General features: G+C 51.3%; 2 protein-coding genes across 2 annotated transcripts; one reads left to right on the top strand and one right to left on the bottom strand.

Moving 5' to 3' along the window:
* Positions 1 to 24,141: 24,141 nt before the first annotated feature.
* Positions 24,142 to 45,627, bottom strand: LOC142360035 (phosphorylated adapter RNA export protein-like). Its single transcript, XM_075412332.1, is given in 4 exon segments — positions 24,142 to 24,541; positions 24,543 to 24,681; positions 24,684 to 24,777; positions 45,580 to 45,627. Coding segments are annotated over 4 exon segments (681 nt in total).
* Positions 45,628 to 55,234: 9,607 nt separating this feature from the next.
* LOC142360041 (protein maelstrom homolog) lies at positions 55,235 to 69,450 on the top strand. The gene is made up of 12 exons (XM_075412339.1): positions 55,235 to 55,366; positions 56,823 to 56,909; positions 59,074 to 59,176; positions 61,160 to 61,315; positions 61,845 to 61,886; positions 62,757 to 62,884; positions 63,734 to 63,788; positions 65,550 to 65,691; positions 66,924 to 66,986; positions 67,858 to 67,990; positions 68,254 to 68,332; positions 69,141 to 69,450. The coding sequence occupies exons 1-12, from the start codon at positions 55,235 to 55,237 to the stop codon at positions 69,254 to 69,256; spliced, it is 1,236 nt and encodes a 411-aa protein (XP_075268454.1). The 3' UTR covers positions 69,257 to 69,450.
* Positions 69,451 to 70,435: the final 985 nt, after the last annotated feature.

Below are 70,435 nucleotides of genomic sequence, written 5' to 3'. Positions count from 1 at the left end.
TGCTGCCTTTTAACACTACATTGGTGTTATGAGGTGTTATTCCCGGATTTTCGGTGACACCCTCATCATCTTCGTAACCCTTCACTGGACTCTCCAGTAGTTCCTCATCTTTCTTGAAGTGGGGAGCCCAGAGCTTGAACACAGCACTCAAGACGGGGCCTCCCCAGGGCAGAGCAGAGGAGGAGGATAATCTCCCTCAACCTCCTGGCCACACTTCTCTTGATGCACCCCAGGATCCCCTTGGCTTTCTTGGCAGCCAGGGCACGCTGCTGGCTCATGGTCAGCCTGTCGTCCACCAGGACACCCAGGTCCCTCTCCCAGAGCTGCTCTCCAGCACGGCCGCCCCAGCCTGTACTGGTGCCTGGGGTTGTTCCTCCCCAGGTGCAGGACCCTGCATTTGCCTTTGTTGAACCAGCAAGGGGGAAAGAAAAGAAATAATTAAAACAATCACCGAACCAGACACCAAGTGCAGGGAAACTTCATCTCTCCTTATTGCCCATTTCCCAGGCAAACCTCCAAACCCTGGGGCCAGCCAAGACAAAGGCGGCTTTGGGAAGCGGCATCTCCCCTCAGGCTCTGGCCACAAGCTCTCTGACCAAGGCAATGCCTTCTGCAGGAGCACTTGAGGAGCACTGCAGAGCTCTCCGGCCTCCACCCCTGCACAGCCAGGGCCAGCAGCCGTAAGAAATCGCAGGCAGACATCTTGCAAATGATCCCCGCGCTTTGGAGCTCCCACTGGTTTTTCCTCCTCGGTGCTAGGTGACACTGCTGACAGTTGTTTCTTCTCAAAGGCTGAAAGGAAAGAAGAATTTAGAAGGAGAAAAGGAATTCTAATCAAGGTGGGGCAATGTTTTCAGGGCTTTTTTGGATGCTGCAATGAAAACTGATGTGAAAAAAATTCATTACAAAAAAAGAAAAAACAGAGAGAAACCACAATCCTGAAAGTTTTCCTTTTCTTCTTCAGAGCACAGCCTTTGTGCATCAGTCATTCACCAGCTCTCCTCTTCCTGGCAAAGGTTCATATTTTCTCTAACCAGACGAGGTACGCGTCCGCCTCGCCACTCGACGCAGAGAGAAAAGGAATTGTTAAAGCAAGAAGACAGTCAAGTAACACTTGTACTTCCAAAAAAATCATCCATCTCCATTGGCTAAAAAGAAAGGAGATGGCCTAGTGGATGTCTACTACTGATCGCCCAGCTGCAATGGAAGCACCCACGAGTTCTTCCTTAGGCCACCAGGAGAAAGTTCCAGACCTCATCCTTACGGGAGATTTCAACCTCCCACACATCAGCTGGCAACATCCCACTGCTCTGACGCCACCAGCGCTGCTCCTCAGGGCTCAGCTCCAGGGCCAGCTCCGTCATGTTTCGTTACCAGCCATCTGGAAGCAGGGGTTCAACGCACCAGGAGCCACCTTGCTGATGGTACCAAACTGGGAGGTGCTGTTGACTCTCTGGGGGGACAAGAGGCCTTGCTGAGGGATCGAGACAGATGGCAGCGCTGGGCTAGGATTAATGGGATGGCGCTGAGCGACTCCAAATGCCGCATTCTGCGCCTCGGACGGAGCCCTGCCAGGCACAAGTCTGAACTGGGAGACGAGTGGCTGGAGAGCAGCCCTGCAGAAAGGCATCTGGGGCTGCTGCGCGACACCAGGCTCAGCGTCACTCAGCAGTGTGCCCCGGCCGCAGAGAGGGCAAACCGCACCCGGGCTGCATCCAGCACAGCATCACCAGCCGCTCAAAAGCGGTGAGCATCCCGCGGGATGCAGCACTCCTGCAGCCTCAGCAGGTCCAGTCAAGAAACAAACGACAACTGGCCTGAAGCAGCCATCGTCAGGGGTTTCTCTGCTTCCTACGTACCGGCTGACTTGTCACGGGAACCCTCTGCAGCGCGTCATCAAGTCCCACATGGCCTGAAATGGGCAGCAGAGCTCGGGGGTACTACTCACTCGATCGTGACCTTCATTCATCTGAAACAAATGACGAAAACTTCAGCAGTATTCCCAACAAAACTGCTTTTCTGGATACCTCTTTGCTACTGAGAAGAGGGGTGGCCTAAGGAGAAAGGGACAACAAACACAGCTCCCCATCATACGTACTTGCTCATGCTCTTGTCCATTCACGGCCAACACCGGGTTTCCTTGCGCCAGGCGTTTCTACACGCTCCTCAGGTTCTACACGACACCAGGGAATTCAGACCTGTCAGGGAAATTCCCTTCCCCAACTCTGCTCTCGGTCAGGCTGTACAGCAGGAAAGTCTCTTACCTTGGTGAACACCTCTCAGGTCCCATCACACCCTGCAAAGTAACGAGCTCGTGGAACTTCCCTGGCGACTCTGCTGTCGAGAGGCAGCGAGGTGGAAGCAGGCCGTCCTGAACACACCCGGGCAGGAGCAGGGCTGCTCTTCCCACCCAGTCCCTCTGCAGACAAGGGCAGCCCCACCTCAAAACTGCCCTTCTCCAGGCTTGGAGGAGAAAAAGGGGATCCATTTGCTCTCCCTCATCACGCAATGCGCATCACTCAGCACTGTATTCTTCCCACTGACTGCAGCCTTTGGTGCCTTTGCATTGACTGAAAAGGCCCTAAAAGCTGCTCTGACCAATTCCCCATCTCACCGGAGGTTCCGAGGGTGCCTCTGTATCACCCGCAAATTTGGCCTAACTCCTGCTCCCTTCGGACACGATCAGCAGCACCTGACACAACTTCCATCCCAGTCGGGCAGTCTGGAGCAGGTCTGCAGACACCCAGGGCCTGACTCCTTCCAGATGTGCCTTCAGCAAGCACTGCAATTCACAGCTGCAGTCTCCATCCAGCACAGCAGACTGGGGACATGTTCACAGGAGCCACTGGAGCACGTGACTCACCAGGGAGGAGCCTCCAGCTCTGGCCTCCAGCTCAGACAGCCACACCGCTGGGGCAATGCAGGGACTGCAGAAAGGCAGACCCCATGCACAAAGGGACGGTCCTGAGCACGAGCAGCTCTGTGGTTGGTGACATGGGCCTGAGAGACACAGCAAACACAAAGACACTGCAAACTGCCTGAAGGCTGCCTCACTTTCTGCTTCTTCTCAGTAACGTAAATGAGGGCTGTCAGAAAACCAGAACAGAGAGTTCTCACGTTAACATGGAAGTCGCGCGGCAGAATAAAATACAAGGGTACGGAATAACAACTGCTCCATCCAGCTAGGAACTGTCACCCCGACGCATCTCTTCACCATCACTGCACCATCAGCTGGCCACCTCTGACACTCGGCGCTCAGCCTGCCTCCAAAACCTGCTTGCTGGTTTGTGTCTCACTGCTCACACACCTCTCCCTTCTCAGAAATATGCCAGGTTCCTGCTGCCTATTTTCCACCTTTCCTACAGCACAGTTTGGCAGGGAAGATGGCTTTTTCTTTAGCGTACAGCTTAACAACAACAAAAATCCATTGCTCTGCAAAGACAGAGAGATGCCACCTGTCCTCGTTTAACCCATCGGCCAGCAACCAAGCACCAGGCAGCCGCTCGCTCACCCCTCTCCTTCCCTCACAGGGCGATGGGCAGGAGAAACGGACACCAGGGAAAGCTCCCGGGTTGAGACAAAGACACGTTAATACGACAACACTGGAAACACTCGTACCAATACTACTGCTGCTAACAACCAACACGCCAAACAAACGCTACACAAGACCGTTTTCTCACTGCCCGATGACTGATTCGCAGCCAGTTCCTGAGCAGCGACAGCGGAACCCGCGGGCTTCCCCGAGCTCACGAATTTCACCCATTTCCCCAAACTCACAAAATCCATAGAGTTTGCCAAACTCTGGGAAAAAGACCAACCTCTCGGAAAAGTTCGAACCCCCACAAGAGAGAGACAAGAGAATTTGAAAAATAAAGGGTTCCTGACCCCCACAAAACCTGCCTTTACCACCCGAGCATGACATCCATGGTACAGACTCTTTCCATGGGCCACCTTGGCCTCGCTGCCTGGCTCTGCTCCCTCCCAGCTCCAGCACACCCGCTCAGCAGCCAGCACGGGAGGCTGCAGAAAGCCCTGCATTTCTCAGCAACAAATACAACCACCACTCTGATCAACACTCTTCTCATACGCAACCCAAAACACAGCAGCTGCGGGGAGGAAAACTAGCTCTAGCCCAGCCGAAACCAGGACACCATCTTTGGGGTCCTGGCCACACGGCGCAGACGCATTTCCCACGCTCTTTGGTAGCAGAAACACGAGGAAGCACTTCTTTACTTTGAGGGTGGCACAGCACCCCAACAGCCTGCCCGGACGCGTTGTGGAGTCTCCTTCTCCGGAGATCTTCACAACCCGCCTGGACGCCGTCCTCTGCAGCCTGCTCTGGGGGAACCTGCTTTGCCAGGGGGGTTGGAGCAGATGATCCCCAGGGGCCCTTCCAACCCCTGCCACTCGCTCATTCTGAAAACAGAAACCTCTGCTCTTTGGCAGTAAAGGACCAAGTCGTTTCTCCAGTGCCCTGGGCTCACTGTTGTTGGCCACATTGGTGTGGAGAATGCCTGCGTGTTTGCTCAACAAACTTGTGGTCCTAAAGCCGGAACACGCGTTGGGGAGGGGGAACTGGTGAAATACACTGATACAGAAATGCAAAGCACAAGAGCAGCTCCACCGCTGCTCACAGCGTGGAACTGGTATCCCCCAGCACAGCTGACCTGGACCAGCTACTGCAGGCTGTTCCTCCAGCCAGGCCTTGCTCTTGCCCAAAGCAGGCAGGTGCCCAGCACAGCACATCAGGAGCGAAGCTCAAATCCCTGCTGCTAGAGCAAGAAGCGCAGGCTTTCTTCCCCACGGGCCAGAGCCCTGACAGCAGGGGAACTCCCAGGCCACTCCAAATGGCACAGTGCCCATGCTCAGCTCCCACTGGCACTTGCTGGCATCCTTCCTCTTCCTCCTCGGAAGGAAAGGACAATTCCCAGCAGCACTGCTGAGAAGCAAAGGTGCCAGGTACTGCGTGACACCACCACGGCCACGGGCAGGCATTTCAACTGCTTTGTTCTGGACACCAGAAAACTCAAGTTTACTCGCACTGCCTGGGCTGAACCGTGCTCCTGCTCCAGGGAGAGACAGTCTGCCTGCGAGGCTTTTCCTGCAGACGGCAGAGGCAGAAAACAACGTGAACCAGAAGCCGTCGGTGACCGCACGACGTCCATACTCATCCCTCGGCAATGAGGTCGGTTCGGAAGCCAGTTGTCCTCGGAAGGGTTTCTCGCAATGCATTTTCCTGAACACACGATCACCTCTACTCCCAGCCCCTTGTACCAAGCTTCTGCAGACCTCCACAATGTTCTAACTCTCGGCCATGACCCCAGCCCTCGCAGACCACACTTACTGGCCCCCCGGCTTCCCTTCCAGAAAGGTCTCCCGGGAGGCTCCGCTGCTCCTCACACAGCTTCAGCCACAGCCCAGCACTCGGTGGCCACAGCTGCCCCAGCCGCCCTCCCTGCCTGGACACCGGCTGCAGCACGCTCGGGGCACGGGGCAGAGCCCAGCTCTGCACCTCCAGCGCTGTGCCGGGACGCGGCCGAGCACACACAGCCCCAGCACCTCCTCAGCCGACGCTGCGCACAACCCACTCCGGTGCTGGGAGCACGCAGCGGCGGGTGCCGTCTCCTCCCGGCTGCCATGCACACGGGGAAAGCGCGGCCCCTCCAAGGGCGACCCGAAGCTGTGTGCCCACCAGGAGACCAAAAGACCTGGCAGCAGCACTCGACCGAGCGCTGGGGAAGAGCAGGCCACTGATAGAGGGGATTGTAAGAAATGTGAAACTATAACAAAAAGCCTTAATATTTTCTACTTTTTAGTAGTCTTTAGTACTGTAACTTGTATTCCTGCATGCACAGTGATCTAACGATGTAACTGTTACACTAATCCCTGCTTTCTCATTAAGGAATGTAGTGGAAGGACATGGGCACAAGCTATCACTTAGGCGTTAGACAAAATAATTAAGTGAAACAAAAGTGGTCTTTGTTCTCAGCAAATAATTGGGATAATTGTGGGATAAAAGAGACTCCTAAATAACTCTACTCCAGACAGCTCGGCCTTGGGAGGGCAAATGCGCCAAGCTACAGAGATCAGGAGGCACCAAGAGGGCAACAAGACCGGAGCCAAACCACCTGCAGGACACGATATACGTGATCCTGGAACGGAGTTTGCGCAGAGACAAATGTCAATCAGTGAACAGCGTGATGAAGAGGATGGGCCTTCATCTTGGGACCCCCAAAGACCACCCAAAGATGCTAACAGACATGCGTGAAAGATATTTACATATGCTAATTAGTTCCTAGAAATATAATGAGTATTTACATGTGTGATTGTATTTAACCTGAAGCAACAGGGTGTCTGGTGTGCACGTTTGGAGGAGAAATCCCCGGTGTGCCCGGCGCCGCAATAAAGAATCCCTGCTGAGCAGTGTACATTGTGCTGTGAGGTTTTCCTACCGGATCTTCGAATCAGTTTGGCACCCCAGATGGGACCCATTCTGTTCGGCTGCGGGACCCGGTAAGAAGAGGACCCCCTTGGGCCCTCGGGAGCCTTTTCCCAAAGGGGCTCCTCGCCTTATCTGGATCACCGCGGGAACAGACAAGGACCATCTGTGAGTAAAGGTATTCTTTTACTACTCTTTACTACCGACGGGGTTCGAGTCCACTGAGTCGTAATTTAATTACACAGGGAGAGTATACCGGGCTGCCAGCGCCTTAGAGGTATACGGGGGTTCAAGTCCCCACTGTAGGGGTTCAAGTCCCCACTGTAGGGGTTTGAGTCCCCACTGGATGCGGTCTTGACTGATACATGGATCATTATTCTGGAAATTGCCTACGATTCTGGCAATCGGTTCGGATTGCAGTAACTCCGGATTAAAATTGTGTGACTGTGTGTGAGGCCTCTGTGTGAATGAGACATAGAAACAAGGGTGAGTGTGGAGTTTTGACCTGCGGTTCTGTTCTCCCACGAGGGAAGCAGCCAGTGAAAAACAAAGCGTAAGAAAACAGTGAATGTTTATTTTAAAGTAATTATCCTATGTTGTTATTATACTACTAGTGATAATCATAATAGTATGTTGTATTTGTTATAAGTGTCATACAACATTCCGGTGTAAAATTGCGGTTCAGTAACTATTTCTCGTAGCTTAAAGTATAGAATTTTGGTTAAGTAATTAGAGCTATCGGCGTCAGAAGGGTTGGTTTAGGCTTGTTTGTTAGGGTTTGCTGTACATTGATTGGGGAACAGAGGTGGACGTGCTGCATAATGGGAACTTCACAGAGCAAAGAGATCCTGAAGAAGAGCCCCTTGGGCTGTATTTTGCATCATTGGAAGGAGATAGGGGGACCCCCGGGAGGTAGTGTGAATAAAAGGACGTTAGTTAAGTATTGTAATCAATGGTGGCCGTTGTACAAGTTAGATGATGAGGCAAAGTGGCCTGAGAATGGCACCCTGGATTATAATACTTTGCTACAGCTCATGTTGTTCTTGAGAAGAGAAGGAAAATGGGATGAGGTCTCCTATGCCAAAATGTTTTTCACTTTGTGAAATCACCCCGAGTGGCAAAAAGAAAGTGGTATAAATCTAGCCCCGCAGACTGGCATTAGAAAGGGATAGAAAGAACGAGCTGGGAAAACTTAAGCGGTGTTGTTCTGCATGCAGCATAGGGCAAAGGTGTCTGAAAACAAAAGGGAATCAGAAGAAAGTGGAGGAGCGCAGGGAGGATTTTGTGTCACCCCCCCCCTCCCCGATGCTGGGTCGGCTGCGGGAACCCCCGCCCGCGCAGACGGGGACGAGGCCTCTGATGAGGGCGGAGCGCCACCTAGCGGTCAAGTCCCATCACTGCTCGGACTCGCAGTGAGGTGGGACCCATCATCCAAGCCCCTTTAAGAAGGGCGATGGGGCCGGGGGGGCCAACCCTGATAAGAACACCCTTCCAAATGGAAGATACAGACAAATGGAGAGAAACTGTAAGGGAATCCAGGGAAGATCCTAGCGGGGTAGCCAAGAAATTTGAACGGATAGTTAAGAATTTGGATCCGGATTGGAAAGATGTGGATTTGATGTTCGAGGCAATGACAGAGACTGAGAAAGGAATTGTGTTAAAAACAGCAGGGGATCATGTGAGGGCACAAATTACTGCAGGTACTTTACAAGGGACCGAGGAGCAACATGTTCCACTCAGAGACCTGGGGTGGGGCCCTAATGATCACACCCAGTATCGACTGTTACAGCAATACCGTATTTGGGTTCAGTGTGGGCTGGAACACGGGATCCCGAAAGCAGTAAACTGGTCAGCCTTGTATGAAGTAAAACAAGGTCCGACAGAGACCCCGAGAGAATTCCTGGATAGATTACGAACAGCAGTGCGGAAACACACAACCATAGATCCGACATCAGATGCAGCTAGACAGCAGCTGGTATCTCTGTTTATAGGACAGGCTGCTAATGATATTAGAAAGAAGCTGCAGAAGCTTAAAGAACCAGATGTAAGGAATTTAGAGACACTAGTGGAAGAGGCGTGGCGAGTGTATCGTAACAGGGATGAGAACAGTAAGAGGAATTACAATAAAAGGAGACTAAAAAGCAATGAGTGCGTTCATTGTAAGGGATTCGGACATTGGCAGAGGGAATGTCCACAGCAGAGAAAGGCACCCTGCCCCACAATAGCTGCTGACCTACAGGACACTGAATGACGGGGACCTGGGGAATCCACCCTAGCGGATCCACTGGTTAATATCAAGCTAGGGAAACGCAGTGTGGAATTTTTGGTAGACACTGGTGCGTCGTTTTCTGTTTTAAATCAACAACTGATGCCTTTGGGTAAGGATTTTATAACCGTTGTGGGCGCTACAGGCCAATCGGAAAAGGCATATTTTCTAAAACCATTAAAGTACAAATTAGGTAAGCAAATTGGAATACACAGATTTTTGTACCTGCCTGGGGCCCCTAAGTCCCTTCTAGGATGAGACATGTTGGAACAACTGAATGCCACAATCATTTTCAGAAAGGCACAAATAGAATTTAAAATTGAGGATACTAAATTAACCAAAATTCTGAGCCTGGCATTGATTCAAATTTTAGAAAAAGGAGAAATACCTCAGGATATACTGGACCAAGCGTATCCAGGGGTATGGGCTTCGGGAACCCCAGGCAGAGCCAAAAATGCAGACCCAATAGAGATAAAATTGAAGCCTGGAGCTCGACCAGTTAAGATCAAACAATACCCCCTTAAGCTAGAGGACCAAAGAGGAATTAAGAAAATAATTGATAGTTTTATAAATTTTGGATTGTTAGTGTAATGTGAATCTGAATACAACACCCCCATTTTGCCAGTGAAGAAGTCGGATGGGAAAAGTTACAGGTTAGTACAAGATTTGAGGGCAATTAATAAAATCGTGGAAGATCTCTACCCAGTAGTAGCTAATCCCTATACCTTGTTGAATAAACTGGAAGATAGCCAGGGATGGTTTACCGTACTGGATTTAAAAGATGCCTTTTTCTCTTTACCTCTGGCCTCAAACAGTCAGAACCTATTCGCTTCTGAATGGGAAAATCCAGATTCTGGACGAAAAACCCAGTTAACCTGGACAGTGTTACCCCAAGGTTTCAAAAATAGCCCTACCATCTTTGGAAATCAGCTAGCTCGGGATCTCGAAAAGTGGAATCCTCTGACACAAAAGGGGACTTGGTTACAATCTGTCGATGATCTCCTCATCGCTGCAGAAACAGAGCGGGATTGCAAAAAATGGACAGTGAGTCTTCTTAATTTCCTGGGACTGAATGGTTATCGAGTTTCTCAACAGAAAGCTCAGATGATTCAACAACAAGTGACTCACCTCGGACTCAAAATCTCAAGAGGACAACGAGAACTGGGAAGAGAGAGGAAAGAAGCAATCTGCCGGACTCCAGAACCACAAACGGTAAAAGAATTAAGAGCCTTTTTAGGAATGACAGGATGGTGTAGACTATGGATATATAATTATGGGCTAATGGTAAAACCCTTGTATGAACTGTTGAAAAATAATGCCAGATACCTGATTTGGACCGGAGATGCAAAAAGGGCTTTTGAACAATTAAAAAGGGAACTTATGAGAGCCCCGGCTCTTGGACTTCCAAATGTTCTAAAACCCTTTTGGCTACTTTCTCACGAGAGACAAGGCGTTGCCCTGGGAGTGCTCGCTCAACAGCTGGGGCCGCACACGGGAGCAGTGGCATATTTCTCCAAGCAATTGGATGGGGCAGGCAAAGGATGGCCTGGGTGTCTGCGAGCTGTTGCAGCAGTTGTCCTTAACATTCCAGAAGCTCCTAAGTTCACTATGGGCCAGAAAACGACAGTCGTAGTCTCACACACAGTTTCTGCAGTATTGGAACAAAAGGGGGGCCATTGGCTCTCACCATCCCGATTCCTGAAGGACCAGGCTGTTTTGGTGGAACAAGATGATGTTAATATTGTGACAGCTAACATCGTAAATCCAGCATCTTTTCTTAGTAAAGATTCCGCCACTATGGAACCTCTAACGCACGACTGCTTGGAGACTATTGAAACAGTCTGTTCCAGCAGACCTGATTTAAAGGAGGAACCGTTGGAAAGCGCAGAGGACTCCTGGTTCACCGATGGCAGCAGCTTCATAAAAGACGGAGCTCGTAAAGCAGGGTATGCAGTAACCACCGCACACAAGGTAATCGGGGCAGAACCTTTACCTGCAGCTACGTCTGCTCAAAAGGCAGAGATAATCGCTTTAACCAGAGCCTTAGAATTGGCGAAAGGAAAGAAAATAAATATTTGGACAGACTCCAAATACGCCTTCGGGGTCGTCCATGCTCATGGAGCATTGTGGAAAGAACGAGGACTGCTCACAGCTCAAGGTAAACAGATCAAGCATGCCAAAGAAATCTTGCAGCTTTTGGAAGCTATAAATCTACCAGAACAAGTGGCAATAATGCATTGCAGAGGGCATCAAAAAGGTAACACTGAACAGGAACTGGGAAATAAACTGCAGATCAAGAGGCTAAAAGGGCAGCAGACAGAAATTCTGTAAAAACCTTGGCACTGGTACCAGGCGGTAAGCTCGTAGATACAGAAATGGAATTTAAATATTCAAAAGAGGATATGAAATTAGTAAAAGATTTGGGAGCCAGTGAGCAAGGTAAGATGTATTTAACACCAGATAATCGTATAGTTATACCTTCAAACCTATTATGGGAAGTAGTCAGAACAGAACACAACAAAACTCACTGGGGAGCAGATGCATTGTATAAAGATTGAACAAGAGAACAGTAGGCAGAAACCTGTACACTACTGTAAAACAAGCAACCCAAATGTGTGAAATTTGTCTGAGAAATGATCCAAATACAACATGCAAAGTACACTTTGGGAAAACTGGAAAGGGGAACATAGCAGGACAACACTGGCAAATAGATTTTTCAGAACTTCCAAGAAAAGGGGGGTATCGATACTTGCTGGTTATAACAGACACGTTTGCCGGATGGCCTGAAGCGTTTCCCTGTAGAACAAATAAGGCTCGGGAAGTGGTACGAATTCTGTTAAATGAAATCATACCCCGGTTTGAGGTGCCAGCAATCATATCCTCGGATAGAGGGTCACATTTTTGCGCACTAGTAGTACAGCACATCAGTAAAATTCTGGGTATTGATTGGCAGCTACACACCCCCTACAGACCGCAGGCAAGTGGCCAAGTAGAAAAAATGAATCATTGGATCAAACAACTGGCAAAAATCGGTCAGGAGGCAAATTTGTCTTGGGACAAAGCTCTACCCTTAGCTTTACTGAGAATCAGAGTAAAACCCAGGAGCAAAGAGGGCATTAGTCCATTTGAAATTTTGTTTGGAAGGCCTTATCAATTGTCATATCAAGCGGGGGACATGGTGCAAATTGGGGAGGGGTACTTACAAGAGTATCTGTTAGCTTTGGGAAAGCAGATAAATAATGTTCAAAAATGAGAAGCACGGGGTAGGAGCCTAGACCAACCAATACACTTAATCAAACCTGGAGACTGGGTTTTTGTTAAGACTCTTTCAGGTGATCCCCTTGGAGAGAAGTGGAACGGACCTTATCAAGAGCTGCTAACCGCTTTTACTGCAATCAAAATCCGAGAACAACCAGCTCGGATTCATTATTCAAGGGTCAAGAAAGCCTCTGTTCCCTGGACTGTACAACAACAGTCGCATCTCAAGATAAAAATAACAAGACGACCACGATGGGTCTAACTCCGTGGGTAATGATGGTAGCCATGAGTCCAGCTATTTGATAAACTCACCTCATGGCTACCAAATTTATCCTGGTTAAAGAACCTGTTTCTCCTAGCTCTTGTGACAGGAGGTGTATGTGTTTTGGCCTGCATAATGATTCAATGCTGCAAGTGCTGTGATCGATTATGTTGGGAATGTAAGAATGGACTGATCTGATGATTACTAAGACTTTTTGATCTAAAAGAAACAAAAGTCTTAAAGAGAAGGGGGGAATGATAGAGGGGATTGTAAGAAATGTGAAACTATAACAAAAAGCCTTAATATTTTCTACTTTTTAGTAGTCTTTAGTACTGTAACTTGTATTCCTGCATGCACAGTGATCTAACGATGTAACTGTTACACTAATCCCTGCTTTCTCATTAAGGAATGTAGTGGAAGGACATGGGCACAAGCTATCACTTAGTCGTTAGACAAAATAATTAAGTGAAACAAAAGTGGTCTTGGTTCTCAGCAAACAATTGGGATAATTGTGGGATAAAAGAGACTCCTAAATAACTCTACTCCAGACAGCTCAGCCTTGGGAGGGCAAATGCGCCAAGCTACGGAGATCAGGAGGCACCAAGACGGCAACAAGACCGGAGCCAAACCACCTGAAGCACACGATATACGTGATCCTGGAACGGAGTTTGCGCAGAGACAAATGTCAATCAGTGAACAGCGTGATGAAGAGGATGGGCCTTCATCTTGGGACCCCCAAAGACCACCCAAAGATGCTAACAGACATGCGTGAAAGATATTTACATATGCTAATTAGTTCCTAGAAATATAATGAGTATTTACATGTGTGATTGTATTTAACCTGAAGCAACAGGGTGTCTGGTGCGCACGTTTGGAGGAGAAATCCCCGGTGTGCCCGGCGCCGCAATAAAGAATCCCTGCTGAGCAGTGTACGTTGTGCTGTGAGGTTTTCCTACCGGATCTTCGAATCACCACCTTCCCTCGCGCCCTCGAGGCCCTTGTTCCTGCCTCTGCCTCGCTCCACGCAGCGCAGCACGCAGCAGCACACGCAGCCGTCACAAATGCATCTGCCGGGTGGCACAAGGGGGCTGCGGATCCAGGTTGGGCCGCACGCGGCTCGGCTGAATCCACTTCTTCCCCCGCAAAAATCCTCTTTAAACACAACAGCACTTGCACCCACCGCCCCCGAGAGCCGCCGGGAGGGGCCAGGGACACCCCAGCCCCCTTCACCCTCTCCTCCCCACCACGCCCTGGGGAGCCTGCTGGGGTGGGACGGAACACGGGAGCCCCCACGTCCCTTCCTGGAGACGCCACAGAGTCCCCAGCACCCAACGGCCACCACAGAACATGGCGCGGCCACCGCTGTGGCTCCCACCCCGCGGCCCCCGCGCCCCGGACCCTGCACACTTTTCTGCTCCCCGAAACCTTCTGCCCCCCAGGCAGGCACCCACCCCGACCCCTGCAGCCCGCGGACGCTCTCGGGGACAAGAGCGGAGGTGACCGCCGGCCATCGCTCCCCTCTGTCCTGCAGCCTCAGCCAACCTCTGCCAACCGCCCGCGCAGCAGCAGCCCTTCCCCGCAGCCTGGGCACCCCCGCTCTGGGGGGCTCCCCCAGCACGGGGGGCACCCCCGGCCTCCCAGCCACCACCACCACCACCTACGGCAGCCCTGCCTGCTCTGCCACCCTGACACCTTCGCCAGCCCCACCAGCCCCAGACCCCGGGCACCCTCAGCACCCCCAGACCCCGGGCACTCCCACCACCCCACCACCCCCGTCCCCACCGCACTTTTCGCACGGGGCTGCAGCAAGACCGGCCGAGCGGCCCTGCCCTCGCCTGCCTGATGCGCGCCCAGGAAATCCCATTCCCAGACCATTCCCCAAGCACTTGGGGCCATCTCTCCCGGTTCACCTCCCAGCAGCGACTCTCCTCCCCGATTCCCAGCCCCGTCCCACCAGCACAGCAGCTCGTCCCACGGGGACCACCCTGCCCACCACCTCCCCATGCGCCTGGCGCAGAGCCGGGGGACGTCGGTGATGGGGGACGGCTCGGCGGGTGCCCCTCGAGGGTCCCCCCGGCCCACCGCCGCTCCCTCTCGCCGACCCAGGGCTGCAGATGGCTCCGTGCAGCTGCTGCTTCGACCCCCGCCTCTTCCACATCCTGTGGACCAGCTCCCACCTGCCTCCACCGGCCCACACTGCGCTGGACCCCAGCACCGTTCCTCTGCCGGCTGCTGCCCTGGGGGGCCCCGGGGTTCCTCCGTCCTGGGCAGCCCCTGGGACCCCTCAGGGCCGCCCACACCACCGGGCACCCGGCAGAAATCAGAGCGCAGTGGTGGCCCCAGCCCCCCTGCTGCAGCCAATGTCCGTCCCCGGTGACCAGGACATCGTGGGGCAGCCGGCACAGAACACCATTGCCGGCACGGCCACCACCGTGGGGGCACAGCCGGGCAGGGACATCCCCCCAGGCAGCGACGTCACCCCCAGCCCCTCTGCTTGACCCCCAAAGCCTTGGCGACCTGGCAGATGACGTGGAGGTGTCCGAGGAGGAACTTCTTCGAGAGGCCCTAAGGCTCTTCGGTTCCTCCTCGGACACCCTGGGGGTCAGCCAGGAGGGGCCCGGCAGCGTCCCCCTGCCTGGGGACCCTGCGAGCACCGGCAGGGAGGGGGGAGCGGTGGCCCCAGCACCACTGGAGAAGCCAGCGTCCATCCCTGGCTACCTGGACGTCGAGGGGCAACCGGCAGACACCTCCACTGCCGGCACAGCCACCCCCGCAGGGGCATCCCCGCGCAGCGACGTCCCCCCCAGCCCCTCTCCTGCGCCCCAGAACCAACACCTTGGGGACCCGGCTGACCACCTTGAGGTGTCCAAGGAGGAACTTCTTCAAGAGGCCCGAAGGCTCTTCCGTTCCTCCTCGGACTCCCTTGGGCTCAGCCGGGACGGTGCCAGCAGCGTCTCCGTGCCTGGGGACCCTGCGGGCACCGGCACAGCCATCCCCCCCGCGCCTTCCCCTCGCTGTCGCTGCCCCAGGACCTGCTCAGCCCCAACTCCAGCCCCCTCGGCTCTGGCAGGCAGCACGGGGGTCCCAGGGGGGGGATTAGACCCAGAGAAGGGAAGAGAGGGAGGGGGGAGGAGTGGGGGGGAAGCGGGGGAGGACGGGAGGTGTATTTTTGGGGGGGAGGGCGGTTAGAGAAGCTTTAGAGGGGGGTGTCTTTTGGGAGGGAGGGGGGTTAGAATAGCCCTATGGGGCCTTTTCCCTTGATTTCTCGTTTTTCCATTAAAAGTTGTTTCTCCACAACAGCTCCGTGATTGTGTGGGAGGGGGAGGGAGTGCAGGGGGCACCGGGAAACAGCACCCAGGAGGTGCAAAAGCCTCGCTGAGCCCCAGATCGCAGCCGCCGAGCCCCAAAGGGCAGCCGGCCGGCCCCAGGCCCCAGCACCCCCAGCGGGGCAGGCAGTGCCGGGGGGCACTCCCCTGTCCCCCTCCCCAGGGGAAGCAGCCCTGCGGCGGGGCAGCCAGCACGCACGCGTCCTCGCGGGACTCACCGACACGGCCCCACGCACCAAGCAGCACGCGGCCCTGGGACAAGGACAGACCCTGGGGGCCAGCACGGGGATGGACACACGACAACAAGGGCTCCAACACCTTCGTCTGCAGCACAACCAGTGTCCCCTCCGGCTGGGACCGGGCTCGCTGCAAAGCCCTGCAAAGTGATACCCGTAAATGTAAAATTTCCACTTCCCAGAGCGATTGGCATTAAACTAAACGAGATCCTTGCTGTTTTGAGAAGACAGGAAAGCTCTAAGACAGAGAGGCTCCTCAATAATTCTACCCCAGACAGCTCAGCCTTGGGAGGGCAGATGCACCAAGCTACAGAGAGAAAGAGGCACCAGGAGGGCAACAAGACCGGAGCAAAACAACCTGGAAGGACACGGGATACGTGATCTTAGAACGGAGTCTGCGCAGAAACAAAGGTCGGCCAGCGGACACTGTAACAGACTGGAAGATGATTCCTGTCAAGTGCACATATTGTGCACCTGTGGAAACCAGCATCCTGTGAAATAACAAAACCACCTAAGGCATGGAACAACAGACAGCACAGCTGTGGGGTTGAGACCGGGCTAACTATATCGCTTGTGCAAGGAAAAAACCAAGTGTGCATGCGCTTACAGGAAAAGGACATTTAGAGGACACCGAGGAAGAAGAGACTCTTCATCCCGAAGACCGCCAGAAGAACTATAAAGACCACCAACATCATGAAATGCATGCGTCAATAAACGATGCCACGTAAGCACAGAGAATCAAAAGAAGGAGGAGACTTCGACCATTACATCGAGAAGGAGGAGACCAAGAGCCCCACCTCAGGCTCAGCAAAGCCGTCTTTGATGCAGAGCCTGGGAAAACCAGAGCCAGTGGATGAACTCGGAGCTTTCACAGGCGGCCTCAGCATCAGTGCTGAGAGCAGTTTCCACACGCCAAGCACAGGCATGGAGAAACAGCTTGTCACAAGCAGCCAGTCCTCTCTGAGGTCTCCAGGCAGCTTGGCACCAGGGAGGGTTCTTTAAGCAAGCTCCTTGTCGGGGAGAGGGTCTAGGAGGAGGCTCTCCCACCATGGGCATTCTCAAGTCCAGCTCCTCAAGAACATGGCCTTGCTGCCCGCTCTCTTCCCCTACAGAGGCTGAACCAGCTGCCCAGTGGCTCGGGCCATCTCCGTTTCCAGCGGAGCCCAGCAGTCCGTAAGCATCCCAAGACAGCGCCTGTGTGGATCCTGCCCCTCTCGTACAGGCCCACGCTGGCCGGGCTGGTGTTTGAGGGCTCTGCACGGCACGCACACAGCGCCTACCAAAAAGCTCTGCTCAGCGCTACCAGATCATTTCTAGCTCAACTCAGCGGCACAAAGACAAACAGGGAGAGGCCACGGCCCCACGTGCAAAGGGAGCAGAACACACAGCAAGAGATGTCAGGGGCAACCCTGGAAGCAGCCACAGGCCGTCCACCACGACCCCCAGATCGGGGTCCCGCAGCTCAGCCCGCCACCCACACTGCTTCGAGAGCGCTGCGCCAGCGGCTCTTCCCATCTCCTGCCAGGGGAGAGAACAGGCACAGGCAGCAGAAATAACGGGGTCAAGAAAACTACAGATCACAGCCTTGCCTGCACCATCCTCACAGACACCTGGGGAGAGAAAGGGTCTCTTTTATCCCTACAAGAACATTGGTACAAAGACCAGAAGAGGCACCCCAGGGCACAGCCAGCGAGCCAGGGGCAGAGCAGAGGCACGGCAGGACAAAACGACGGTCACTCAGCTCCAGCGCAGGAGGCCGAAGTTCAGGTCCTGCCCAAGCCACAACAAAAGCTGTCATCGTTTTAGAATTGTGTATCGCGCACAAAACATTTCTGGCGGCTGTAACCCAGAGAACCTAAGAGCAAACTTGTGAAGGCACAACTGCAACTCACAATTTTAATGCTGTTAGGGCATCCAGAAAGCTCTGAACACCTTCAGAGCAGGAGAGCTCACACGCACAGCACAAACTGAAGCAAACATTCCTGCTGGCAGGCTGATGCGTCCCACCTTCCCAAGGCATCAGCTTTAGCAGCAAAGAAAGAAAGATCTCGCTAAAGGACTGTTATCTTCAAGTAAGAGAAATCTGCATAAATTGCAGCTACACAGGGTTTCTTTTCGATTTTTTCTTCCTTTCCTCACAGTAGAAAGATACCGTAGATGGGTGAAGTGCTGCATGGAAAGGGCCCCTGGAGGTGTCTGTGCCACCACCCTCTCCCAGCCACTAATGCCATCTGCCCCCCAGGGCACCTCCCAGGGCTGCACCACCCTCCTGGGGAACAAGTTCTCCCCAACACCCACCCAGAGCACAGCGAAGCTGCACATTCTGCCTTTTGCCCCATCTTCTCCACTGTCTGCCACAACTGAGAGGAATCCGGCTCCATTGTCCTCGCAATGGCCCTTTAAGCACCTGCAAACCACCATCAGATCACTCCTCAGGCTCCACGAGCCCGGCCACCCCAACCTCTTGCCTTTACTTGTCCACAATAACAGGCATTGATTGGAAACAAATTCAGGGTAACAGTGCCCACAAATTAACAACCGCCCTTGGATTTCTACTTGTTTAAGGTAAATGCAGGTTAAGGGCTTTTCTGAGAAAATGCAGAAAAAGCTTCAATCCGCTTGCTGTTCTAAAACAGACAACACACAGCTGAAATGACAAATGAACTACACATCTCTCTTCCCCTTTGCTACCTCCTTCTAACACGCAGACACTTTAGCATAGAGCGTACCTGTGAAGGAAGTATTCTGGCAATCGCCCCGCGACAGCCACGAGAAACTCCGAAACTGCAGCCAAGCTGCTCATTCGCAGCAGGTTTCTCCCCCTGCTTCTGGGAGGGTCTCCTAAGGAAGCCTGGCTTGCAGCCCGGCAGCCCTGAGGGCTCTTTCTCTCCAGTCCCACACACCTCTCTCCAGCTTCCACTCGACCCTCCTCAGGCACGGGCTCTCTCACCTGTTCCGTTTGCTGCCTTTTCGCTGCAGGATTTGTCTCTTCTGCCGATTTCCTCTTCAGAGGCAAGCGGTCTTCTGGAGAGACGCTGTCTTTCTTCCCCTCACACCCGTGAAGGTTTCTCCAGGTGGAGAGAACATCCAGCCAATACCTTGGCTCCTCAGTGACAAGGCTTTGAACCTCATGCAGCATTTTCCCTGGAAGAAAAAGCAGCTTCAGGTTCAGTAGTTCAGGCTCAGCATTTGGTTTTCCTGCAGACCGAGAACAGCTGTTAGCAGAGACCGTGTTCAGATTTCATTGCTGTGTGAGCCCAGGAACCGCAGCAGCAGCCATCACAGGCACAGCTGAGCTCTCAGCGCCCACCTACCCCCCAGCAGAGACCCAGCCCTCCCTCTGGTTACGAGCTCTGCGGAACCAAGAGTAAATCGTGCAGGGGTCGAACTCTGCACAAGAATTCAGCAGCCCTAGAAACCAGCCCAGCCCTGAGAGTCACTCCCAGGGACGGAGGACCAGCCTAACGCACCATCCTCCCCGAAAGCCCTTGGTCCAGGATGAGAGATGTGGGGCACTTTCCAGGGCTGAAACACAGACACGAACGGGAATCGCACTGATCCAGCCGGGGCCTCCCGCGCCCGCCCTGCCCGCAGCCCGGGGGGGCCGGGCCGCGCCTCCGCTCCCGGCCCCCGCCCGCGGCGCCGGCTCCGCAGCAGCGGAACAGCCGCTGCCCGCAGCCGGGTCTCCGCCGCTCCCCCGCCGCCCCGCGCTGGACAAGACCTTTCCCGGCCGCAGCCCGCCCCGCAGAGCCGCACACCCAGCCCCGCCGCCGAGGCGTTTCGGGCGGGCCCCTCCCGCAGCCCCGCAGCCCGCGGGGAGGGGGGCGGCGCGGCCCCGCGGCTCGGCCGAGCGGAGACGGCCCGGCCCTGGGGGGCCCTTCCCGCCCCGGCCCGGCCCGACCCGCGGGACCCCCGCAGGCGGCGGAACCGCCCGCGCCGCGCCCGCCCGGCTCCGGGGCGCCCGGCGAACGGGGCCGCGCTCCCCGCCGCTCCGCTCCGCACCGCACCGGGCCGGGCGGGCCCCGGCGCCCGCGGCCCCCGCGCCGGGAGAGGCTCCGGCCCCCCCCGCCGCCATCTCGGCCCCCCCGCCGGCACCGGGCCTTGACGGGCGGCAGCGGCCCCGGGGCGCGGAGGCGGTGTCCGCACCCAGGCGGCGGGGGAGGGCGATCCGCAGGCACCCCCACCCCCCCCCGGGAGCGGGTCAGCAGCCGCGGCCCGGGGGAAGCGCCGGGAGGGCGCGGGGGCCGTCAGCTGCCCCCCACGGGCGACCTTCTGCGGCCCCGCAGGCACCTGCGGGGGTTTGACCGGGGGCAGGCGGGGGCTGGAAACCCGACGGGACAGCCGCTGGGACAGAGAAGGGGGGGACGGGCCGGCGGGGCGAGCACCGGCACCGCCGGCAGCAGCAGCTGAGCCCCGCGAGCGGCAGCAGGAGCAGCCTCCTGTACGGGGGGGGGGGGAAGCCCCCATCCCTGGGGCCAAACCCCCTCCGGCTGCTGCGGCAGAGCGGCCGAGGAACAAACTCAGCTCCCTCGGCCAGCGGGGGAGATGGGGGGAGGCTGCGCGCTGGCTCGCTCCTCCTCTCCTGTCCTTAGTGCACAAATTTCACTGCCTTCCCGGCACCCAGCTCCGCCTGAACTTCACCAGAGCTCTGTCACAGCAATTCAATATCTCGTTTTTGAGGCGGGAGGTGGTAATTTTTTTGTGCTGGGTTTTTTTTGTTTTTGACAGCCTTTCCCCCCCCACCCCTTTTTTCCTCCTCTCTACTTCCAGTGACAGAACTTAACAGATGTAAATTCTGAACAAATGCCCGAAGGTAATTCTTAGTTTCCTCCCACTGTTTTTGTTGCTGAACTTTTGCACTGAGGCTCATTATTTAATAGCCACAAAACATACCGAGAAATTGAAAACCTAACCATTAAGTACAGGATTTTTACCATGATTTGTAACAGAAGTCAGTACTGAGCTTTGATCTACTGATAACACAAGCCAATGGTTCTCTAATCAAGCTAACAGATTCCCTTCTGAAAGTCACTCCTCAAATGCGACATCAGAAATGCTCCCTGGGCCCGCGGGCCTCTGACGGCACGCTGATTAACCCAGCAGGCTTGTCCGTGCTGCCAAACACCCACCGGACTCACGGCAGCACTGGGCCAGAGGCTTCACCTCCATCCGAACACCACAAGCTTTGAGTCAAGCTTCAGAACCCTCCACTCTTCAGTCTGCCAGCAAGAGACCCCGAGGGGGGGCAGAGTAACAGATACAGCGTTAGCACTGCGGAACAGACACCAATCTCAATACAAAAGTGCGGCAATTTCCAGGCACATTCACCTCATTGCTCACTCAAATCCCGCTGGAAGGTTACATTAGCATTTATTAAGCAAGTTCCATGGGGAGGGAAGGCCACGAGGCTCTGGGAGAACCCTGTACAATGTGAAAGCCGCGCAATCATACTACGTAAATATTCTACAAGTAAAAAGTCGGGGGCGAGGGGGTGTCCCCGCAAACCCACAATATCACATTTTTCTTACCACTATGAGCAGTCCACCATTTTCTTCCACTTCAGCTGTTTCCACAAGCAGTTCAATAGCTTTTCTCTTCCCAATTATTTTCACTACTCGGGCAATTAAATCTTTCTTTGGCTCACAAAGCCTGAGAGGAGGGGAAAAAAAAGATACACTTATTGTCAGCATAATTTCTTGAGTAAAACTGACCATGGAACTTCCATAATGAGTAGTTCATTCTGTGGGAGATAAAACTGTGCTAAAATGACAGAGTCCATACATTTAAATGTGTTTCAGTGGCTCCTTGAACCAGATTTCTTTTTCTAAAGCATGCATTTTAAAAATTTGTTTCCATTAAAATGCACTGAGTGATTATTATTTTCTATTGATGTGTGAAAGATTAAACCAAATGAGAAACTCTAAAGACCTGTATAAATCTCTGAATTGAACTATAAAAGTCTGCTGTGCATTTAGCAGTTGACAGTACAGCACCTTTTATAGTTAAATCTACACTTGCTGTTGTCTGTAGCTAGTTGTTGAAGTTCTCCTGTATCGTGTGCCATTCAGACAAACATACAGAATAAAAATTAAACCATTCTGTTGACTGATCTATGACAACCTACAAAATGCAAACAAGAACAAAACACTGCAATATGACCGAGTTAAATTGGGTTCTTTTGTTAGCAACAACGTCCTCGTACAAAAGTTCTCATCCTCAGTCTGCATGAAGGGAGAGGCTCTCACAGCATCAATTCACTGTGCCGAAGCACGTGCTCCCACTGGAAAACATCATCACCCCACACACCAACACCACCTGTCCAGAGCAAGAGTTCAGATGCTAAAGTCTCATGTTCTCAGTGGCAAAGCTCCTCACTAAGCACAGTCCCGAGCACGACAGCTCAGTGGTTTTACACTTCAGGGACCAACAGGCCACCACCACCTCCTAAGTTTCTTGAAGACTGCTGTCTGGCCTCCTTGCTTCCGATGACATTACCATGCTCTACAGCTGCATACATTACAGTGACTGCATAACAGAAGGGATCTGACCGCAGATGTGAACAACCAGCCTAGCTTCAACCGTATGATTGAAGTTACCTGAAATTAAATGTTAAAACTCACATTTTAGTGACAATTGTCCTCATCACAAAAGGATTACCCAACCCGCTCAACTTTACACTTTGTGTTTAGTCTCACCGAGTTCAATGAATGATCAGGCACCAGCAAGTAAATGCTTTCTTAAATATTTATAGGATTGAGTTCTAAATTATGAATTATTGGAAGAGATGGAAGCATTTCTCAAAGATGGAGAGAACTTTAAGATAACCAGGAGTCCTCAGAGAGCTGGTGAAATAGACCTTCTGTTAGTAGCAGCAGCAGCTTAAACAGTCAAATCCCCACCCCGCGCTCATTCTGGCCCTGCGCAACCCTCCCGTACGCTGCTTTAAACAAGCAGCTGTGCACTGCAACAGGAAAACAAGAGAAAGGGCAAAACATTGCAACAGACAGTCAGAAAACCCCTTGGATTTCAGTTCACTGTGTGGGCCACCACAACAAAAGGTCAGGAATCCAGGCACAGACGGTGCAGCACAGATCAAGCAACAGTGCCGTGATGCCTATAAACACAATCCTACTGATGCTATTCAGTGCCACTACTGCGATAAACAATCAGAAAAAAAGAGCCTTCTGCCCTATTTTGATGAAGCTCAATACAACAAAGAAGAGTTTATTACAAGAGACATACTCAAACTTTCCAAATCCATAAAGGAGAAGCTACCGAGAACTGATAACAGCATCAATAATTCAATAATGGTCTAATTGCTGTATTTCAGCATCTGGCAATACTATGTATCCCATGTAAGAAATCAACAATGATCAATAAACCCAGCTTTCATCTAAACATCAAACTTATGGTCAGTAAATCCTGTAACTGCTTTTCCCCTGTTTAACATCATTTTCTTCCCCTGAACCACCGAAAAAGGATTGTGTGGCTGTTTAAGTCAATCTAAGGAAGAACGACTGCAGTCAGGTGCCCTCTCTCACACCACCAGCGCTGCCAGTGCCAGCTCTAAGGAAACTGTACAGCAAATTGGGTAAGGGAACAAATCTCTCTCCAAACTAACTCCTTAAAAAAAGCAACAGGCTTTTGGACAGCTCAGTTTTCTGACTCAGCTCAGTGTACAACAATTCAATAGCAGGACTGTGAAAAAGAATTGGAGCGCGGCAAGCGCGCACACGGCTGGAGCTTGGTAACCCCAACAGCGGCTTCCATGACCTAGCACAGAACTGCAGCTCAGCTTCTCAACAGAGCAGAGGCAAGGCTGGATTTCAGTTCTGCTGTCTCATCCTGGTGCAGCCCTTCATTACTACAGCAGCAAAACATTTTGTTCAGACAAGCAGGTTCCACGTAAAGAACAGGGATTTCAGAAGCTGTGCTCTCCAAAACAGTACACAGGCCCAGTCACCTACAGTTCCAAAGGTTTATAACTTAGCCAGATTTTCATGGTGACCACTGCAGGTGTTCACTGGTGTCCAGCTCCAAACACACATCTTTACTCACGGGGTGTTTCCTAAAAATGTCACTACTACATCTGTATCGTGACAAACAATGTTTTTCCTTGCCACTGTTCTCAAATAACAAACTATCTGGTGGATCTTTAAAAAAAAAAGAAATTAGAACAGTACTATTGGATGCTTCTACAAGGTACCAGCCCTAATGCTGCATTTTAATCCCAGATTTTGGAAATACACACAAGGCACTCACACTTTTTGTAATCTGGTAAGACACCTTACATATTTAGCAGAAAGAAAGCTTTTTTCCCCCAAGAGGGGGAAAACTACTACTCCATCAGCAGTTTACCAGCACTTAAGGAAGTGAAGATATGGGGTTACTAAACTTACCGATAAGCCATCTGCCACTTTTTCCTCTGAATCTTCTTCTGTTGTGTCATACCTTCCTTTATATTTCATTTCTTGTCTTTCACCCAGTCTATCTTTCACAGGCCGCTCCCGTTTGAGAAAGCCTTGCCCATTTTCCTCTTCCACTGGCAATGTTGTCTTGTCATCGTGCATGTATTCATCCAGTTCTTTACCTAAAGTCTCCGCCTCCTTTTGCTGAGCTTCCTTCATCAGCTTTTTAGCCAAGAAATAACTGTAAGTCTCAGGCTGCCTGCTTCTGTCAATACTACCATCCATGCCTAGAATCCCAAGCTCAGTAGCCACTGCATCCCGATTCTGCTCCTGGAGCACCACACCCACCGAGAGCAGTTTGGTTTTGGTGGTTCTGGCCAAGCTGAAAAGGCTCAGATTTCGCAGGAGGAAAGCTGAAACATTTCTGCCGTTTTCCTTTCCACAAACAGCTGTCATCAGCAGATTCAGAAAAGCTTTCATCACTGAATCCACACTTCTGGTTGTCCGATGAGCAACACTCGGTGCACGCAATAAAATGCTGCTCTGGAATGGTCTGCCGGAATCATGGCCATCATGCGATTGCTGAAATGAAGAAGTAAATGTCCATTAATTTAATCACTCCCGTAAACTAAGAGAGCTATGAAGTGAAGCCAGAGATTTGATTAGCTAGTAAACTTAATTTGGACTCATGCGATGGTTTGGGCAGTCCTCCACGAGCATCTTTTGGACTGCAGTCGACAGCAGCACGCTGTGAAACTTGTGTGTTTTGAATGCTTGTACACCAAAGGCAGCACGGCTGCTACAGAAAACACACAGTGACACGAGTCACTAATCTACTGAACACACCCTTTGCTGAATGAAATTACAATTATTACCAGACCAGAAAAGCTATTAAAATTCCCAAATCAGACAAAGACACAACATGTACAGCAGTTCTAAGAAAGATTAAAAAAACAAAACACCACGGCCACTTACCAGGAGGTTTTTCTAACAGCACAGAAACTCATATTCTCTCCGGAGTCTAAAAGGGGTCAAGACTAGTGGCTTGCAACCACAGTAGCGTTCCCAGAGACTCAACCGAGAAGAAAAAATGATGAAAAACCACAAAAACCAAGCGCACAAAACTGGGATGCAGCTCAAACTTTGAAAAGCTAACGGTGTATTGGGATTCTGGTTCAATCCGGACAGCACATGAGCAGCTTTAAACCCAGAAGACATCACGGACTCACTACGGCTTCTCATTAATTAGGACAAAAACCCTAAAGGCTTCAACGTGCCTTACAAAAAAAAGTCCCACTGATATAAAAATATTCAAGAAATACTGTTTCCCGTGCACTGACAGATAAACTACAACACGAAAGCCAGACCTGCTCAGCTGTACATAACCTACAAAAGCACCACGGGGAACTGAACCCCGAATTCTTCCTCCCAATTGCTGGAAACTTCTGGCCGTGCTGTCTGTGCCGACCTGCGGGAAGCATTTTCTATACTCGCAATTCCAGCTTCTCCCCCACTAATCTGCTATCGTTACGTTACCTTATCCTCTGATCTTTAAAAATAAGATCTCTTCCTCCAGTTTCAGGTGAAATAAGAATCCTTTCTTCAACCGCACAGCTTTCACCGCCATTATGGCACCATTTCTTCTTCCTCCTATCAGCAAACAGAAAACAGAAATCTTCAACTCATTTTGCTGCATTACGGAGTACAAATTTTTAATTTAAAATGCATTCCGTAACGCTAAACACTAACAACTCCATGAATTTAAACAATCCCCCCACGCCTGCCGTCACTTATTTTGCCCTACACGCCCCAGGACCGCACCGCAGATCAATCACCATAACTCGAGAGCCCCGCCAACCCTCGCCCCTGCGGCGCCCACCCCGAACCATCTCAGTTCGAAACCTTTTCCCGCCCCCCCGCGCCGCAGACGCCCCGCGCCCCGCACGCCGGCGGGAACCGAACCCCCCGCGGCAGCGCGCGGGGCCGGAAGCCGCGGGGCAGCGCCCGTCGCCGCTCGCCGCCTTCCCGCGCTCCCGCAGCCGCCGGCCGCACCGGCGAGCGCTCCCCCCCCTCACCAAGCCCCGGGCCCGGCGGCAGCGAACGCCTCCCCCGCCCCGCCCCGCCCGCGGCCTCCCCAGGCGAACGGGCCCCGGAGGAACACGCCGGGCCCGGGGCACGGAGCCCCCGCCGGGGAAGGGCCCCCCGGCCCGGCCGCCCGGCCCTCGCCGGGACCCGCTCCCGCAGGCGCCGCGCACCGCCCCGGCTCGGCCGCCCTCGCTCCCCGCCGGGCCCTCCGGCCGCCAGCCGGGCCCTCTCGCCGCGCGGCTCCGGCCGGAGCCCGGGCCGCCCCTCCCTCACCCGCCGCGGGCCCCGGGGCAGCCGGCGCCGGGCAGCCGCGGGCCGAGGCGCAGCGCCCGCCGCCCGGTGCTATTCACGATGGCACCAGCGCTGCTCCCGCCCCCTCTTCCCGGTGCTGCGGTCTCCAGTGACCTGAACAACAGGCTTCAGCCTGCGGCCAGCCCTGCAGCGGTCAGGCAGCCGCGTTAGATGATGGTTTCAGCTTCCTTTCCAGCCGGAATTATTCGATTATATTCTATTTCGAACTTTTGTAAGGGGTTGCGGGAAGATCCTGGTGATTTCACTCTTAGCAATTTCTTGGACAGGGACAAGAGTCCTTAGACATCACACAATCATAGAACCTTTTGGGTTGGAAGGAGCCTTTAAAGCTCATCAAGTCCAAACTCCTGCAATGAGCGGGGACATCTTCAGCTGGAGAAGTTTGCTCAGAGCCCAGTCCAACCCAGCCTTAACGGGTCCATGTCCTTCTTGTGCTGGGGCTCCAGAGCTGGATGCAGGATTCCAGGTGAGGTCTCACCAGGGCAGAGTAGAGGGGCAGAATCCCCTCCCTCACCCTGCTGGCCACCCTTTTTTGATGCAGCCCAGGACACGGTTGGCCTTCTGGGCTGCCAGCGCACACTGCCAGATCACGTCCAGCTTTTCATCTATCAGGACCCCCAAGTCCTTCTCCACAGGGCTGCTCTCAATTCCTTCATCCCCCAGCCCGTGTTGATAGCGGGGACTTGCCCTGGCCCAGGTGCAGGACCTTGCAATTGGCCTTCTTGAACCTCATGAGGTTCACACAGGCCCACTTCTCCAGCTTGTCCAGGTCCCTCTGGACGGCATCCCGTCCTTGTGCCGTGTCAGCTGCACCACTCAGCTTGGTGCTGTCTGCAACCTTGCTCAGTGAGAACTCGGTCTCTCTAAGTCATTGATGAAAATATTAAACAGTGCCGGTCCCCGTGCAGACCCCTGAGGGACACCACTTGTCACCACTGTGCATTTGGACATCGAGCCATTGACCACCACCCTCTGGTTGCAACCTTCCAACCAACTCCTTATTTACCTGAACGGTCTACCCGTCAAATCCATACCTCCCCGATTTAGAGAGAAGGATGTTGTGGGGACCGTGTCGAAGGCTTTACAGAAACCCAGGTAGATGACATCCCCTTGTCCGCTGATGCAGTCGCTCCACCATAGAAAGACCAACCACTAGGTTGGTGAGGCAGGACTTGCCCTTGGTGAAGCCATGCTGGCTGTCTCAAATCACCTCCCTGACCCCACCTGCCTTAGCATAGCTGCTAGGAGGATCTGTTCCATGATCTTCCCAGGCACAGAGGCGAGGCCAACAGGTCAGTAGTTCCCAGGGTCCTCCTTTCTACCCTTTTCAAAAAAGGGCACCATGTTTCCCATCCTCCAGTCACCAGGGACTTCATGTGATGACAAGAAATGAAATATAAAGGAAGGTATGACACAACAGAAGAAGATTCAGAGGAAAAAGTGGCAGATGGCTTATCGGTAAGTTTAGTAACCCCATATCTTCACTTCCTTAAGTACTGGTAAACTGCTGATGGAGTAGTAGTTTTCCCCCTCTTGGGGGAAAAAAGCTTTCTTTCTGCTAAATATGTAAGGTGTCTTACCAGATTACAAAAAGTGTGAGTGCCTTGTGTGTATTTCCAAAATCTGGGATTAAAATGCAGCATTAGGGCTGGTACCTTGTAGAAGCATCCAGTAGTACTGTTCTAATTTCTTTTTTTTTTAAAGATCCACCAGATAGTTTGTTATTTGAGAACAGTGGCAAGGAAAAACATTGTTTGTCACGATACAGATGTAGTAGTGACATTTTTAGGAAACACCCCGTGAGTAAAGATGTGTGTTTGGAGCTGGACACCAGTGAACACCTGCAGTGGTCACCATGAAAATCTGGCTAAGTTATAAACCTTTGGAACTGTAGGTGACTGGGCCTGTGTACTGTTTTGGAGAGCACAGCTTCTGAAATCCCTGTTCTTTACGTGGAACCTGCTTGTCTGAACAAAATGTTTTGCTGCTGTAGTAATGAAGGGCTGCACCAGGATGAGACAGCAGAACTGAAATCCAGCCTTGCCTCTGCTCTGTTGAGAAGCTGAGCTGCAGTTCTGTGCTAGGTCATGGAAGCCGCTGTTGGGGTTACCAAGCTCCAGCCGTGTGCGCGCTTGCCGCGCTCCAATTCTTTTTCACAGTCCTGCTATTGAATTGTTGTACACTGAGCTGAGTCAGAAAACTGAGCTGTCCAAAAGCCTGTTGCTTTTTTTAAGGAGTTAGTTTGGAGAGAGATTTGTTCCCTTACCCAATTTGCTGTACAGTTTCCTTAGAGCTGGCACTGGCAGCGCTGGTGGTGTGAGAGAGGGCACCTGACTGCAGTCGTTCTTCCTTAGATTGACTTAAACAGCCACACAATCCTTTTTCGGTGGTTCAGGGGAAGAAAATGATGTTAAACAGGGGAAAAGCAGTTACAGGATTTACTGACCCTAAGTTTGATGTTTAGATAAAAGCTGGGTTTATTGATCATTGTTGATTTCTTACATGGGATACATAGTATTGCCAGATGCTGAAATACAGCAATTAGACCATTATTGAATTATTGATGCTGTTATCAGTTCTCAGTAGCTTCTCCTTTATGGATTTGGAAAGTTTGAGTATGTCTCTTGTAATAAACTCTTCTTTGTTGTATTGAGCTTCATCAAAATAGGGCAGAAGGCTCTTTTTTTCTGATTGTTTATCGCAGTAGTGGCACTGAATAGCATCAGTAGGATTGTGTTTATAGGCATCACGGCACTGTTGCTTGATCTGTGCTGCACCGTCTGTGCCTGGATTCCTGACCTTTTGTTGTGGTGGCCCACACAGTGAACTGAAATCAGAGGGGTTTTCTGACTGTCTGTTGCAATGTTTTGCCCTTTCTCTTGTTTTCCTGTTGCAGTGCACAGCTGCTTGTTTAAAGCAGCGTACGGGAGGGTTGCGCAGGGCCAGAATGAGCGCGGGGTGGGGATTTGACTGTTTAAGCTGCTGCTGCTACTAACAGAAGGTCTGTTTCACCAGCTCTCTGAGGACTCCTGGTTATCTTAAAGTTCTCTCCATCTTTGAGAAATGCTTCCATCTCTTCCAATAATTCATAATTTACAACTCAATCCTATAAATATTTAAGAAAGCATGTACTTGCTGGTGCCTGATCATTCATTGAACTCGGTGAGATTAAACACAAAGTGTAAAGTTGAGCGGGTTGGGTAATCCCTTTTGTGATGAGGACAATTGTCACTAAAATGTGAGTTTTAACATTTAATTTCAGGTAACTTCAATCATACGGTTGAAGCTAGGCTGGTTGTTCACATCTGTGGTCAGATCCCTTCTGTTATGCAGTCACTGTAATGTATGCAGCTGTAGAGCATGGTAATGTCATCGGAAGCAAGGAGGCCAGACAGCAGTCTTCAAGAAACTTAGGAGGTGGTGGTGGCCTGTTGGTCCCTGAAGTGTAAAACCACTGAGCTGTCGTGCTCGGGACTGTGCTTAGTGAGGAGCTTTGCCACTGAGAACATGAGACTTTAGCATCTGAACTCTTGCTCTGGACAGGAGGTGTTGGTGTGTGGGGTGATGATGTTTTCCAGTGGGAGCACGTGCTTCGCCACAGTGAATTGATGCTGTGAGAGCCTCTCCCTTCATGCAGACTGAGGATGAGAACTTTTGTACGAGGACGTTGTTGCTAACAAAAGAACCCAATTTAACTCGGTCATATTGCAGTGTTTTGTTCTTGTTTGCATTTTGTAGGTTGTCATAGATCAGTCAACAGAATGGTTTAATTTTTATTCTGTATGTTTGTCTGAATGGCACACGATACAGGAGAACTTCAACAACTAGCTACAGACAACAGCAAGTGTAGATTTAACTATAAAAGGTGCTGTACTGTCAACTGCTAAATGCACAGCAGACTTTTATAGTTCAATTCAGAGATTTATACAGGTCTTTAGAGTTTCTCATTTGGTTTAATCTTTCACACATCAATAGAAAATAATAATCACTCAGTGCATTTTAATTGAAACAAATTTTTAAAATGCATGCTTTAGAAAAAGAAATCTGGTTCAAGGAGCCACTGAAACACATTTAAATGTATGGACTCTGTCATTTTAGCACAGTTTTATCTCCCACAGAATGAACTACTCATTATGGAAGTTCCATGGTCAGTTTTACTCAAGAAATTATGCTGACAATAAGTGTATCTTTTTTTTTCCCCTCCTCTCAGGCTTTGTGAGCCAAAGAAAGATTTAATTGCCCGAGTAGTGAAAATAATTGGGAAGAGAAAAGCTATTGAACTGCTTGTGGAAACAGCCGAAGTGGAACAAAACGGTGGACTGCTCATAGTGGTAAGAAAAATGTGATATTGTGGGTTTGCGGGGACACCCCCCCCCCCCCCCCAGACTTTTTACCTGTAGAATATTTACGTAGTATGATTGCGCGGCTTTCACATTGTACAGGGTTCTCCCAGAGCCTCGTGGCCTTCCCTCCCCATGAAACTTGCTTAATAAATGCTAATGTAACCTTCCAGCGGGATTTGAGTGAGCAATGAGGTGAATGTGCCTGGAAATTGCCGCACTTTTGTATTGAGATTGGTGTCTGTTCCGCAGTGCTAACGCTGTATCTGTTACTCTGCCCCCCCTCGGGGTCTCTTGCTGGCAGACTGAAGAGTGGAGGGTTCTGAAGCTTGAATCAAAGCTTGTGGTGTTCGGATGGAGGTGAAGCCTCTGGCCCAGTGCTGCCGTGAGTCCGGTGGGTGTTTGGCAGCACGGACAAGCCTGCTGGGTTAATCAGCGTGCCGTCAGAGGCCCGCGGGCCCCGGGAGCATTTCTGATGTCGCATTTGAGGAGTGACTTTCAGAAGGGAATCTGTTAGCTTGATTAGAGAACCATTGGCTTGTGTTATCAGTAGATCAAAGCTCAGTACTGACTTCTGTTACAAATCATGGTAAAAATCCTATACTTAATGGTTAGGTTTTCAATTTCTCGGTATGTTTTGTGGCTATTAAATAATGAGCCTCAGTGCAAAAGTTCAGCAACAAAAACAGTGGGAGGAAACTAAGAATTACCTTCAGGCTTTTGTTCAGAATTTACATCTGTTAAGTTCTGTCACTGGAAGTAGAGAGGAGGAAAAAAGGGGTGGGGGGGGAAAGGCTGTCAAAAACAAAAAAAACCCAGCACAAAAAAATTACCACCTCCCGCCTCAAAAACGAGATATTGAATTGCTGTGACAGAGCTCTGGTGAAGTTCAGGCGGAGCTGGGTGCCGGGAAGGCAGTGAAATTTGTGCACTAAGGACAGGAGAGGAGGAGCGAGCCAGCGCGCAGCCTCCCCCCATCTCCCCCGCTGGCCGAGGGAGCTGAGTTTGTTCCTCGGCCGCTCTGCCGCAGCAGCCGGAGGGGGTTTGGCCCCAGGGATGGGGGCTTCCCCCCCCCCCCCCCCCCCCCCCGTACAGGAGGCTGCTCCTGCTGCCGCTCGCGGGGCTCAGCTGCTGCTGCCGGCGGTGCCGGTGCTCGCCCCGCCGGCCCGTCCCCCCCTTCTCTGTCCCAGCGGCTGTCCCGTCGGGTTTCCAGCCCCCGCCTGCCCCCGGTCAAACCCCCGCAGGTGCCTGCGGGGCCGCAGAAGGTCGCCCGTGGGGGGCAGCTGACGGCCCCCCCGCCCTCCCGGCGCTTCCCCCGGGCCGCGGCTGCTGACCCGCTCCCGGGGGGGGGGTGGGGGTGCCTGCGGATCGCCCTCCCCCGCCGCCTGGGTGCGGACACCGCCTCCGCGCCCCGGGGCCGCTGCCGCCCGTCAAGGCCCGGTGCCGGCGGGGGGGCCGAGATGGCGGCGGGGGGGGCCGGAGCCTCTCCCGGCGCGGAACTGCCCAGGGCACGGATGGTGTAAACCTCGGCTGAGCGGGTCGCCTTCTTGGTCGGTGCTGGAATAAGAATTTCAGGTCAGACGGATTGACGTCTGCGTGCTGGTGGGATTTTATCTGGGAGATCACGGATGGCCTGCAGCTTTGAGGATCAGATTGAACTAGGAGTCTACAGGAGAACTAGAAATACCTTTTTTTTTACTTCTCCCTTAACCAGCTCCCAGGTTTTTAAGTGCATGGGCCTGTGCGCTCCTCGTGCCTCTCCCGCGCGCTCCCCGTGCCTCTCCCGCGCGCTCCCCGTGCCTCTCCTGTCACAGCTGGGTCAAGAGGACTACTCACGGGTGTAAGTTTAGGCACATGTTGCAGACCTTGCAGGGCTGAAGGCAGGCTGATGAAGAGCAAGGAGAGATTTCCTTTCTAAACTTGTGGCCTTTGTTCTGGGCTGGATCAGTGTGATTCACGTTCGTGTCTGTGTTTCAGCCCTGGAAAGTGCCCCACATCTCTCATCCTGGACCAAGGGCTTTCGGGGAGGATGGTGCGTTAGGCTGGTCCTCCGTCCCTGTGTAACCACGGTGATGGAATTAGTTAATCATAAAGCACGAACAATGCTGCTATGTCCCTTGTACAGCCCTGCCCATCTGGACATTAGGTCTGGGAACAGAGGGTTTAGTCCCTAGGTAATCATTAATGTTAAACAATAATGGTGAAGGGGGATTTTTAGTAGAAATAGCGTTACCAAATGATTGCTGGTGTATTTGTGGTACCTATCTATTGTGTGAATTAATTGAAGCAAAAAGTCATACATCTCTCCCCAAAGAAGTTAGTTTTAATTAAAACCAGCAGGTGCCTAGAACTGGTCAAGATGACCCGTGCCGCAGGGACAAGAGCCAGAAGAGGACTGAGTTTGCGCAGAAACTGTGATGAAGAGGATAAGCCTTCATCTTGGGACCCCCGACGACCACCACTAGGAGGCACTGCGCAAGCGCGGGTGGGAGGAGTGTATGAAAATGGACTGATTTGACTATGAAAGAAAGGGCTTATGTAATCAGATGAATATGTATATTTTGATCTATATAAACTGCACGAAAAGGGTATGGGGTATGCACGTTCGGCGGAATTATCCCCCGTGCATCCGACGTCGCAATAAAGAATACTGCCTTTTAACACTACATTGGTGTTACGAGGTTTATTCCCGGATTTTCGGTGACAGTTTCTGGTGACCCAGGTGGGACCCTGCTTGTGAAAACCGACGGATCCGCGGGATCACGGGACCTCCAGCCGGCATCAAGGGATTCTCGAGGAGAACCTCTGATCCCCGGACCAAAGGATTCCAAGTAAGTCCCCTGGAATTTAATTAAGGCATTCTTTAAGTGTAATATACGCCTGCTCGTAAATCGCGGTGAAAACCTCGTAGAGTTGGGCTGAAAGGTACCTTTGTGGAAAGTCTCTGCTCGGTGAAAGCCGGTGGAGCGGGGCCCAAGGGGGAGGTCTTCAACAGGGGGTTGAAGTCTCCAGGATCTCAGCAGGGGTCTGGGATCCCAAAAGGGAGCTCCAACAAGGGTTGGGGTCCCTCTGATTAGTGTTTGTGATATAGTGCACAATCACTGCCACTGGTCATTTGAAGGATGGGCACCTTTCCGAGTAAAAGACCCATCCCAAGGGGCACGCCTTTGGGATGTATTTTAAAACACTGGAAAGAGCTGGGGGGGGACCCTTTAACTCGGAAACAGTTAATTGAATATTGTAATCCTTGGTGGCCGTTATATACTCTGGATGACGGGGAGAAGTGGCCGGAGGACGGGACACTGTGTTAGAATACCACTTTGCAATTGATGTTGTTTTGTAAAAGGGAAGGTAAATAGGAAGAAATGACATATGTAGATTTGTTTTTCTCGTTGAGAAATCATCCGGAATGGCAAAGGCAGTGTGGGATACATCCGCTCGGTTCTATGGTAATGGCTTTAAAAAAAGGAAACTGCGAAAAGGGTTCAAAGAAATGTTGCGTCGCTTGTAGTGTTGGCAAAGAGTGTTTGAAATATGAGCCTGAGGAGGATGATGTTGAATTAATGGTTGCACCTTGTCGGAGATGGGGAGGTGATGAGGAGGATCGAAAATCTGAGACAGACAGTCCTTCTGTTTCTCCTATGGGGGGGGGTAGCAGAATTGGCTTCTCCCCTCAAAGCCCCTCTCTGAGAAGATAGGGAATGAGGAAGTAAAATTTTTAATAAATACAAGGACCACTTATTTGGTATTAAACACATGTAAAGGGAAATGTAGTCATAAATCTGTAGATGTTGTTGGTGCGACAGGGTAAAAAGAAAATTAACCTTTCTTAGAGCTGTTGAAATTTAGATTGAGAAAACAGTGGGTAACTCACCAGTTTCTATATATGCCTGAATGTCCGTTGCCTTTGTTAAGACAAGATTTATTAAGCAAATTAGAGGCACAAATAACTTTAAAAAAAAAAAAAATGAAGAAATTGAATTATTGATACCAGAATCAAAAGCCGTAGAGGCAAGGGTGTTTGTGTTACAGGATTCTTTTAAGGAGGAACAAATTCCAGAAGAGGTGGAAAATGCAGTAATCCCGCTTGGTTTAGGCAAATGAAGTTCCGGGACAGTCCAAATTGGCAGAACTGGTAAAAGTGACCTTAAAACCTTGATCCAAACCGGTAAGACAAAAATAATATCCTATTAAGTGGGAGGCACGAAAAGGATTAGAGGGGTTAATCATGAAATTTTTGGAATATGGGCTTTTGGTAGAATGAGAGTCAGAATACAACACACCTATATTACCGGTAAAGAAACCTGGGGGACGGGAATATCGACTAGTCCAGGGTCTAAGAGCTATAAATCAAATAGTTCAAGATATACACCCAGTAGTAGCCAATCCCTATACTTTATTGACATCCCTGAAAGAGGAGCATAAATGGATTACTGTACTAGATTTAAAGGATGCCTTCTTTTGCATACCTCTGGATGCACAAAGTCAAAGCATATTTGCTTTTGAATGGGAAAGCCCTGCAACAGGACGAAAGATGCAACTGACATGGACTGTACTTCCACAAGGATTTAAAAATAGCCCCACAATATTTGGAAACCAGTTGGCAAAGGAATTAAAAATATGGAAGAGACAAAACCAGGAAAAGGGGACATTGTTACAATATGTGGATGATATTCTTATAGCAGCAGAAAGCAAAGAAGAATGTTTTGAAATTACTATCAGTTTGTTGAATTTCCTGGGCCAAGGAGGATATAGAGTCTCCAGAAATAAGGCCCAGATAGGAAGAGAAGCAGTGATTTATCTGGGTTTTGAAATATCTCAAGGGCAAAGGCAACTAAGCAACGAAAGAAAGGAAGCCATTTGCCAAATCCCAGAACCTAACAGTCCAAAGGAGCTGAGAACCTTTTTGGGAATGATTGGATGGTGTCGGCTTTGGATTCCAAACTATGGACTATATGTGAAGCCACTCTACAACGCTTTAAGAGAATCCAAAGACTTGTATCTGACATGGACACCTGAATGCCAAAAATCATTTAAAGAACTTAAAAAAGCATTGATGATGGCCCCTGCTTTGGGTTTACCTAATTAACCAAACCTTTTGAACTGTTTGTCCATGAGAGGCAGCATCTGGCCCTTGGAGTGCTGGCACAACGTCTGGGATCCTGGAAGTGACCAGTAGGATACTTCTTTAAACAACTTGACAACGTGAGTAAAGGATGGCCGGGATGTTTGCGCGCTGTGGCAGCGACGGTATTGCTGATTCAGGAAGCTTGAAAATTGACTATGGGCCAAAAGATGGTGGTGTATGTACCACACATGGTGGTAACTGTTCTAGAACAAAAGGGGGGTCATTGGCTGTCCCCCAGCAAAATGCTAAAATATCAGGTTGTCTTGCCAGAGCAGGATGATGTGGAACTGAAAACCACAACCATCGTAAATCCAGCAATGTTTCTGTCGACGAAAAATCCAACAGAAAATCTAGAACATGACTGCCTGCTAACTGTTGAACAAGTCTATTCCAGCAGACCGGACCTGAGGGATGAGCCTCTGGAGAACCCTGCTCTGGAGTTGTTCACGGATGGAAGCAGCTTTGTGAAAGAAGGAAGACGAACGGCCGGATATGCTGTTGTCACCACGACCGAGGTACTGGAGTCAGGAACGCTGCCTGCAAATACCTCGGCACAGAAAGCAGAACTGGTGGCATTGAGGCAAGCCTTGCGAATGGCAGAAGGAAAAAGGGTAAATATATGGACTGACTCTAAATATGCATTTGGTGTGATTCATGCTCATGGAGCCATCTGGAAAGAAAGAGGACTGCTCTCAGCCCAAGGTTCATCGATAAAACATAAAGAAGAAATCCTTCAGCTCCTTGAAGAGGCGCAGAAACCAAAGGAAGTGGCAGTGATGCACTGCAAGGCTCATCAATTTGGTCAGACAGCTGTAAACATAGGTAGGTGGGTGCTGAGAGCTCAGCTGTGCCTGTGATGGCTGCTGCTGCGGTTCCTGGGCTCACACATCAATGAAATCTGAACATGGTCTCTGCTAACAGCTGTTCTCGGTCTGCAGGAAAACCAAATGCTGAGCCTGAACTACTGAACCTGAAGCTGCTTTTTCTTCCAGGGAAAATGCTGCATGAGGTTCAAAGCCTTGTCACTGAGGAGCCAAGGTATTGGCTGGATGTTCTCTCCACCTGGAGAAACCTTCACGGGTGTGAGGGGAAGAAAGACAGCGTCTCTCCAGAAGACCGCTTGCCTCTGAAGAGGAAATCGGCAGAAGAGACAAATACTGCAGCGAAAAGGCAGCAAACGGAACAGGTGAGAGAGCCCGTGCCTGAGGAGGGTCGAGTGGAAGCTGTCGTGGAGCGATTGCCAGAATACTTCCTTCACAGGTACGCTCTATGCTAAAGTGTCTGCGTGTTAGAAGAAGGTGGCGAAGGGGAAGAGAGATGTGTAGTTCATTTGTCATTTCAGCTGTGTGTTGTCTGTTTTAGAACAGCAAGCGGATTGAAGCTTTTTCTGCATTTTCTCAGAAAAGCCCTTAACCTGCATTTACCTTAAACAAGTAGAAATCCAAGGGCTGTTGTTAATTTGTGGGCACTGTTACCCTGAATTTGTTTCCAATCAATGCCTGTTATTGTGGACAAGTAAAGGCAAGAGGTTGGGGTGGCCGGGCTCGTGGAGCCTGAGGAGTGATCTGATGGTGGTTTGCAGGTGCTTAAAGGGCCATTGCGAGGACAATGGAGCCAGATTCCTCTCAGTTGTGGCAGACAGTGGAGAAGATGGGGCAAAAGGCAGAATGTGCAGCTTCGCTGTGCTCTGGGTGGGTGTTGGGGAGAACTTGTTCCCCAGGAGGGTGGTGCAGCCCTGGGAGGTGCCCTGGGGGCCAGATGGCATTAGTGGCTGGGAGAGGGTGGTGGCACAGACACCTCCAGGGGCCCTTTCCATGCAGCACTTCACCCATCTACAGTATCTTTCTACTGTGAGGAAAGGAAAAAAAAATCGAAAAGAAACCCTGTGTAGCTGCAATTTATGCAGATTTCTCTTACTTGAAGATAACAGTTGTTTAGCGAGATCTTTCTTTCTTTGCTGCTAAAGCTGGTGCCTTGGGAAGGTGGGACGCATCAGCCTGCCAGCAGGAATGTTTGCTTCAGTTTGTGCTGTGTGTTTGAGCTCTCCTGCTCTGAAGGTGTTCAGAGCTTTCTGGATGCCCTAACAGCATTAAAATTGTGAGTTGCAGTTGTGCCTTCACAAGTTTGCTCTTAGGTTCTCTGGGTTACAGCCGCCAGAAATATTTTGTGCGCCATACACAATTCTAAAACGATGACAGCTTTTGTTGTAGCTTGGGCAGGACCTGAACTTCGGCCTCCTGCGCTGGAGCTGAGTGACCGTCGTTTTGTCCTGCCGTGCCTCTGCTCTGCCCCTGGCTCGCTGGCTGTGCCCTGGGGTGCCTCTTCTGGTCTTTGTACCAATGTTCTTGTAGGGATAAAAGAGACCCTTTCTCTCCCCAGGTGTTTGTGAGGATGGTGCAGGCAAGGCTGTGATCTGTAGTTTTCTTGACCCCGTTATTTCTGCTGCCTGTGCCTGTTCTCTCCCCTCGCAGGAGATGGGAAGAGCCGCTGGCGCAGCGCTCTCGAAGCAGTGTGGGTGGCGGGCTGAGCTGCGGGACCCCGATCTGGAGGTCGTGGTGGACGGCCTGTGGCTGCTTCCAGGGTTGCCCCTGACATCTTTTGCTGTGTGTTCTGCTCCCTTTGCACGTGGGGCCGTGGCCTCTCCCTGTTTGTCTTTGTGCCGCTGAGTTGAGCTAGAAATGATCTGGTAGCGCTGAGCAGAGCTTTTTGGTAGGCGCTGTGTGCGTGCCGTGCAGAGCCCTCAAACACCAGCCCGGCCAGCGTGGGCCTGTACGAGAGGGGCAGGATCCACACAGGCGCTGTCTTGGGATGCTTACGGACTGCTGGGCTCCGCTGGAAACGGAGATGGCCCGAGCCACTGGGCAGCTGGTTCAGCCTCTGTAGGGGAAGAGAGCGGGCAGCAAGGCCATGTTCTCGAGGAGCTGGACTTGAGAATGCCCATGGTGGGAGAGCCTCCTCCTAGACCCTCTCCCCGACGAGGAGCTTGCTTAAGGAACCCTCCCTGGTGCCAAGCTGTCTGGAGACCTCGGAGAGGACTGGCTGCTTGTGACAAGCTGTTTCTCCATGCCTGTGCTTGGCGTGTGGAAGCTGCTCTCAGCACTGATGCTGAGGCCGCCTGTGAAAGCTCCGAGTTCATCCACTGGCTCCGGTTTTCCCAGGCTCTGCATCAAAGACGGCTTTGCTGAGCCTGAGATGGGGCTCTTGGTCTCCTCCTTCTCGATGTAATGGTCGAAGTCTCCTCCTTCTTTTGATTCTCTGTGCTTACGTGGCATCGTTTATTGACGCATGCATTTCATGATGTTGGTGGTCTTTATAGTTCTTCTGGCGGTCTTCGGGATGAAGAGTCTCTTCTTCCTCGGTGTCCTCTAAATATCCTTTTCCCGTAAGCGCATGCACACTTGGTTTTTTCCTTGCACAAGCGATATAGTTAGCCTGGTCTCAACCCCACAGCTGTGCTGTCTGTTGTTCCATGCCTTAGGCGGTTTTGTTATTTCACAGGATGCTGGTTTCCACAGGTGCACAATATGTGCACTTGACAGGAATCATCTTCCAGTCTGTTACAGTGTCCGCTGGCCGACCTTTGTTTCTGCGCAGACTCCGTTCTAAGATCGCGTATCCCGTGTCCTTCCAGGTTGTTTTGCTCCGGTCTTGTTGCCCTCCTGGTGCCTCTTTCCCTCTGTAGCTTGGTGCATTTGCCCTCCCAAGGCTGAGCTGTCTGGGGTAGAATTATTGAGGAGCCTCTCTGTCTTAGAGCTTTCCTGTCTTCTCAAAACAGCAAGGATCTCGTTTAGTTTAATGCCAATCGCTCTGGGAAGTGGAAATTTTACATTTACGGGTATCACTTTGCAGGGCTTTGCAGCGAGCCCAGTCCCAGCCAGAGGGGACACTGGTTGTGCTGCAGACGAAGGTGTTGGAGCCCTTGTTGTCGTGTGTCCGTCCCCGTGCTGGCCCCCAGGGTCTGTCCTTGTCCCAGGGCCGCGTGCTGCTTGGTGCGTGGGGCCGTGTCGGTGAGTCCCGCGAGGACGCGTGCGTGCTGGCTGCCCCGCCGCAGGGCTGCTTCCCCTGGGGAAGGGGACAGGGGAGTGCCCCCCGGCACTGCCTGCCCCGCTGGGGGTGCTGGGGCCTGGGGCCGGCCGGCTGCCCTTTGGGGTTCGGCGGCTGCGATCTGGGGCTCAGCGAGGCTTTTGCACCTCCTGGGTGCTGTTTCCCGGTGCCCCCTGCGCTCCCCCCCCCTCCCACACAATCACGGAGTCGTTGTGGAGAAACAACTTTTAATGGAAAAACGAGAAATCAAGGGAAAAGGCCCCATAGGGCTATTCTAACCCCCCTCCCTCCCAAAAGACACCCCCCTCTAAAGCTTCTCTAACCGCCCTCCCCCCCAAAAATACACCTCCCGTCCTCCCCCGCTTCCCCCCCACTCCTCCCCCCTCCTCCCTCTCTTCCCTTCTCTGGGTCTAATCCCGCCCTGGGACCCCCGTGCTGCCTGCCAGAGCCGAGGGGGCTGGAGTTGGGGCTGAGCAGGTCCTGGGGCAGCGACAGCGAGGGGAAGGCGCGGGGGGGATGGCTGTGCCGGTGCCCGCAGGGTCCCCAGGCACGGAGACGCTGCTGGCACCGTCCCGGCTGAGCCCGAGGGAGTCCGAGGAGGAACGGAAGAGCCTTTGGGCCTCTTGAAGAAGTTCCTCCTTGGACACCTCAAGGTGGTCAGCCGGGTCCCCAAGGTGTTGGTTCTGGGGCGCAGGAGAGGGGCTGGGGGGGACGTCGCTGCGCGGGGATGCCCCTGCGGGGGTGGCTGTGCCGGCAGTGGTGGTGTCTGCCGGTTGCCCCTCGACGTCCAGGTAGCCAGGGATGGACGCTGGCTTCTCCAGTGGTGCTGGGGCCACCGCTCCCCCCTCCCTGCCGGTGCCCGCAGGGTCCCCAGGCAGGGGGACGCTGCCGGGCCCCTCCTGGCTGACCCCCAGGGTGTCCGAGGAGGAACCGAAGAGCCTTAGGGCCTCTCGAAGAAGTTCCTCCTCGGACACCTCCACGTCATCTGCCAGGTCGCCAAGGCTTTGGGGGTCAAGCAGAGGGGCTGGGGGTGACGTCGCTGTCTGGGGGGATGTCCCTGCCCGGCTGTGCCCCCACGGTGGTGGCCGTGCCGGCAATGGTGTTCTGTGCCGGCTGCCCCACGATGTCCTGGTCACCGGGGACGGACATTGGCTGCAGCAGGGGGGCTGGGGCCACCACTGCGCTCTGATTTCTGCCGGGTGCCCGGTGGTGTGGGCGGCCCTGAGGGGTCCCAGGGGCTGCCCAGGATGGAGGAACCCCGCGGCCCCCCAGGGCAGCAGCCGGCAGAGGAACGGTGCTGGGGTCCAGCGCAGTGTGGGCCGGTGGAGGCAGGTGGGAGCTGGTCCACAGGATGTGGAAGAGGCGGGGGTCGAAGCAGCAGCTGCACGGAGCCATCTGCAGCACTGGGTCGGCGAGAGGGAGTGGCGGTGGGCCGGGGGGACCCTCGAGGGGCACCTGCCGAGCCGTCCCCCATTGCCGACGTCCCCCGGCTCTGCGCCAGGCGCATGGGGAGGTGGTGGGCAGGGTGGTCCCCGTGGGACGAGCTGCTGTGCTGGTGGGACGGGGCTGGGAATCGGGGAGGAGAGTCGCTGCTGGGAGGTGAACCGGGAGAGATGGCCCCAAGTGCTTGGGGAATGGTCTGGGAATGGGATTTCCTGGGTGCGCATCAGGCAGGCGAGGGCAGGGCCGCTCGGCCGGTCTTGCTGCAGCCCCGTGCGAAAAGTGCGGTGGGGACGGGGGTGGTGGGGTGGTGGGAGTGCCCGGGGTCTGGGGGTGCTGAGGGTGCCCGGGGTCTGGGGCTGGTGGGGCTGGCGAAGGTGTCGGGGTGGCAGAGCAGGCAGGGCTGCCGTAGGTGGTGGTGGTGGTGGCTGGGGGGCCGGGGGAGCCCCCCGTGCCGGGGGAGCCCCCCAGAGTGGGGGTGCCCAGGCTGCGGGGAAGGGCTGCTGCTGCGCGGGCGGTTGGCAGAGGTTGGCTGAGGCTGCAGGAGAGAGGGGAGCGATGGCCGACGGTCACCTCCGCTCTTGTCCCCGAGAGCGTCCGCGGGCTGCAGGGGTCAGGGTGGGTGCCTACCTGGGGGGCAGAAGGTTTCGGGGAGCAGAAAAGTGTGCAGGGTCCGGGGCGCGGGGGCCGCGGGGTGGGAGCCACAGCGGTGGCCGCGCCATGTTCTGTGGTGGCTGTTGGGTGCTGGGGACTCTGTGGCGTCTCCAGGAAGGAACGTGGGGGCTCCCGTGTTCCGTCCCGCCCCAGCAGGCTCCCCAGTGCGTGGTGGGGAGGAGAGGGTGAAGGGGGCTGGGGTGTCCCTGGCCCCTCCCGGCGGCTCTCGGGGGCGGTGGGTGCAAGTGCTGTTGTGTTTAAAGAGGATTTTTGCGGGGGAAGAAGAAGAAGTGGATTCAGCCGAGCCGCGTGCGGCCCAAGCTGCATCCGCAGCCCCCTTGTGCCACCCGGCAGATGCATTTGTGACGGCTGCGTGTGCTGCTGCGTGCTGCGCTGCGTGGAGCGAGGCAGAGGCAGGAACAAGGGCCTCGAGGGCGCGAGGGAAGGTGGTGATTCGAAGATCCGGTAGGAAAACCTCACAGCACAATGTACACTGCTCAGCAGGGATTCTTTATTGCGGCGCCGGGCACACCGGGGATTTCTCCTCCAAACGTGCGCACCAGACACCCTGTTGCTTCAGGTTAAATACAATCACACATGTAAATACTCATTATATTTCTAGGAACTAATTAGCATATGTAAATATCTTTCACGCATGTCTGTTAGCATCTTTGGGTGGTCTTTGGGGGTCCCAAGATGAAGGCCCATCCTCTTCATCACGCTGTTCACTGATTGACATTTGTCTCTGCGCAAACTCCGTTCCAGGATCACGTATATCGTGTGCTTCAGGTGGTTTGGCTCCGGTCTTGTTGCCCTCTTGGTGCCTCCTGATCTCTGTAGCTTGGCGCATTTGCCCTCCCAAGGCTGAGCTGTCTGGAGTAGAGTTATTTAGGAGTCTCTTTTATCCCACAATTATCCCAATTATTTGCTGAGAACCAAGACCACTTTTGTTTCACAGAATCACAGAATCACAGTATAGTAGGGGTTGGAAGGGACCTCTGTGGGTCATCTAGTCCAAACCTCCTGCTGAAGCAGGGTCACCCAGAGCAGGCTGCACAGGACCTTGTCCAGGCGGGTCTTGAATATCTCCAGAGAAGGAGACTCCACAACCTCCCTGGGCAGCCTGTTCCAGGGCTCCGTCACCCTCAGAGGGAAGAAGTTCTTCCTCATGTTCAGACGGAACTTCCTGTGCCTCAGTTTGTGCCCATTGCCCCTTGTCCTGTCACTGGGCGCCACTGAAAAGAGCTTGGCCCCATCCTCCTGACACCCACCCTTCAGATATTTGTAAGCGTTTATAAGGTCCCCTTGCAGCCTTCTCTTCTTCAGGCTGAACAAGCCCAGTTCCCTCAACCTTTCCTCGTAGGGGAGATGTTCCAGTCCCCTCATCATCCTCGTAGCCCTCCGCTGGACTCTCTCCAGTAGCTCTTCATTTTTCTTGAACTGGGGATCCCAGAACTGGACACAGTGCTCTAGATGAGGCCTCACTAGGGCAGTGTAGAGGGGAAGGAGAACCTCCTTCGTCCTGCTGGCCACACTCTTCTTGATGCACTTCACTTAATTATTTTGTCTAACGACTAAGTGATAGCTTGTGCCCATGTCCTTCCACTACATTCCTTAATGAGAAAGCAGGGATTAGTGTAACAGTTACATCGTTAGATCACTGTGCATGCAGGAATACAAGCTACAGTACTAAAGACTACTAAAAACTACAAAATATTAAGGCTTTTTGTTATAGTTTCACATTTCTTACAATCCCCTCTATCATTCCCCCCTTCTCTTTAAGACTTTTGTTTCTTTTAGATCAAAAAGTCTTAGTAATCATCAGATCAATCCATTCTTACATTCCCAACATAATCGATCACAGCACTTGCAGCATTGAATCATTATGCAGGCCAAAACACATACACCTCCTATCACAAGAGCTAGGAGAAACAGGTTCTTTAACCAGGATAAATTTGGTAGCCATGAGGTGAGTTTATCAAATAGCTGGACTCATGGCTACCATCATTACCCACGGAGTTAGACCCATCGTGGTCGTCTTGTTATTTTTATCTTGAGATGCGACTGTTGTTGTACAGTCCAGGGAACAGAGGCTTTCTTGACCCTTGAATAATGAATCCAAGCTGGTTGTTCTCGGATTTTGATTGCAGTAAAAGCGGTTAGCAGCTCTTGATAAGGTCCGTTCCACTTCTCTCCAAGGGGATCACCTGAAAGAGTCTTAACAAAAACCCAGTCTCCAGGTTTGATTAAGTGTATTGGTTGGTCTAGGCTCCTACTCCGTGCTTCTCATTTTTGAACATTATTTATCTGCTTTCCCAAAGCTAACAGATACTCTTGTAAGTACCCCTCCCCAATTTGCACCATGTCCCCCGCTTGATATGACAATTGATAAGGCCTTCCAAACAAAATTTCAAATGGACTAATGCCCTCTTTGCTCCTGGGTTTTACTCTGATTCTCAGTAAAGCTAAGGGTAGAGCTTTGTCCCAAGACAAATTTGCCTCCTGACCGATTTTTGCCAGTTGTTTGATCCAATGATTCATTTTTTCTACTTGGCCACTTGCCTGCGGTCTGTAGGGGGTGTGTAGCTGCCAATCAATACCCAGAATTTTACTGATGTGCTGTACTACTAGTGCGCAAAAATGTGACCCTCTATCCGAGGATATGATTGCTGGCACCTCAAACCGGGGTATGATTTCATTTAACAGAATTCGTACCACTTCCCGAGCCTTATTTGTTCTACAGGGAAACGCTTCAGGCCATCCGGCAAACGTGTCTGTTATAACCAGCAAGTATCGATACCCCCCTTTTCTTGGAAGTTCTGAAAAATCTATTTGCCAGTGTTGTCCTGCTATGTTCCCCTTTCCAGTTTTCCCAAAGTGTACTTTGCATGTTGTATTTGGATTATTTCTCAGACAAATTTCACACATTTGGGTTGCTTGTTTTACAGTAGTGTACAGGTTTCTGCCTACTGTTCTCTTGTTCAATCTTTATACAATGCATCTGCTCCCCAGTGAGTTTTGTTGTGTTCTGTTCTGACTACTTCCCATAATAGGTTTGAAGGTATAACTATACGATTATCTGGTGTTAAATACATCTTACCTTGCTCACTGGCTCCCAAATCCTTTACTAATTTCATATCTTCTTTTGAATATTTAAATTCCATTTCTGTATCTACGAGCTTACCGCCTGGTACCAGTGCCAAGGTTTTTACAGAATTTCTTTCTGCTGCGCTTTTAGCCTCTTGACCTGCAGTTTATTTCCCAGTTCCTGTTCAGTGTTACCTTTTTGATGCCCTCTGCAATGCATTATTGCCACTTGTTCTGGTAGATTTATAGCTTCCAAAAGCTGCAAGATTTCTTTGGCATGCTTGATGTGTTTACCTTGAGCTGTGGGCAGTCCTCGTTATTTCCACAATGCTCCATGAGCATGGACGACCCCGAAGGCGTATTTGGAGTCTGTCCAAATATTTATTTTCTTTCCTTTCGCCAATTCTAAGGCTCTGGTTAAAGCGATTATCTCTGCCTTTTGAGCAGACGTACCTGCAGGTAAAGGTTCTGCCTTGATTACCTTGTGTGCGGTGGTTACTGCATACCCTGCTTTACGAGCTCCGTCTTTTATGAAGCTGCTGCCATCGGTGAACCAGGAGTCCTCTGCGCTTTCCAACGGTTCCTCCTTTAAATCAGGTCTGCTGGAACAGACTGTTTCAATAGTCTCCAAGCAGTCGTGCGTTAGAGGTTCCATAGTGGCGGAATCTTTACTAAGAAAAGATGCTGGATTTACGATGTTAGCTGTCACAATATTAACATCATCTTGTTCCACCAAAACAGCCTGGTCCTTCAGGAATCGGGATGGTGAGAGCCAATGGCCCCCCTTTTGTTCCAATACTGCAGAAACTGTGTGTGAGACTACGACTGTCGTTTTCTGGCCCATAGTGAACTTAGGAGCTTCTGGAATGTTAAGGACAACTGCTGCAACAGCTCGCAGACACCCAGGCCATCCTTTGCCTACCTCATCCAATTGCTTGGAGAAATATGCCACTGCTCCCTTGTGCAGCCCCAGCTGTTGAGCGAGCACTCCCAGGGCAACGCCTTGTCTCTCGTGAGAAAGTAGCCAAAAGGGTTTTAGAACATCTGGAAGTCCAAGAGCCGGGGCTCTCATAAGTTCCCTTTTTAATTGTTCAAAAGCCCTTTTTGCATCTCCGGTCCAAATCAGGTATCTGGCATTATTTTTCAACAGTTCATACAAGGGTTTTACCATTAGCCCATAATTATATATCCATAGTCTACACCATCCTGTCATTCCTAAAAAGGCTCTTAATTCTTTTACCGTTTGTGGTTCTGGAGTCCGGCAGATTGCTTCTTTCCTCTCTCTTCCCAGTTCTCGTTGTCCTCTTGAGATTTTCAGTCCGAGGTGAGTCACTTGTTGTTGAATCATCTGAGCTTTCTGTTGAGAAACTCGATAACCATTCAGTCCCAGAAAATTAAGAAGACTCACTGTCCATTTTTTGCAATCCCGCTCTGTTTCTGCAGCGATGAGGAGATCATCGACAGATTGTAACCAAGTCCCCTTTTGTGTCAGAGGATTCCACTTTTCGAGATCCCGAGCTAGCTGATTTCCAAAGATGGTAGGGCTATTTTTGAAACCTTGGGGTAACACTGTCCAGGTTAACTGGGTTTTTCGTCCAGAATCTGAATTTTCCCATTCAAAAGCGAATAGGTTCTGACTGTTTGAGGCCAGAGGTAAAGAGAAAAAGGCATCTTTTAAATCCAGTACGGTAAACCATCCCTGGCTATCTTCCAGTTTATTCAACAAGGTATAGGGATTAGCTACTACTGGGTAGAGAGCTTCCACGATTTTATTAATTGCCCTCAAATCTTGTACTAACCTGTAACTTTTCCCATCCGACTTCTTCACTGGCAAAATGGGGGTGTTGTATTCAGATTCACATTATACTAACAATCCAAAATTTATAAAACTATCAATTATTTTCTTAATTCCTCTTCGGTCCTCTAGCTTAAAGGGGTATTGTTTGATCTTAACTGGTCAAGCTCCAGGCTTCAATTTTATCTCTATTGGGTCTGCATTTTTGGCTCTGCCTGGGGTTCCCGAAGCCCATACCCCTGGATACGCTTGGTCCAGTATATCCTGAGGTATTTCTCCTTTTTCTAAAATTTGAATCAATGCCAGGCTCAGAATTTTGGTTAATTTAGTATCCTCAATTTTAAATTCTATTTGTGCCTTTCTGAAAATGATTGTGGCATTCAGTTGTTCCAACATGTCTCGTCCTAGAAGGGACTTAGGGGCCCCAGGCAGGTACAAAAATCTGTGTATTCCAATTTGCTTACCTAATTTGTACTTTAATGGTTTTAGAAAATATGCCTTTTCCGATTGGCCTGTAGCGCCCACAACGGTTATAAAATCCTTACCCAAAGGCATCAGTTGTTGATTTAAAACAGAAAACGACGCACCAGTGTCTACCAAAAATTCCACACTGCGTTTCCCTAGCTTGATATTAACCAGTGGATCCGCTAGGGTGGATTCCCCAGGTCCCCGTCATTCAGTGTCCTGTAGGTCAGCAGCTATTGTGGGGCAGGGTGCCTTTCTCTGCTGTGGACATTCCCTCTGCCAATGTCCGAATCCCTTACAACGAGCGCACTCATTGCTTTTTAGTCTCCTTTGATCGTAATTCCTCTTACTGTTCTCATCCCTGTTACGATACACTCGCCACGCCTCTTCCACTAGCGTCTCTAAATTCCTTACATCTGGTTCTTTAAGCTTCTGCAGCTTCTTTCTAATATCATTAGCAGCCTGTCCTATAAACAGAGATACCAGCTGCTGTCTAGCTGCATCTGATGTCGGATCTATGGTTGTGTGTTTCCGCACTGCTGTTTGTAATCTATCCAGGAATTCTCTCGGGGTCTCTGTCGGACCTTGTTTTACTTCATACAAGGCTGACCAGTTTACTGCTTTCGGGATCCCGTGTTCCAGCCCACACTGAACCCAAATACGGTATTGCTGTAACAGTCGATACTGGGTGTGATCATTAGGGCCCCACCTCGGGTCTCTGAGTGGAACATGTTGCTCCTCGGTCCCTTGTAAAGTACCTGCAGTAATTTGTGCCCTCACATGATCCCCTGCTGTTTTTAACACAATTCCTTTCTCAGTCTCTGTCATTGCCTCGACCATCAAATCCACATCTTTCCAATCCGGATCCAAATTCTTAACTATCCGTTCAAATTTCTTGGCTACCCCGCTAGGATCTTCCCTGGATTCCTTTACAGTTTCTCTCCATTTGTCTGTATCTTCCATTTGGAAGGGTGTTCTTATCAGGGTCGGCCCCCCCGGCCCCATCGCCTGTCTTAAAGGGGCTTGGATGATGGGTCCCACCTCACTGCGAGTCCGAGCAGTGATGAGACTGGACCGCTAGGTGGCGCTCCGCCCTCATCAGAGGCCTCGTCCCCGTCTGCGCGGGCGGGGGTTCCCGCAGCCGACCCAGCATCGGGGAGGGGGGGGGTGACACAAAATCCTCCCTGCGCTCCTCCTGTTTCTTCTGATTCCCTTTTGTTTTCAGACACCTTTGCCCTATGCTGCACGCAGAACAACACCGCTTAAGTTTTCCCAGCTCGTTCTTTCTATCCCTTTCTAATGCCAGTCTGCGGGGCTAGATTTATACCACTTTCTTTTTGCCACTCGGGGTGATTTCGCAAAGTGAAAAACATTTTGGCATAGGAGACCTCATCCCATTTTCCTTCTCTTCTCAAGAACAACATTAGCTGTAGCAAAGTATTATAATCCAGGGTGCCATTCTCAGGCCACTTTGCCTCATCATCTAACTTGTACAACGGCCACCATTGATTACAATACTTAACTAACGTCCTTTTATTCACACTACCTCCCGGGGGTCCCCCTATCTCCTTCCAATGATGCAAAATACAGCCCAAGGGGCTCTTCTTCAGAATCTCTTTGCTCTGTGAAGTTCCCATTATGCAGCACGTCCACCTCTTTGTTCCCCAATCAATGTACAGCAAACCCTAACAAACAAGCCTAAACCAATCCTTCTGATGCCGATAGCTCTAATTACTTAACCAAATTCTATACTTTAAGCTACGAGAAATAGTTACTGAACCGCAATTTTACACCGGAATGTTGTATGACACTTATAACAAATACAACATACTATTATGATTGTCACCAGTAGTATAATAACAACACAGGATAATTACTTTAAAATAAACATTCACTGTTTTCTTACACTTTGTTTTTCACCGGCTGCTTCCCTCGCGGGAGAACAGAACCGCAGGTCAAAACTCCACACTCACCCTTGTTTATAAGTCTCATTCACACAGAGGCCTCACACACAGTCACAGAATATTAACCCGGAGTTACTGCAATCCAAACCGATTGCCAGAATCGTAGGCAATTTCCAGAATAATGATCCATGTATCAGTCAAGACCGCATCCAGTGGGGACTTGAACCCCTACAGTGGGGACTTGAACCCCTGTGTACCTCTAAGGTGCTGGCAGCCCAGTATACTCTCCCTGCGTAATTAAATTACGACTTAGGGGACTCGAACCCCGTCGGTAGTAAAGAGTAGTAAAAGAATACCTTTACTCACGGATGGTCCTTGTCTGTTCCCGCGGTCCTTGTTGGGGCCGGTCTATGATTTTTTGTGGGAGGTCGATGTTGACAACTGCCATCATTTGAGTCCAGGGAGGCTTTGCAGCGTAACGAACTTCGCCGCCGAATCCGACGAGAGCTATGGCCAGATACTCTGATGTTGCCACTGACTGCACAGGGAGTTGTTTGCAGAAGGGTAGGTATATCCTGGCGGGTTCGATGCCTAGGTGTCTGAGGGCGAGTTTTCTGCCTTTCATGATGAGATTACCAAGGCATTCGACTCCTGGAGAGAATGCGCATGATGGTTTTCCCTGAACTACCCATTGTACTGGTTGAGCTTTTTCAGGGGGACCCTGTGCTAGTGCTCCCACTCCCCCCCCTTTTGTGAAGTGTACATACAGATCAAGTGGCAGATTTGGATTCCATCTGGCAAGTGTGCTTGACGATACCTGTTGCTTGATAAAGTCGAGAGAGTTTGCTGCTTCTGTTGTCAGAGTTTTTTGTTCTCATGGGTTCTTTCCTTTTAAGAGATCATACAGGGGAGCCATGATTTCAGGAGGGATCAAGACAATGTTGCGGAGCCATTGTAAGGACCCCACTAACTGCTGCATATCATAGAGCGTTTTAATGTGACGGTGGATTTTTATTTGAGGGGGGGTCACGCAAGAACTCGTGATCCCCACTCCTAAAAAGCTCACACATGGTCCTCTTTTAATCTTTGTGCTCGCGATTTCGAACCCGTTTGTTTTCAGAGTTTCCGAGACTGTTAACACTAGCTGGTCCACCTGACTTCCCGACGGCGCGGCGATTAAGATATCGTCCATATACTGAATGATGGTCGCGGTCGGATTGCTATGTCGGACTGGTGTTAACGCCCGGTCCACCGCAATCTGGCAGATGGTAGGTGAGTTGATCATTCCTTGAGGCAGCACTTTCCACTGGAAACGTAAGTTGGGGCGTTGGCTGTTTGGAAACACAACAGAGAAAGCAAACTGCTCCTTGTCTTCCTCATGCAGAGGTATTGAGAAAAAACAGTCTTTAATATCAAGGACAGCACAGGGTTGTCCTTCCGGCATCATAGAGTTCATGGGTAAAAACATTTGAACAGGACCCATTGGTTGGATTTTTTTGTTTACCTCACGTAGGTCATGGAGGAGGTGAAACCCCTCCCCGGTTCGTTTGGGTATTACAAAAACTAGGGTGTTCCATGGGCTAGTGGAAGACTCTATGTGACCTCGTTGTAACTCGCGGTCAACTAGCTCGAGAAGGGCATCCATTCGAGGCTTCGACAGGGGCCACTGCTCGACCCACACTGGGTCAGACGATTTCCACGTCAGTTTAATTGGTGGAAGTGGGTGTACGGCAGTAGCCCTTACGGTGATTTGTCACCCTGGCTAGTCTGGGGAGAAGGTAGTAATTTTATGACCTTACTTGGGACCTCAAAGCCTGAGTGTAAATTAGTCCTGTATGAAAATTCTGACAGACAAAAGCTGGGTGTTTTTCGCTGTGCGTGAGTGATGGAAGTATACATTTTTTTTCACCTTGCAATATTTATTCTTACCAGAATGGTAAGAAATATTATTTCTTATTGATAAGAAAATATATAGTGCTTTCTTTGTGTACTGAAAAGCTGCAGTTGGCCTAGGCTTCTAGGATAACAGAAGGTACTTTGACATCAGGCTTTTCTAATACTGAACAAGTAATTGGTGTCTTTGTCACTGGTCAGAAGCTGGGGGGGATTTGGGGACACTGGGAGGGACTGGGAGGGAGTTTGGAGGCACAGGGAGGGACTGGGAGGGGTTCTGGGGACATTGAGAGGGACTGAGGGGAGTTGGGGGCACTGGGTTGGGACTGGGAGAGACTGGGAGGGATTTGGGGGTACTGTGATGGGACTGGGGCGGACTGGGAGGGGGTTTGGGGGCACTAGGAGGTGACTGGGATGCGGATTGGGGGCACTGGGAAGGGACTGGGATGTACTGGGAGGGACTGGGAGGGGGTTTGGGGGCACTGGGAGAGACTGGGGTGTTGTTGGAGGGGGTTTAGGGGCAGTGGGATACACTGGGAGGGGACTGGGAGGGGGATTGGGGGCAGTGGGAGGGACTGGGAGAGACTGGGAGGGGATCTGGGGGCACCGGGATGTACTGGGATGAACTGGGAGGTACTGGGGGACACTGCGAGGGCATCTGGGGGCACTGGGAGAGGAATGGGATGTACTGGGGGACAGTGGGAGGGACTAGGAGGGGATTGGGGGGCACTGGGACGGACTGGAATGAAGTGGGATGGTGTCACCGAAAATCCGGGAATAAAACCTCGTCACAGCACTGTGGTGTTAACAGGCAGCATTCTTTATGGCAGCGCTGGATGCACGACCCAACGTGCATACCTCATACCTTTTCCAGGTAGTTTATACAGATGAAAAATATACGTATTCATTAGGTTCCATAACTCATCCCTTTCATATTAAAATCAGTTCCAAGAAGTCATTTCCATAGACTCATCCCAGCCGCGCTTGCGCAGTGCCTCCCAGTGGTGGTCGTCGGGGGTCCCAAGATGAAGGCTCATCCTCTTCATCACAGCGTTCGCTGGTTGACCTTTGTTTCTGCGCAAACTCAGCCCTCTTCTGGCTCTTGTCCCTGCGGCCAGGTCGTCTTGACCGGTTCTAGGCAACTCCTGGTTTTAATTAAAACTGACTTCTTTGGGGGGAGATGTATGACTCTCTGCTTCAGTTCACTTACACAATAGAGAGACACCACAAATGCACCTGCAGCCATTAGGTAACGCTGTTTCTATTAAAAATCCCCCTCCCCTCTATTGTTTAATATTAATGGTTACCTAGAGACGAGACCCTCTGTCCCCAGCCCTAATGTCCAGGTGGGCAGGGCTGTACCAGGGACACAGCAGCATTGTTCGTGTTTATGGCAACTGATTCCATCACCTTGGTTACACCCCCAATCTGCATCCCAGTCCCCTCCCAGTGGCCCCAAACCCCCTCTCAGTCCCCCCCAGTCCCATCACAGTACCCCCAAATCCCCTCCCAGTCTCTCCCGGTGCCCCCAACCCCCCCCCAGTCCCGCCCGGTATCCCCCAGTACATCCCAGTCCCAACCCAGTGCCCCCAACCCCCCCCAGTCCCTCTCAATGCCCCCAGAACCCCTCCCAGTCCCTCCCAGTGCTCCCAAACCCCCTCCCAGTCTCTCCCAGTACATCCCAGTCCCCTCCCAGTGCCCAAAAACAACCTCCCAGTGCCCAGATACCCTCCCCAGTCCCTCCCAGTGCCCCCAACCCCCCCCTCCCAGTTGCTCCCAGACCCAGTGCCCCTGAATCACCTCCCAGTCTTTCCCAGTGCCCCGAAACCCCCTCCCACCCCCCTCCCACAACCCTCCAGTGCCTCCCAGTGCCTCCCAGTGCCCCCAAACCCCCTCCCAGTCCTGGACGCTGCTCGTCCATGCAGGCACCCTGCACTGAGCTCAGCAGCGAGAAGAATCCCTCCTGCTCTGGGGAGCCCCCCGCCAGTGGGGACCCCTCGTGCAACGGGGACACACCCCCCCCCCCCCCCCGCGATGGGGACTCCCCGGGAACGGGGAACCCCCGGGAATGGGGACCCCCCCCCTGCAACAGGGTGATAACTGTGAGTGTCACCAATGTATCCTGCAGGGGATGTTCTCAGGGCAGGGGGTCAGAATCTTGGCACAGCCCAAACAAGTCTCGGTTCTTTGGGAACAGTGGGGACGGGCGCAAGACCAGGGACTCCTGAACGATCCCTGGAGGCGCCTGGGCCTGGCGAGAGCAGGGGTGCGAACTGCAGAGATGAGGAGGCTGCAGGAGAACCTGAAGAGCCCGCGATCACCCAGAGACGCCAGACAGACGTGCGACGGACATGACCAGGTACTGATGAGTTCTCGGCAAAACCATTGCTGTGCTCAGCATTGCTTGGAAATGCAATGAACATGTACGTTACCATAGCATAAACACCTGGGCACGGTGTCTCTTCGGGGCACACGCTGGGAGGAGAGACCCCCGTGTGCCCGGCGCCGCAATACAGAATCCCTGCTGAACACTCTGCCGGCTGGGGAGTCTGCAGCTCCGGCTTCTCACAGCATCAGGGGACACCCCCGAGGTGATGGGGACCCCCTGGGAACGGGGAACCCCCGAGAGACAGGGACCCCCCCCCCCTGAAGTTGGGATCCCCCCCGGGAATGGGGACTCCTCCCCGGGAATGGGGACCCCCCCTGCAATGGGGACACGCCCCGGTGATGGGGACCCCCGGGGAACGGGGAACTCCCCCGGAATGGGGACGCCACCCCGGTGATGGGGAACTCCCGGGAACGGGGAACTCCCCCGGAATGGGGATTCCTCTGAAATGGGGATGCCACCCCCAGGAATGGGGACCCCCCTGCGGACGGGGACCCCCCCTGCAACGGAGACATCCCCCTCCCTGTGATGGGGCCTCCCGGGAATGGGGACCCCCCCTGCTCCAGGGACTCCACGAGAAACGGGGATACCCCCCCGAAATGGGGACACCCCCCCCCCGGAAAAGGGACCCCTCCTCTCCAACGGTGAGGAGGTTATGTGGGGCGGGGGGGGTCTGAGCACAGGGTAAGAGGGGGGCACCCAGGGTGCGAGGACACCCACGATGTCCCCGTCCCCCCCCCAATGGTGTCCCCAAGCGCCCACGTGTCCCCACCGTCCCCCTCTGTCCCCTCTCTGTCCCTTATGTCTCCCCCTCTCCCCCCGTCCCCTCTCTGTCCCCCTCTGTCCCTTGTGTCCCCCCTTTGTCCCTTGTGTCCCCCCCTCTGTCCCCCCCATCCCCTCTGTCCCCCTCTGACCCCCCTGTCCTCCCCTGACCCCCCGTCCCCCCGGTCCCTTCTGTCCCCCCCTGTCCCCTCCATCCCCCCCGTCCCATCTTTCCTCCCTCTGTCCCCCCCTGTCCCCCACTGACACCCCTGTCCCCCCCTGTCCCTTGTGTCCCCCCCCCGTCCCCTCCATCCCCCCCGTCCCACCTTTCCCCCCTCTGTCCCCCCCTGTCCCCCCTGTCCCTCGCCCTGCTGCCCACGCTCCTCTCGATGCACCCCAGGATCCCGTTGCCCTCCTTGGCACCCAGGGCGCGCTGCTGGCTCAGGGTCACCCCGTGGTCCCCCAGCACTCCCAGTCCCTCTCCGCAGCGCTCACCCTTCAACACCCAAAAAACGGAGAGAAAAAACCCCCCGCCCCCCCCGCGCAGCGCTGCCGGGCTCCCCTCCCGGCCCGGCTCCCCCCGCGCCTCTCCTGAGGTGACGGCCGCAGCCCGCGGGGGGAGGGGGCGCGGCCGGCCCTCAGGCGCGAGCCCTCCCCTTTGGCGCCAAGAGCCGAGGGCGGCCGCGCGCGTGCCCGGCCCCGCCCCTCCCGACCCGTCCCCGGGGCCGAGGGAGCGCATGCGGCATGGCGCAGCGGCGGGGCGCGCGCAGCCCCTTCTGCTGCTTCGTGCGCCAGCGGCTGCCCGAGCTGCAGCGGCGCGGGCTGCCCGTGGCGCGCGTGGCCGACGCCATCCCGCACTGCTGCGGGGCCTGGGCGGTGAGGGGAGGGCCCGGGGAGCGGCCGCGGGTCGGCGGGGGGAGCCGGGCCCCGCCGCGTGGGTCTGGGGTGGGGATGGGGGGGTGTGGGGAGTCAGCGTGGGCTTGCGTGAGGGGGAAGCGGGGGCTGGGGTGGGGGGTGTCAGCGTGGGCTTGCGTGAGGGGGAAGCGGGGGCTGGGGTGGGGGGTGTCAGCGTGGCCTTGCCTGAGCGGCGAAGCCGGGGCTGGGCGGTGCGGGTGGCCCCGTGCGGGTCTGGCTGAGAAGCACAGGCCGTGCCCCCCTCCCCTCTGGGTGGCGGGCTGTTGGGACAGCCATGTTAGGGGGGCGAGGGGCAGTGGTTGTAAACAAAAGGTGGGTAGATTCAGGCTAGATAGAAGGAAGAAATTCTTCCCCTTGAGGGCGGTGAAACACTGGCCCAGGCTGCTCAGAGAAGCTGTGGCTGCCCCCTCCCTGGAAACATTCAAAGTCAGGTTGGAGGGGGCTCTGAGCAGCCTGATCCAGTTGAAGATGTCCCTGCTCATGACAGGGGCGTTCAACTCAATGACCTTTAATCCCAGAATCTCAGCATGGTGGGGATTGGAAGGGACCTCTGTGGGTCACCCAGTCCAACTCCCTGCCCAAGCAGGGTCACCCAGAGCAGGCTGCACAGGAACTTGTCCAGGCGGGGCTGGAATATCTCCAGAGAAGGAGACTCCACAGCCTCCCTGGGCATCCTGGGCCAGGGCTCCGTCACCCTCAGAGGGAAGAAGTTCTTCCTCGTGTTCAGCTGGAGCTTCCTCTGCTCCAGTTTGTGCCCATTGCCCCTTGTCCTATTGCTGGGCACCACTGGAAAGAGTCTGGCCCCGTCCTCCTGACACCCCCCCCCCCCCCGCAGATACTGATCGACATTTCTAAGGTCCCCTCTCAGCCTGCTCTTCTCCAGGCTGAACAAGCCCAGCTCCCTCAGCCGCTCCTCGTAGGAGAGATGCTCCGGTAGCTCCTCATCCTCGTAGCCCTCCGCTGGACTCTCTTCAGTAGCTCCTCATCTTTCTTGAACTGGGGAGCCCAGAACTGGACCCAGTACTCCAGATGGGGCCTCACTAGGGCAGTGCAGAGGGGAAGGAGAACCTCCCTTCCAACCCAAACTCTATGATTCTATGGGTAGTGGCATCCCCAGCTGGCCCGAGTGATTTCAGAAGACCTCTGGTTTGTGGTGGGGCAGTGCTAGTTTGCTCTCGCCCAAAGATGCTTCAGAAGCGTGTGCTCGCCAGGCGTTTGGAATCAAAGGTTGTGGGTCCGTTAGGGAGAAGGCTGCAGGAAATGTTTGGAGTCAGTGCTAGCAGTTGGCAGCTCTTGGCAAGCATTGAGAACGTCCTTTGGAAATGCACAATTAATTTCTTACATGGAGTTTCTTGCTTTGTGGGGCTGCTAGGAGGAAGCAGTAAAACTTTTTTTTTACCAATTCCCTTTCCTTTAGTTGCTGAGTAAGGAAGAAAAGATGGTATATGCAGAGAAGGCTCGTAAGTGGAATGAAAAGAAACGCTCGGAGAAGATGGTACAAGAGGTACATGCTAAGAAAGGAAGACCTTCCAGAGTAGCTGAACCAGAGGCAGAGGGAGTGGTGTTGGGTTTGGTCAGCTGTGGTGCCATGGAGGAGGACCTGCTCTCCAGAGCCTCCAGCCTGTGGAGGTTACGGCTGCTGGGGCAGTCCGTACCGTTACGAAGGTTAAGCGGGAAATTGTTCTGGTTTGAATTAAAGGTGAAAATAGTCTATCCTGTTTTAAACCAGCGCAGCTTGTTCCTTTGGGCTCTTTTCCCAAGTAAAATGTCGTTCTCTAACAACTTAGTTTTATGTTTAACAACATTTTGCAGTGACTGGCTTTGCCATTTTTTTTTTCTTTGTAATATTGTAAATTGGTGTGGCTTCTGGTGCTAGGTTCATGTTGCTCTTGCTTTGTGGGTGTCCTTAATTTAGCTGGTTCTTGGCGGATGGCCTGAAGCCACATCTTAAACAAAGCTGCTGGGGCATTCTTGAGCGGCTGTGTGGTGGAGCAGGTCAGTGAAATGTTGGAACCTGTGCACAGAAAGAAGAATTGTACCTTGCCGTTGTTTGTAGATTGGTTTGGTTATGGAGAGAATAGTAATGCTCTGGTGGAGGACAAAGTCCCTCAATGTAAAAGTAAGCAGTTAGGTGAAGCTGAATGTGGTTGTAGTCAAAAATAGTGCTAGCGGGATCCCTTGTACTATTTACTGTCTTGAAAAGGTGTGTGTCTCATGTGTCTGTCCCTGCCACCCCCCTTTTTTTTTTTGTCCCTTATGTCTGTCTCCCTCTCCCAGCAGTTCCCTGAAGCATAGTTTGCTTCAGAGTTTGACTTGTGCGAGGTGTGGGAAAGCTTATTTTATTGCAGTCTTGGTTGGCAGCGTGAAAACTTGTGTGTCACAGCAGAGAGCCTGGTCGAGCGAATGGATAATACCACATTTATTTCTTCATCCCGTGTGACTAGATACTGAGTATGAACTATGAATTACTGGTGAGGGTAAAACTGAGGACTTTGAAACACTTCCAGAGGGAATGACAGGATGATCATAGTGTGGAGTAACTGGTAAAGCTGGAGCAGTTAATTTAGTCAGTCCAGACTAGTAGGGAGATATTAGGCAATGTTTTCTGGTTTTGGGGGCTTGCTTATATGGAAAAGAGCTGTTTAAAATCTGATCATCATTGTGTTATTTAGCAGGCTAGGGGTATGTAATTAGTGGAGCTCCGTTTTCACGTGTAATGGAGAGCTACCTGAAATGACAGCAAAGTCAGAAGCAGAGGCTTGTGTATTTCCTTCCAGGAGTGGTGGCATTTTAGAAAGCTGTAATCAGGGAAAGCAATAATTGCTTTAGCAAAATAAAGATCATCATCCTTCTTGGCTGTCAGTGGAAATAGGGAAGTGTGTATGTGTGAGGTTATGTGTGATCTGCATTGATTAATCACACAGACAACCACGCTGACTTTGTGTAGTGAAAGGTCTTGGTCATCTTTTCGAGATGACTGAAGCTTAGGTGAATGGGACCGATTCCTCGGTTTATTTGAAGTAGTTGAAACTGATAATCCACAAACTTTGGCTAAGATGGTCATCTGGAATGAGTGTACCTAGATGTGGGTGTTATTCCCAGTTTGGGTCCTGAATGATTGAGTTCTGTAAGCCTGCCGGGTTTCTCTTCCTGTCCTCTGAAAAGCTTCCTGCTCCTGTGTGAATTTGCAGCGCTGAATGGACGCCGGTGCCTTTCTTACTTGCTCTGTGCCAGAGCAGTCTGATGGCTTCCCTGAGGCTTTGTCAGCTTTTCATCACTTTCCTTCCTAGTCCAAGGCAACTAACGCATGTGCCAAACTTTTCCATAAAGTTTATGGAAAAAAATTGGAAATTCCAATTTGGAAAGTTCCCTAAAACAATTTTTTTTTTGAATTGCATGTTGTGATTTTTAGCTGTAGCTCTTTGTAGTGGCAGTGAGTTGAGCGGGGTGCTAAGATACCCAGCTCTGTTTTTGTTAGAAGAGAAATCCTGCCTTTCGGGTCTGCAAGTCCATGGGCAAGTGTGTAGAAACTGCAGCCTTGTTCCGCCTGACCATCACTGTTAGTGGCCATCCTGTGTTCCTCTGAGAGGAGGAGGTGAAGGACTTTATTGGGGGTTAGTAGACTGTTTTGATTTTTTTTTTTAACTTTCTCTTCTCTTCTCTTCCAGACGTCTAATGTGGCTCATCCGGTTCCTGCTTGTCTGACCACAAAGATGCCCGGTGTCACTTCTCTTCCAAAGGCCTCTGCTATGTCCTGGGAGAACGATCAGGGTAGGGTAATCTTACAGCAGTTGATCCTGGTAGACAGAAGCTTGCCCTGTGTAGATATTCTCAAGGGTACCTGTACAAAGGCTGATTCCATTTTGCTAATGGCCGTCTGTGTCAGCTGTTTCTTTGTGTTAAACCAAGGGTCTGCTGCTGGGAAAAGGTCTTCTGTAGTACAGCGGGAAGTCAGTGCAGATGTGTGTTGTGCTGCCATGCCCCCTTCCCTACCCCCCCCTCCCCCAAAATCATTGTCCTCTGTTCTTTAGCTGGAGGGAAATGTAGCCACTAATGGTTTCTTTACAATTATTTCAAGGCTTTGAAGAAAAAGGAAAGTGTGGAACTCCTACGATTTGTGGTTTACAAGGTCTAACCCAAGTTCAGCATAAAATAATGCTTGTACTAATGTGAAAGGGTGAAGAGTTGTTAGATATCAAAGTTCAAAAATGAGGTGTGGTAGAGGTGTTAAAGAAAACAGTGACCTGGCCTCCTTGGGAGAATAAAAGAGGGGATATGTGCTTTGTCAGTGCTTTTGTAACATCCTGGCTTGCTTCCTTGGTGAAAACTCTTGGAAAAACGAAACCTGTTTTATCGGTGCCCCCTTCTTCAAATGGATGTTTTGATTGGAATCGAGTAGTGAACACATCTGTAATCATTTCCCCATGAATATGACGTTATTCTGAAAAATGAGAAGTGGTAGTGCTTACAAGAGAAGTCACGCAGCCAGCTGATGTAAGCTGCATCTGCTGTGTGGCTAAGTTTCAGCTGAAGCCTTTTGCGTAACAGGTCTCCTGAAGTCTTTTCCTGTTGCCATGGTCATGGAGGGGCAGGAAAGAGCAGCTCCATAAAAAGCGTGATACATCTTAGTGTCCTCCCTGGCAGAGGTTGTGCTCCCCTGTCACCGTGATGCAAATTTGATGGGGTTGGTGGTGGTGGCTTGAGCTGGCACAATTTATCTTTAAACTGAAGGAGGGGGTAATGATGAGGGATAACTGAGACGCATTTGATGCTGCTGCTCCTTTCTTTCTCGGTCAAAGTGCTGCACGGTTCCCTGTAGCTATATCCATTTTTTTGGTAAGGAAAGCGGGTCAGAGGTGTCTTTCCTGACTCCGCAGCTTGTAGAGGTTGATACCCAATGTAAGAGAGCACCGGCATTCAAGCTTCGGACAAGTGGTGTTAAATGCCTTAAAATTTGGCCTAGAGCAGTATTTGTCTGCAAAAGCAGTTCTACAGCTCCGTTGTTTAGGAGAACAAGTAGGACTTTTTTGATGAGGGGCGTAACCTAAGGGTAAAGATGAAATAGGTACCTAAAGCTTCAGTGAGAATGTTAGGTGACATTTATGAAGAGAAGGATTAAGGTGTACTCTGAAACATTTTTCGTAGTTGGGTACTTTTAAAATTAGTAAATGGTAAATTTATTTCTTCACATTTGCTTTGGGTGTGCTTGCTGACTTCTTTGGGAGCTCATAGAGCAGTGGAGAAGCAATCCTTTTAACGAGCAGACTTGTTGCCTCCTCTTGCTGCAGAAGGTTATTTAGCTCCTGTAACTTGTGTGAGTCACTGGATTGAGCTGGTGAGGCTGCTTTGCTGCTTCAGACTGACGTTTTTTCTAACCTTTTTTTCCTAGAGGGTGAAGAGACCTATCGTAAAAAGGAATAGTAGGTCCTGTTGTTGATTCCAGGCCTCTTAACATTTGTGTGGGTTTGGGGGTTGATGTATTTTTTTCTTCCCTCTTTTTGCCCTGATCTCTACACACAGTAGCAGCTATGGGAGATGTACTGGGATCACTAATATGCCTGACTCTTGCAGAAGTATTAACTACCTGGTCATCTGTGATACAGAGAAAGAGCTGTGTTTTACTTGGTCATTACCCTACGTCACTCATATGATAAAGCGCACTGAAGCTTACGCTGGATGAGATGAGGCCAGGATGGCTAGAGCTAACCTCTGTTGGCTCTTCTGAAAATGTTTGTGGTTTTTGTTTCCTTTCAGCCGTGGTTTCAGACATCTTCTACTTCCTGGACATTTACAGCCATGGCAAGCTGCCATCCAGCTGTGAACAGCGCTTCCTTCCTTGTGAGATCGGGTGTGTGAAGTACTCCCTAAAGGACGGCGTAATAGCCGATTTGCATCATTTCATCGATGCAGGTGAGTTCCAAGGAAGGGAGAGGAGAAGTAGTTCATCCTGCCTTGGGGTGAGAGGGAGGCGTTCTGCTGTTACTTACTGCTGCCCAGATGAGATGAAGATAGGTTTATTTCTTTGACTGTAAGTGGCTGGCCTTCTTAAAATATTGGAGCAGTGCTGGTTGTTTCTGGAGAGATGGACTTAAGCGTGGGAACTGCATGACGCTTTAAAGAGGGTAGAACAAATGCAGAAAGACCTTCAGATGTTTGTGCTTTGTAGTTCATGCCAATGAATGTTTGTCTTGGTTGGACCTAAACACACACGCACACACACACGCACACGCTGTATCATAGACTTTTTGTTTTTTAAAATGCGTATAACTGAAAAGAACTTTTTCGAAAGTAGTTGTGGCAGTTGTACTTGCCCCAGTGGAAGATGAAGCTGTTCCTTTCTGTACGCGAGACTGGTGTATGGCTGAGAGTTAAGGATCTGTCATTGTGGATGGTGGGTAATGATTGTTCTTTTTCTCCCGTCTCCCCTGCTCTTCTGCAGAAGCACCACCACTTGGTTTTCGGTACCACTGCCAGACTGCTAGTGAGTATCAGTGGAGAAGAGGAGGGGTGTGCAGAGGTGTGTGGTTTTAGACTCAGCTTATCTGATTTGTGTCAGAACGTTTTGGAAGTCTGCAGTTTCTGCTTCTGGGAACTGGTCGAGTTTTGAAGAAAAAGGAGTGACAGAGCAGCTTGGTGCAGTCGCCTGTTGTATGTTTCTTGTACCCACAAATGGCAGAGCACTTGACCCAAAGTGGTTTTGTCAGTGGGAGAATTATTTGTGTTCCATCTTCCTATTTTAATTCCATAATAACTGCAGTACGTTTTTCTTAAATGGGACAACTTTGTTTGGCTTTAAATGCTTTCAAGCCCACCTGAGCCGAGTGCCGTTCCCTTGATAGTCCTGGAGTGTATCTTCAGCATGAACTGCTAACTCATGATAGGGTAGCTCAAAGGTACTAGTTTGTGTTTCAAAGTTGTGCTTGGCAGCTTCACATCTGTCACCAAAGTTAAAGTATTTCTGCTGTTGTTGTGCCTGGCTTGGCCTGCCGTACTCCCTTTGTGACTCTTCAGTAGTGTTTGTAGATTCCAGTTGGTTTCTATTAGGACACTTCCTCCCCTTGTGTACAGAGGGAACAAACTTGGCCAATGTTTCCTAGGTCAAATACTTAGATAATTGCCTTGTAAAAGTGGTGTGTGTGTGCTCGCAGCCCAGCCCTGCCAGTCTGCTGCTGACAAAAGCAGGGTTTTGATGGCTTAAGCACAGACACAGTGCCTGTAGAGAAGAAGAGGAGGGGTGTGTGTACGTATATGGATATAAAAAGATACAAAAGAGGGGGGAACTGTATCGTTTAAGGAAACAGGACTTCTTATAACTTGGTGTTTTGGTTTTTTTCTGACACCCCCCGATTAGGTGATGCCACTCATAAGATCCCTCTGTCTGGATTTGGTCTTTCCCGTACTTCTTACGCCGTTGTCTTGCGGGAGCTTCTGGAGTTTGTCCAGCCAGCCAGGGGTGTTTCGCCTCACTTCTACTGCAGGGTATGGTCCAGGTCAAAGTAAGATGCTCTCAATCAAAACCTTTCGTTTCACTTCTGTTGGATGACAAAGGAGATGCTTCACTCTCAAACCTAATTGGTGGGCAAAGGAGTGGGCAAAGGCGCTGTTTGCTAAGGTATCCCAGTTCCGTGCAGGAAGAAGTGGCTCCTAGAAGCCAGCCTTTTTATAAAGCAGAGACCTAATTTTCTGCCGCCTTAGTTTCAGCCTGCACTTCTGGCTGTAGTCTGCTGGTGAACATTTCACTTGGTCTCTGACTTTGTTTTAACTTAGGTTCAGAGCTTTGAAGATTGACTGAAATTGATTGTGCTGAATAATAGTTGCACAGTTCTGCTTTTCTAAGGGATGTTTTTCTGGCATTTTCCCCGTGAGAACACTGTACATCTTAATTTTTGCTCAAGTTTCATTTGCCAATGAGCAAAACAAAATGTTGGGCTTCAGAGGTGTTTAAGCTTCATGACAGCTATATTAGGTTTTGATTCCATTGGAGCCTAATGTTCTTCAAAAGGCAGGGAGGGTGAAGATGTTGGTCTCCATCCATAAATATAGGGCTCTGAAGAAATACAGGTGAAAGCGATCCAGAGCTCAATGCCAGTAGCATGCGTTAGCCCTTAAACTGCCCCCAAACACGAGTCCAGTATTTCGCCTGGAGTTTGGTTGGAGAGGCTCCGTGGCATTTGGTTCCTCTTCAAGATAATTGTCATCAAGAGCGTCCATTGAATCCCACAAACGTTGGCCTTTGTTTTGGAGGTGACTTTTTGGGTCAGAAGTCTTGCAGATGTCAGAGTTATATACTGTACTTCTTCAAAGTGACTGAAATTTTCTTTCCTCTAGTCTGGTGACAGATTCCGAATTAAGTGGTGTCTCAATCGAATGGCTAGCGTAACAGGTGAGAAAAGGATCATTTTTGGCCTTTTCTTTTTTCCCCGAGAGAGGGGTTATGTAGTCATGGACAGCTGTATTTGTCTGAAAAGCTTTGGGTCTGAAAGGTTTCCTAAAAGCTGGTCCTGATAGCTAGAACTACTTTGCATGCTTCTCCCTCTTGTTTTGCTCCCCATCGGTGACAGTAAAACAGCGTGATCAGACAGAGAAGGACTGGTTGAGGGTGTGAAGGTTGGGGGCAGCCTTGGCTGCTGTGGTCATGAGGTGGTGTGAGTTCAGGATCGTGTGTGGAAGGAGCAGGGCAGTGGGTAGGATCACAGCCTTGGACTTGAGGAGAGCTGACTTTGGCCTGTTGAAGGACCTTGGAGGAAACACATGGGTTAGGGCTGTGGAAGGCAGGGGGAGGTCCGAGAGAGCTGGTCGCTATTCAAGCATCACTTGCTCCCTGCTCAAGATGGATGCATCCCCATAGGTAAGAAATGAAGCAAAGGAGGCAGGAGACGTGTGTGGATGAGCAAGGAGCTTCTAGAAAAATTTGGATGGAAAAGAAATGTCTATGGAATGTGGAAGGAGGGAGAGAGCACTTGGGAGGAATAGAGGAAGGTTGTCAGAGCATGCAGGTGGGCAAGAAGGGGGGGCTAAGGCCCATCTGGAATGACATCTGGCAAGGGATGTCAAAGACAAGAAGAAGGGCTTCTTTGAGTACATCAGTAGCGCAAACAGATGACTAGGGACAATGTGGGCCTGCTGCTGTATGAGGTGGGTGCCCTGGTGATGGAGGGCATGGAGAAGGCAGAGTTACTGCATGCCTTCTTTGCTTCAGTCTTTACTGCTAAGGCTGGCCCTTAGGAATCCCAGGCCCTGGAGGTAAGACAGAAGGCCTGGAGAAAGGCAGACCTTGCCTGTGTCGAGGAGGATTGGGTTAGAGATGGTTGAAGCAAACTGGACAGCCACAAATCCATGAGCCCCGATGGAGTGCACCCACGAGTGCTGAGGGAGCTGGCAGATGTCATTGCTGAGCCCCTCTCCATGGTCTTTGAGAGGTCCTGGAGGACAGGAGAGGTGCCCGAGGACTGGAGGAAGGCCAGTGTCACTCCAGTCTTCAAAAAGGGCGAGAAGGAGGACCCGGGGAACTACAGGCCGGTCAGTCTGGCCTCCATCCCTGGAAGGGTGATGGAGCAGCTCATTCTGGCTGTCATCATCAAGCAAGTGGAGGAAAAGAAGGTTATCAGGAGTAGTCAGCATGGATTGACCAAGGGGAAATCATGCTTGAGCAAGATCATAGCTTTCTGTGATGGCATGGTTGGCTGGGTAGATGAGGAGAGAGCTGTGGTGTTGCCTAGGTCGACTTCAGCAAGGCTTTGGACACTGTCTCCCATAACATCCTCGTAGGGAAGCTCAGGAAGGGTGGGCTGGAGGAGCAGACAGAGAGGTGGATTGAGAACTGGCTGAATGGCAGAGCTCAGAGGGTGACATCAGCGGCGCTGAGTCTGGTTGGAGGCCCGTAACCAGTGGTGTTCCCCAGGGGTCAGTACTTGGCCCAGTCTTACTCAACTTCTTTAAAGGACTGAAATGCTGAGAGTATGGGACCTGCTTTGCTAGGAAGCCAGGTTTTATTGAAACCGCTGTTGGAATAACTTGGGAAGGTTTACAAGAGTGTTGACGCTCCGGTGCGAGGCTGGGCAGTGAACAGGGAGTGAGTGAGAACTGAGCTCAGCAGAATAGTCACTGACTTGTTCTCCTGACGTGGATTTTCTCTGAGCTCTAGGCACTGAGAGCCATCTGGAGCTTCTTGCTGCAGAAGACCTGGTAATAGAACTCTGCCGGAAGAAATACCAGAAGGAGCCATCCAGGAGTTGGGTGTGTGGAGAACTGGATGTCTTCCATTGGGATTTCTCCTGTAATACGAGGTATGTTGGGTTCTTCTTTGTGGAAATCTGTATTAATCTGATGTTCTTGGTGCTTTACATACAGCTTGTATGCTGCTAGCTAGAATGTTCTGCAAGCCTTGTGATAAGAAATGCTTCTGGTCACATCATGAGCACAGCTGGAAATGAAAAATACTTCCCCAAAAGAAGTATAGAGACACTCAGCTTTTTAACGCTGAGGCCCGATTTAAAGGGTGGGGTGAAAAATTGGAAAAAAATACATTGTGGTATTTAACTGGAAATCCTAGAAGTCAGAAGGTTCAGACTCTCTCTGTGTAATTTGAATCAGACCTGGCTGTTTCAGTCCACCAGATGCCCCATATTGCTACTGTGAGGAGGGAGAAGGTCTGTTTCCCAGTGGTACAAATCCAGTTCTCGAGCGTAAGTGTTAAGCAAGATCCTATCTTTTTTCTTCTGGAATGAATGTTCTTTCTAACACTTCTGGAATCCGATTTACTCTGTAGGATTTTTTTCTCTCCCTGCCCCCCCGATGAGTCTTGAATGGTAAAGCTTTTCCTACTTTCCGATTCCTCTGTGTTTGTATAAAAGTGGCGTGTAGCTGGTGGTGTTGCGAGGGAATGTTTAGTGACGACGCAGTTAACTTAGAGAAATAAAGAGTAGCAAAGGAAAAGTTAAAAGTCTGAAGTAAGAACCAGTAATTTGATCTTAAATTTGAATAGATCTTTAAAAAAAAAAATTATTCTTGCAAGTCTGCTTACAGGATGGATTTTAAGATCTGTTGGGAGAATCAATGTCACTTTGTCTTTTTACGGTCAGGTGGTTTTCCATTTCTACGAGTATCGGCACACTAGAGGGAGACCTTAACAAGAATGGAAAAATGCATTTTAAAACACTCGCGTGGAGAGGAAAGCGGGGGTGCTTGTACTAAGAGGACCTATTTCACATTAGTGGGAAACTTCAAAGTGTTACCTTTCAGTTCCCTTTCCAAACCCCAGGATTCTCTTTTCTCCCTCCCCCCACCTCTGCGTGAAGCAGGTTGCCTGTGAAGCGTGCCTTTGAACTCTGCACAAACCACTGGGAGCTTAGTTACTGAACACTGGTCCTCTGCGAAATTTCAGAGGTGCCATACGGTCGCTGAGACGGAAAGGTCGCATCTTGAATGTTTGTTCCTGTTCCCTGTGAGCAGACCAACTGTTCATGTCGATTAACGCTGTCGATGCTTCTGAAATGAGCCTGAACTCCATTCCGTGTAGGTGCAAGTGGCATGAAGAGAATGAGATACTCTGCTGCGCTTTGGCGTCCTGTAAGAAAATTGCGTGAGTATTGCTAAGGAGTTCGCTCCCGCGTGTGGACTTTCTGTTGTGTTGCAGAGGCAGCGTTTCAGCGCTGGCTGCTCTGACGGCCTGCAGCGCTGTAGTTCTAGGCCTGGAGTTTTATTGATTCCCTCCGCCCCCAAGGTTTCGGTGTGTTTGTAACTTGCATTGTTTGTATGGCGCAGCGGGATGCTCTCAGTCTCAGCACTTGGATGTAATGTCATTTCTGTGGTGGTAATGTCCATCAGTCTGTGGTGATCCTCTCGCTACCTCCACTTCCTAGTGGAGAGTTGAGAGAAGCGTTAATGACATTAACATTCTCTGATTTTCTTCCGAGGTTTAGTATACCTCTGTTTGGTGAGACATTTTTGGTATATTCTAGTATATCTCTGCTTTGGGAACTTTTATACTGCATTACATGTAATGTAGATAGATAGGGTTCAGTGAGCTTTCTGGTGTGGGGAAAGGGAAAGGAAATGGCTGGGAAACAAGGAAATGCCATTGAAGGTCTCAGTAGCAGTAGTGCTCTGAGAGAGATAATAACGAATAGTATTTCGTTCCAAAAACTCTTGTGATGCACTGCTATGCCTTGCAAAGAAAAGTGTTGCTTTTCCCACTTCTAAGCGGCTGCATTTGATTGTGTGGGGAAGCGTTTTTTTAAATTTCGGGTGTTGTTGCAGAATAGGCTGGCGGTCTTGGAAGGGTGCAGGGGAACTGTTTAGCTGCTGAGACAAGGTCCTTCTGTCCTCGGTCATTTGCTCTGTGCGTCTCCGTCTGTGCTTGCTTCTGTTTGCCAGCTGAAGAGCTAAAACCGATGTGCCTCCGTACATGAGCATGACATCTTAGCCAACCTTTTCTCTTTGTTTTGGTCAAGTTACTGCATCAGTAAATATTTAGGCAGTGCATATGGAGTCTCACTGACGGCAGCACACCTACCTCTTGAAGACTCTGATTACGGTGAAAGCAGAAATAGCAGGATGGTGGTACTGGATTGTGGACGTTTCCAGGTCAGATTCTTTCAACCGATCGCCTGTTTTCTTTCCAGTTCACTCAAACGTTCAGACTTGCCAGGTGCAGGTTAGCTATTTTCTCTTTGGATGCTGTCTTTTGAGACATATATTGGGCAGATGGATGAAAGAAAAAAAAATAAACCACTAGCTGGGTCATTTCTTGTGATTTTTGACCGTAATTCCTAGGTTTCCTGGATGGTGGTGTACACTGCCTTTTAGAAGATGCATACATTATTTTGAACGTCTGTTTCTTCCTACAGAAGGTGAAGGCTGAGGGTTCGAGATGTGATGGACATTTCGCTTCTCCAGGTCGGGATCAAGAGTTCGTCCCTTCTGGGTGTGAGTTTGAAACTTTCACATTTGTAAGGGGAAAGAGGTATTGAAACTTCATCCAGCTGCTGCTTTTTCAGATTTCTGGGCTTAGATGTTGCCTGTCAGTGGCATAAAGCTTCAACAGCTCTGCATGAGCTGTGCTTATTCCTGCAGATGGATTTCACTGACTAGATGACGATGTAAGCATCAAGAGCTGCCCTTTTCTGACTGGACACAATCTTATGGTCAGAAAGGTCTCTCAAAATTGAGTTTTTCTCATAAATGTTGCTCTCCGATTTGATACCCTTTTATTTTTCTGCGACGTGAGGTCCGTTCTCATATGCTTAGGTGCTTTGAGGCAGGGCCAGCTTTATTACTCTCTCCTTGCTCTGAAGTCATGATATGTGTAGACTCAGCTGGTGCTTGTTGCATGTATTCTGTGATAACTCAGTTTAGAAAGGCTGCTCGTTGTCAGTCATCTTTCTGGAGATGGAATTTTTTTGGTAGAAGGCGCGTGAGCTCAGTTCATCTGGGCAGTTCACGGCTGATCTTCAGAGGAACGGAATCAAGTCTGCAAGACAAATAACTGTGAGAATTCTGAGCTTGCAGCTGCTTTTCTTGCATGTAAAATACATGTTGGATTAAATTCTGAAACTGTTCCCATTATAAATCGTGAGATCTTCTGGGCTGGGTATAGAGAACACAACCCTTGTCAGTGACTTTTTGTATTGGAGCTATTGAGTCGTTTCAGCTCCGCAACGTATGAAGAACAATTCCATTTGTTTATGCGAGCTTTAAAGGCTGATTTGATTGCAAACCGTATTGAATTTCACAGGCGATTCTCCACGTGGTGTGAAGACTTCCCTTTGTGGAGCAAGTGCCATGCGAGGAAGAGGAGTTACCCAATGGCTGAACAGTGCAGCTGATCTACCCAAGTCTTTCAGTCATTGAAAATCTTTCATCTTCCATCCAGAACAGCAGTAAACTCTGATTTTTGTGGTTTCCTGAGGATAACCAGCAGTTTCTCCAGGCTGCAGTTTTTCATGTTACGTGCAACCCTTCCCAGTTCCAGTTCTTGTTAGAATGATAAAACTATTGACTGGCTTTAAAGAAGGTGAAAACCTTGTTTATTGAAAAAAAACTTGTTGAAACTCAAAATGAGGTTGTTCGGGGCGTTGTGGGAGGGGGGTGGTAGGGGGTTTGGGGGAACTGGGAATGGACTGGGAGGACGTGGGAGGGGATTTGGGGGTACTGGGAGGGACTGGGGGGTTGTGGGAGGGGGTTTGGGGGCATTGGGAGGGGACTGGGAGGGGGTTGGGGGCATTGGGAGGGACTAGGGGGGTTGGGGGCACTGCGAGGTGACTGGGATGGGGATTGAGGGCACTGGGAGTGTCACCGAAAATCCGGGAATAAAACCTCACACCACTGTGGTGTTAACAGGCAGCATTCTTTATGGCAGCGCTGGATGCACGGGGGATAATTCCACCCAACGTGCATACCTCATACCTTTTCCAGGTAGTTTATACAGATCAAAAATATACGTATTCATTAGGTTCCATAACTCATCCCTTTCATATTAAAATCAGTTCCAAGAAGTCATTTCCATAGACTCCTCCCAGCTGCGCTTGCGCAGTGCCTCCTAGTGGTGGTCGTCGGGGGCCCCAAGATGAAGGCTCATCCTCTTCATCACAGCGTTCGCTGGTTGACTTTTGTTTCTGCGCAAACTCAGCTCTCTCCTGGCTCCCATCCACACAGCGGGGTCGTCTTGACCGGTTCCAGGCGACTCCCAGCCCTTACCAAAAACTGACCCCTTTGGATGGAGATGCAAGACTCTCTGCTTCAGTTCATTCACACAGTGGACAGGTACCACAAATGCACCTGCAGCCATTAGGTAACGCTATTTCTATTAAAAATCCCCCTCCCCACTATTGTTTAACATTAATGGTTACCTAGAGACGAGACCCTCTGTCCCCAGCCCTAATGTCCAGGTGGGCAGGGCTGTACCAGGAGCAGAATAGCAGCATTGTTCGTGCTTTATGGTCAGCTGATTCCATCACCCTGGTTACATTTCCCCCCTTTGGAAGTTTTGAAATAATCATCTTTTCAATACTTCCATCTTAAATTAAATTA

Source organism: Opisthocomus hoazin, unplaced genomic scaffold, assembly GCF_030867145.1.
Source record: "Opisthocomus hoazin isolate bOpiHoa1 unplaced genomic scaffold, bOpiHoa1.hap1 HAP1_SCAFFOLD_56, whole genome shotgun sequence".
Taxonomy (NCBI): Eukaryota; Metazoa; Chordata; class Aves; order Opisthocomiformes; family Opisthocomidae; genus Opisthocomus; species Opisthocomus hoazin.
Note: the sequence above shows the minus strand (reverse complement) of the source record. Positions and strands in the feature narration are given on the sequence as shown.

Excerpts from the sequence above, each read along its gene's own strand:
- LOC142360041 (XM_075412339.1), top strand. The coding sequence starts at position 55,235 with ATGGCGCAGCGGCGGGGCGCGCGCAGCCCCTTCTGCTGCTTCGTGCGC. Across the intron at positions 62,885-63,733 it reads CGCCTCACTTCTACTGCAGG|TCTGGTGACAGATTCCGAAT; the intron begins GTATGGTCCAGG and ends TCTTTCCTCTAG. Across the intron at positions 68,333-69,140 it reads AGAGTTCGTCCCTTCTGGGT|GCGATTCTCCACGTGGTGTG; the intron begins GTGAGTTTGAAA and ends TGAATTTCACAG.